At 47.4% G+C, this 72,089-nt stretch overlaps 1 protein-coding gene and 1 non-coding gene across 3 annotated transcripts; both read left to right on the top strand.

Annotated features, from left to right (window-relative positions):
• Positions 1–49,275: 49,275 nt before the first annotated feature.
• Positions 49,276–49,349, top strand: TRNAN-GUU (transfer RNA asparagine (anticodon GUU)). The gene has a single exon. It is a non-coding gene; the product is annotated as a tRNA-Asn (tRNA).
• Positions 49,350–49,861: 512 nt separating this feature from the next.
• On the top strand, positions 49,862–64,892 carry POLR2E (RNA polymerase II, I and III subunit E). Of its 2 annotated transcripts, none has more exons than XM_068128881.2 (7): positions 49,862–50,107; positions 50,351–50,525; positions 53,213–53,328; positions 54,514–54,594; positions 57,024–57,082; positions 64,425–64,503; positions 64,624–64,892. In XM_068128881.2, exons 1-7 carry the CDS (start codon positions 50,051–50,053, stop codon positions 64,687–64,689), a joined length of 633 nt encoding a protein of 210 aa, XP_067984982.1. In that variant the 5' UTR covers positions 49,862–50,050; the 3' UTR covers positions 64,690–64,892. The 2 variants fall into 2 exon arrangements, with proteins under 2 accessions (XP_067984982.1, XP_078640620.1); XM_078784494.1 differs by having other exon boundaries at positions 49,976–50,107; positions 50,351–50,830; positions 53,056–53,328.
• The last annotated feature ends 7,197 nt before the right edge of the window (positions 64,893–72,089 follow it).

The raw sequence follows: 72,089 nt of genomic DNA, 5'->3' as shown, positions 1-72,089 counted from the left end.
TAAATGTCGTGCCCAGGTCCACCGCATCTCACGTAGACAACTTTCGGACATCTTGCTAGTTATTCTTAGTCTATGTCAGTTAAGGACTCGTTTCCATTAATTCTGACTCTTCGTTGCACCAGAATGTGATTATATGGCACCAGTAGTGAGTTTAGGACCTTCCCATACCTCCTCCCATCTTCTTCCCCAAACAACAACAACAACAACAACTACAGCTACAACAACAACTACAACAACGGCGCGCGGGGGGAGTGTACGTCCTCACACCGGCTCGGTTAGCCGCCATGACCATGCGCTCCACGGGGTTACCACGAAGGGGCTCCCTGTCAGCCCCTCGTCAAGGGCGCAGCCGGTAACCCCCCTGCACGCACCCAATGAGAAGCAACGAGCCGATTCCATCTGGGGCGGAGCTAACGAGCCGAGGGCGTGTCACTCCCCGCCGGATATACGCGGCGACTTACCGGATGTGAGATGAGATGCGCCTGAACTACGGAGAGCAGAGGAAGCCACCGCCACCCCCAGCGCGACGATACCTCCCCGCATCTTTGGACCGGACCGAACCGGGTCGATTCTGCCCTGAGCCCAGGTGCACCTGGAGCCATCGACTGCCTGCCTTTCCTTGCCATCAATCCCCGTGTGAGTCAGCCTTTTGTCCCGTTTATCTGTCGTCTGTTGGGGTTAATATAAGAGTGTGTCTAAGTGCTTGTCTTTCTATGCTGTCCCTCTCATTTCTGTAGTCTAACCTTCCGCCATAATATAACCTCCTCCGGAGGTCTTGAGAACTGAACCCTTGGTGTCGTGTCATTTGAATCCAGCAGTTGTGTCCTTTTCCTTCATTGATCTAGCGTAGCGCGACTAGTCAACGTTCGAGCATAATCGGGTAAACTGTGCAGACGTGGTCATACCAAACCGCTCGGTAAACTAACATCCACCACCGCGTCTGTAACAATTGGTGTCGAGGAGTGGAATTCGGACCCGGGACTAAATTTATTAGGCCCAAATTTGTAGTAGAATCGATTCGGAGCGCGTTTCCCGCGCGAAATTATAACGGCGAAATTTGATTTTGTTATACGAAAATAAAAACCCGAATTTTGAAAGTCGCGCTATGGCAGACCAAGACAGCTGGGGTCCGGTAGTGGAGAGTGAGGCAGGGTCGGTCCAGGACCAAATTGAGGGACGCGAGGAGAGCGAAGCAGTGAGGGTAGCAGGTTCGCAAAGTAGCGCCGTCACGCACGAAGTAGCGGGCGCGCAAAATGGCGCCTCGCAGATGGCCACGGCGTCCACGCCCGCGACCGTGGCAGCGCCCCTGGTGGATTTGAACCTTTTTTTTATACAAATAAAGGCCCTTATGGCCCAGAATAGTGAGCGATTGGAGGGCCAAATGGGGGTAATGGGGAACCGGATGGATGCTCAGGGTGAGCGATTAGAGGGCCAAATGGGGGTAATGAGGGACGAAGCGAGGGGTACTGGTGAGGGATTAGACAATAATTTTAAGGGATTAGACGAGAAATTTGGGAAATTAGACAATAGATTAGGGGAAATACAGGAGGGGTTAATGGGGGTAGAAAACAGAATGGCCGCTCAAGAGAATCAAATGGAAGGGATGCAAAAAGGGTTAGAGGGGTTAGAAAACACCATGGAAGGCAAATTGAGGGACATGAGGGACCAAGCGGAAAGGGAAGTTAAACAAATGGGGCAGCAGATAGAGGGGGTCAGAATGGGGGTAGAAACCAAACTGGATGCTCACAGGGAGGAAATGGAGCAGATGAGGGTGGCATCTGGGCAGGAGATGCAAGTGATGGGAGAGGAGATCAGAAGAGGAGTGAGTGAGGAGGTCGGAGGAGTGCGCGAGGAGGTGAGGCACTGTAAGGAGCGCATGGAGAAGGAGGTGAGAAAGGGGACTGTAAAATTGCAAGGTGGTATAGAGGAGTTGACGCTGGGAGTAGAACAACTGACAGTGGGACAAAAGGTGTTGGGGGACCAGGTAAAGAAGAACACAGCGGTAATAGAGGGTTTAAAATTGACACAGAAGGAGATGAAAAAGGACGTAGGGGTAATTAAAAAGGAATGTCAGATGGTACGTGAGGGACTGACAACGAGGTTGGACGAGGTGATAGAGGTAATGGAGACGAAGGACCGGCAGGTGAGGACGCACATGGAAACGGTCAAGGTAGCCTTAGAGGATGAGCTTGAGGAGACGTACCGGGAAATAAAGGAGGTGAAGCAGAAATTAGAAGAAGTGGAAGAAGGGGTGAGCGAAATTAAGAAGCGACGGAGAGGGGATAAGAAAGAGATAAAAGAGGAGATAAAAGAATTGGTCCAAAGTCTGTGTTTGGATCGTGATGATGTGCTCATTAACCGGATGAGGGATTCGCAGGTGATGGAGGAGAAGCGAAGAGGAAGAGGACCCGGTGTAAGTGGTGACCAATATGGTCGTGCGTATGATGCGCCAGGGGATTTAAGAAGCTTGGGGGTCGGGATGGACCCGGGTGTTCGTGAGAGGCCGTTGGTGAAGTGTGCGACAGGTCTGGTGTGCGAAAAAGGAGGTGTGCAAGAAAGTCCGACTCTGGGGTGTGTGAGGAAAAAGTGCGTGCCAAGGAGTGAGTGTGCTGGCGAGAGTGAGTCGGTCGTAGCGCGTGTGCGAGGGAGCACGTGGAAGCGCGGTGTGGTAAGTGTTACAGAGGGTGTGACGGGAGAGTGTGCGCAAGAGTGTGCGCGAGAAAGGTGTGTGACGGACAGGTGCATGGGGCAAGAGTGCGCTGTCAAAGGCAAGGAAGAATGCACACCTGTGGTGAGTGTTACAGAGGGTGTAACGGGAGAGTGAGCGCGAGAAAGGTGTGTGACGGACAGGTGCATGAGGAAAGAGTGCGCTGTCAAGAGTAAGGGTGAGTGCGCTGTCAAGAATGGAGGTGAGAGTAGTGAGAGTGACAAGGAGCGTGAGTTGGTGGTGACAGGTGAGAAAGGAAGCACACCTGGAATGGTAGAGCGTGAGTGGGAATGCACGCTGGAGTTGGTGGTGAGGCACGTGGTTGGGTGTGCGAATGAGAGCACACCTGTGGTTGTCACAGAGGAGGGGGTGCAAAGAGGTGTGTTGGTGAGGTGTGCTACCAACGAATGTGTGCCAAAGTGTTCGGTGGTCAGGTGTGTGACCAAGGCTGTGAGTGGAATGAGAGTACCTGGGTGTGTAAGGAAAGGTACGAGGGGCATGGAGACGGCTGGATGTAGGAGCACGAAAGGGGTAGCGTATGCGTGTAAGAACCCAGGTGAAGCATCGACGGTAACCAGGTTAGAGGTTAGGTCGACTTTTAGCCGAAGCGGGCCCTCGGTGCGTGCTGGGCCTCGCTTTGAACGGCCGCGTCCGTGCTCCACTAGGCGGAGCGGGCGGCTGGATAGGAAGGGTCGCCATGGCGACCACTTTTTGTTGAGGCATTCCGGCAGGTCGAGATCGAGCCATGGGATGGCTCAACGCCGAGGGGGTGCGTGGGATCTCGGCCCGGGTAAGCCCCCGTCCCTGCACCGAGTGCCGGACGCATCCAGCCGCTGGCACAGAACAACCCGTATTCATGGCTTGGCTTTACAAAGCCGGGCTTTGGACGGGAATTGGCGCACCGAGAGGCATTAGTGAGTAGACTGGGTGATGAGGATAGTGTTTTGGCCCCAAAATTAGAGAAAAACAAAATTTGATGATTGGCAAAGGAGTGGCAGTAATGATTGGCAGATGATGGGCAGTGAGTGGCAAATTTTTGATTTGTTGAAATTTGACGAGCGAAATTGGTAGTGAGCGATGGGCCCGGTGGGTAAGGGTGGCATCCCTGCCACTCTTCCCATGGGGGGGCAAAGGAGCAATAGCTTATGGGGTGTATGGCAGTGAAAACTAGCCCGGGTGGGTTAGGTTATATTGATAGGGATCTAGAGAAGATGACATTAGGTGACGTTAAGTTTAGTTAGTGACTGATACCTGTAGTGGGGACGCAGGTAGATTAGTATGGATGATAATGACGAGGGAGCGCAATAGTTTAAAGGGACGACTGGGAAGCGCAAGTTTCAGAGGGGAGTAGTTAGATGAGATGATGCCGTGTGTGTGAGAATTGAACAGGTGTGATTGCACAGGTGTGCAACTGGACAGGTGTGTGGAGCAGTGTGTGAGTAATGAGTGTTGTGGATCAGCGCGAATGCGCTTGGGGAGAGAAGGGTGCAGGTGGCACCAGGTGTGAGAGCACAGGTGTGCAAGTACAGGTGTGTGGAGAGAGTTGGAGTAAGTGGTACGGAGTGGTGTGCATGGTGCGAAGGTGTGGATGGGGGAAGAGTGGACCCCTTTCACGAGTACCCGGGGCGGGTAGTGTAAGTGTTAGGTAGAGGGTATAGGTAAATTGTGGTTGGATATTGGCATTTGTGGTGCGGTTGCAGAATGGTGTTGTGGATGGGTGCATTAGTGTTGTGGAAATGGCTGGGCGTGTAGCCTGTTAGTGTGTGTAGTTGGTTGGGCACTCCACCACTGTGAGGATGTCGGCCAGGTGAGGCCGCAGGTGGGCTCTGGGAGCCGGTAGTTGTGAGTGGGTGCCTGAGGATCCCGGGTGTGGATCGGGCAGCCCAGTGCCAGAGAGGGCACCGAGTGGGGAGAGCGCCAGAGGGCCTTCCCCAGGTAGTTAGGTTAGGGTAAGGAGCAGGTAAGCTCGGAGGCAACTGCAGTGGTGGAGGTGTGCAGGTGGGTAGACCCACTGGGAGAGGTACACGCCACAGCCCAGAAATTGTGCGAGGGCACCGGGAGATGAATCGGGGGAGTGAGACCCCAAATTGAGAAGCACCACAGTTGGCCAATGGGAATTGGTTTTTAGAACCCATAGTGTAAGAGGGCCAATGGTTTGGCCGGAGAAAGACCCCGGGTAATGTAAAGTTGTTAAAGTCATTTAGGAAATAGTTAGGATTGATGAACCTGTCGCACCATACGCAGCCACTTACCTGAGGTGATGATGATGACTCCACACCTGTGTTTTCTTTGTTCTGTGTGCAGGAAATGAGAATTGCTGTGTGGATTGGTGAGACGCATCACGACGTGGATGAGACATTGGGGTGATTCCATCTCTCCCTCCCTAGGAGGGACTGATGATGAATTGGTAATGGCAAATTTTGATGTTGAGTTGGAGATGGCAAATTTTGATGGGAGTTGAAGATGGCAAATTTGATTGGTTAGGAGGGAGAGAAGACGAATTTGGTTTATGGGAGGAACGGGGAAGACAGTAGGGACGTTTGTTGATTTGTAACATAGATGTTTATGGGTAGTGTTGTGTTTTGTGGATACAGTAAGGGGTAAGGGAGGGGCCATGTAGGTTACCTGGTGGGGGGGGGGGGGGGGGGGAGCGTACGGTAGGAACGTACCTGTCTCACCTGGTTCCCATGTGCCCCTAGTGTGCATTACCTTGTGTTGCGTGCACTTTTGCGCCCTTACCACCTTACTCACTTGTCTGCTTCTTTTGTCTCCCACCTCCGAGGATCTGGCTTTGGGGCAGAGAGAGAGAGGAGAGAGAGGTGCTGGCTTCGCAGTTGTGGGCCTGCACTTTCGCTGCTTGCTGCCTGGATCGATACACCATATGGACCGCAATGTTTGTGGCCACCCACCATGGACCGCAGTTCTTATGCGGCCAAGCACCACCCATGGATGGACCTATGGGTCAACGTGGCACCTATGCCATACAAGGTGAACCACTTTTAGTTGACACCACTGAAGGCCACAATACAGAAATGGACGCGGTTGGCGCCTTTCTTTATTTTTCGAAAGAAGCCAGAAGGCCACGTGCACCACACGAAGAGCAAGAGACACCTGCAGGGTTAGGGGTTGTTGAATTTATTTTTATTCATTGAACAATGGTGACTGCACCGGATGGTGCTGACTGTGTGATGGGGTGGTGCTTTTGGTGTTTGGAAGGGGTGCTCTGCACATTATTAAAGGCCGTAGGCCACAGAGCACTCGTGGGTTGGTGTATCGATGCTGGCATGCGTGCTCTCTCTATGCATAACATCTGCATGTGTTCCTCCAGAAACAGGTCCTGGATCGTAGTGTAAATAGCAGCGTAGTTGTGTAAATAATGCTCCCTACCGGCTGTATGTTTAGTTTGCGAATTCTTTCCGCAATTCGGTTATCCTGTGGGTGTGTTTCTGAGAGGAGAAGGGTGCAACGTCGCAGGGGGACATATTTACTCATTTGTGAATATCTGTAAAACTGTCGCACTCAGTGTAGAGTTAATAGTAGAGGGAACTACATCTGCGTGCCACACTAAAATAGGTAAAAATTTATCGGGTCGGGACGCCCCGAGGGTAGAGAAGGGTGCAATGTTGCGAATATGGAATTTGGCCTCCATATCCGCTTGTAAATATTCCCCTATTTCCCCAATACTCCCCAACTATCCCCAATCCCCCATTCCCTAGTCCCATTGTCTGTAAACAACACTCTGTAGAACCGACCTTCCCCTTTTCCCCCCATTAAATGTCGTGCCCAGGTCCACCGCATCTCACGTAGACAACTTTCGGACATCTTGCTAGTTATTCTTAGTCTATGTCAGTTAAGGACTCGTTTCCATTAATTCTGACTCTTCGTTGCACCAGAATGTGATTATATGGCACCAGTAGTGAGTTTAGGACCTTCCCATACCTCCTCCCATCTTCTTCCCCAAACAACAACAACAACAACAACTACAGCTACAACAACAACTACAACAACGGCGCGCGGGGGGAGTGTGCGTCCTCACACCGGCTCGGTTAGCCGCCATGACCATGCGCTCCACGGGGTTACCACGAAGGGGCTCCCTGTCAGCCCCTCGTCAAGGGCGGAGCCGGTAACCCCCCTGCACGCACCCAATGAGAAGCAACGAGCCGATTCCATCTGGGGCGGAGCTAACGAGCCGAGGGCGTGTCACTCCCCGCCGGATATACGCGGCGACTTACCGGATGTGAGATGAGATGCGCCTGAACTACGGAGAGCAGAGGAAGCCACCGCCACCCCCAGCGCGACGATACCTCCCCGCATCTTTGGACCGGACCGAACCGGGTCGATTCTGCCCTGAGCCCAGGTGCACCTGGAGCCATCGACTGCCTGCCTTTCCTTGCCATCAATCCCCGTGTGAGTCAGCCTTTTGTCCCGTTTATCTGTCGTCTGTTGGGGTTAATATAAGAGTGTGTCTAAGTGCTTGTCTTTCTATGCTGTCCCTCTCATTTCTGTAGTCTAAACTTCCGCCATAATATAACCTCCTCCGGAGGTCTTGAGAACTGAACCCTTGGTGTCGTGTCATTTGAATCCAGCAGTTGTGTCCTTTTCCTTCATTGATCTAGCGTAGCGCGACTAGTCAACGTTCGAGCATAATCGGGTAAACTGTGCAGACGTGGTCATACCAAACCGCTCGGTAAACTAACATCCACCACCGCGTCTGTAACAATATATATACAGACTTGGCATTTAATATGGAATTTTTTTTTTTTCTTGACTTGGGTTTACTTTCTTAACTTAGCATATCAATCTGGTGAGTTTCTTTTACACTTTGGTGATTTGTTTGTTAAAAGAACCATGTCACTGATTGTCTGTCGCAGCAAGAAGTCAACAACAGGATTATATCACAGGTGGCGTGGCAAAATGTACAGACAGGTGCATTTGACGATTGGCTTCACAGTCCGGTATACAAGGGTTGTTGCGTTCTGTATTAGTGGAAAACAACTGCTGCACGTCTCCAAAAGTTATTGCCGCTTCCTCTGGAGATGGTCCGTCAACTCGACAATGCTGTTTGTCATGGAGTGGTGGCTTTACGAAATTACAGCATGAAAGAGCGTGCTATTGCTCGGGAGTATGGCATCACTCAATGTTTGGTGTCAAAGATCCTGAAACGAAATGCTCAGAGGGGTGTCCCTAATCCAATACCGAGGCCAGGACGTCCCCGCAGAACCACAAGGAGGGATGATTGCCAGCTGCACCGGTTAGTCCGCAATGGCCGTACCAAGTCAGCTAATCGGCTTAGGGGTGAGTGGCAGCAACTGACAAATGTGCCTGTATCCAGAAGGCTAGTCAACCAATGACTGGTTCAAGCAGGCTATCGGAGGCCGTGCCTTTGGCATCAACGACGGCGGCGGACGTCACGCAGGCATTCATCGCTACCTGGGTCGCCCGGTTCGGCGCCCCCTCGGACATCTCGTCCGACCGCGGCCCCCAGTTCACCTCGGAGCACTGGGGGGCAGTCGCGCGGGGGCTCGGGGTCCAGCTGCACCGCACCACGGCCTACCACCCCCAGGCTAACGGCCTGTGCGAGCGGTTCCACCGCTCGTTGAAGGCCGCGCTACGGGCCACCCTCCGCGACGGCGGCTGGGTCGACAGGCTCCCCTGGGTCCTGCTGGGCCTCCGGACGGCGCCCAAGGAGGACCTGCGCGCATCTGCGGTGAGAGTTGGTCTTTGGACAACCGCTGTGGGTGCCGGGCGAGTTCCTCCCCGACCCCACGGCATCTTGGTCCGCGGCGCAGGAGCGCTCCGCGCTGCAGGAGACCGCCCGGAGGTTCACCCCGGTGCTGATGGCGCACCACGGGCACCCACCCACGCACGTCGGCCCGGAGCTTCGCACCGCGGAGTATGTCTTCATCCGGCACGACGCCCACCGGACACCACTGCGGCCCCCGTACGACGGGCCTTTCCGCCTGCTGGAGACCGGGGTGAAATACTTCACCTTGGACATCGGCGGTACTCCCGACCGCGTCTCGGTGGATCGACTCAAGCCTCGTCCGACCGCACTGTAGCACTGTAGGTCACTCAGTTTGACCATGTTCACGTCAAATTCACGTTCACGTCAAATCTGATTTTGGAGATCTCGCGAGATCTTGGAGACGGCGGCAGGGATTTTCGAAGCTCCACACGGTCTCCACGTTTTTCGAAGTTAAGTCTGTTCACAATTGTATTTTGTCGAAACTGTATTTATCTTTCGGTGTGTGAAGTTATTGTGTGCAACTTTGGTTGTTTCTCGGTGTTTATCTTTCATAAATTGATCGTCTGTTTGCCGTGTCGCGAGCAAGGCCTTTGCCGCGTCGCGAACGATTTGAAATCGAAGTTAAGTGATTGTTCCCATTTGTATTTTCGTTAAAACTGTATTTATTTATGGTGTTGTACGTATATTGTGTCCCGACGAATATTTTTCGGTGCAAATCTTTCATACCTGTATTGAAAATCGTGTTAATTCGTGTCGTGTCTTGAGGCCTTGTACAGTGTGCACTGTACAACCTTGAGGCTTTGTTTTTCTCTCAGCGGTCTGTCGTTTTGTGATCCAATAACTTTCGTTCTCTGTATTCCCAGTCTTTTCACCCATAGCCTACTTCCTTGTGTAAATCTCAACTCAAAAAAAAAAAAACAAAAAAAAAAACAAACATTTCCTTCTCTGTTCTCATTCGTTTATTCATTCTTATTCGTTCGTTCGTTCTTCGACCACGTGTTTCTCCCCCATTTCCCCAGATAGTTTTCACTCATTAACCTTCAATGTTTACACTTTCCCCTCAAGTTATGTATTCCGTCATATTTTATAACACCTTTTTCTTCTTCTTCTTTAAAAGGCTGCTTTCGACTTGCTCACCAAATCAATTCATCCCAAAAAAAATATCCATCTCCTATAGTGCCTTTTTTCTACATTCCCTAAACTCTCCTGCACTCCATCCTCCATCCAGCGTCCTTAAACGTATTTTTAACTCGAAGGTCACAAGAAACTCATTTTGCAATAAATGTTCGTTTCCCATAAATCGTACACTTTCAAAAATCCAATCTCACCCCTCCCCTCCAAATCTTCCCCATAACCCCTCCCCTCCAAATCTTCCCCATCACCCCTCCCCTCCAAATCTTCCCCATCACCCATCCCTTTCAAATCTCCCCCCTTGCCCCCTCCCTCCTAAACTACCCCCTCACCCCTCCCCGCCAAGACGCCCCCTCGCCCCTCCCCTCCTAGACTCCTGCCTCACCCCTCCCCTCCAAATCTCCCCCATATCCCATCCCTTTCAAATCCCTCCCCTTGTCCCTTCCCTCCCAAACTCCCCCCTCACCCCTCCCCTTCAAATCTCCCCACCCTCATTGCTTCTCAATTTCCCCCCTCTCACTCCCCCTCCTCAAAGCGTCCTCCCCGCTTCTTCCCCCTTCAAACTCTCACCTCCATCTCCCCCAACCTTCTGCCTCGCTCTTCCCCCTCCTCAAATAACACCTCATTGTGGCTCACCCAATCACCATCAAACCTTTTGTCCGCTCCATCCTTCCCTTTCTCCGAGCTATTCTGAAATCTCTGACACACCTTCAACAGCTCTCCCTACCTCTTCCACCTCTTCCACATCTTACCCTACCCCTCCTCCCCCCTGTTCTGTATCTGATGCTCCCCCTTCCTCTTCATTAACGGTATGGACCTCAAACATCCGGGGCCTTCGTTCAAACTTAACTGATCTCTCCATACAGGTTGCTTCTGTCAAACCAGACGTGATCTGCTTAACAGAAACTTTCCTCCTTTATGATGTCTCTGATTCCATTGTATCTCTCCCGGGCTACTCCCTCCTCCGGTATGATAGACCTGAGCCTCGTCCTGGAGGCGGGGTTGCTATCTTTATCAAAAACTCTCTTCCTCACTCGCCCTGCACTGCACTCTCTCCACCTCACCCCCAGGAATACCTCTGGCTACGGCTTCCCCTTCGCTCCCACCTCTTGTTCATATGTGTGTTGTACCGTCCACCAAACAGTGATGACTCCATCTACATCTCGCTGTCTGATGATATGGACCAACTTCTATCTACTCATCCCAACTCTCTCTTCCTCATATGTGGTGATTTCAACTGTCATCATGCCAGTTGGCTGGGTGTGGGTACCTCTCTCACCAGCCATGGCTCCTCAGCAAAGGACTTCTGCGACTCACTGGGACTGACACAATCTGTCAATTTCCCGACCCGGATCTCAGTCAACGGAACATCTTCTCTTCTGGACTTGGTTATGACTAACTTCCCTGAAAATGTCTGCTGCTCTTCTTCTGCTCCGATCGGATCATCTGATCATGTCCTTGTTAAAGTGGACATCTCTCTGACTATCCTCAGGGAGCCTGCTCAGCGTCGACGAGTCTGGCATTTCACTCAGGCCAACTGGCACGGTCTTCAAGCAGCCATCAATCGTCTGGACTGGTCTCCCATCTCTACCACCTCTGACATCAACTCATCCTGGGAATTCTTCCAAAGTAAATTGCTCTCTCTCATGCACAGATTTATCCCATCTCGTCTTCAATTGTCATACCCTTCCTCCCGTCCATGGTACACGGAATCTTGTGGTGAGGCTGTTGCCCAGAAACAACTTGCCTTCGTCTCCTGGAAAGCAAATCCAACGGAAGGAAATCTCATTTCCTTTCACAAAGCCCGAAACAAGTGTGTGTCCACCCTCAGGAGAGCCAGGAAACAATATCTCTCCGTTCTCAAGACCGAACTCTCTTATCTGTCTCCCTCTTCCAAATCCTGGTGGTGTCTGGTCAAATCCGTTTCTGGTGTTTGTTCCCCCTCCATCCCCTCCCTTACCTCAAACGGCTACACAGCTGACTCCGCACGTGAAAAAGCTGAATGCCTCAACTCTGTGTTTGCCTCTAAATCTTGTGTCCCAAACCCATCCCTCTCTGTACCCACCATACCCAGTCGTACCCTGCTGCTCCTGGATTCCGTGTCCTTTCCTCCTGACAAGGTGGAAAAGTTTCTGTCAACCCTCGACTCTGATTCTGCAACTGGACCCGACGGCATCAGCCCACGGGTCCTAAAATCCTGCTCTGCTGCTCTATCTCACCCTCTCTCTGTTCTCTTCACCCTGTCTTTTGCTCAAGGTCAACTGCCATCTGCTTGGAAATCAGCCGACATCACCGCTTTGCACAAAAAAGGTGCAAAAACAGATCCTAGCAACTACAGACCAATCAGCCTTCTCCCAATTATCAGCAAAGTCATGGAATCCATCATTGCTTCGGATATGAAATCTTTCCTCTTCTCCAATGGCTTGATCTCTGATCATCAATTTGGTTTCAGACCAGGTCACTCTACTCTGGACATGCTGCTTCTGCTGTCTCAACAATGGATGGAGGTCCTCAATGCCAAACAGGAAATTAGAGCTGTCTCCCTCGACATATCACGTGCCTTCGACACGGTCTGGCACCCCGCTCTGCTCACCAAACTCTCCTCCTTTGGTATCCATGGAAATCTCCACGCATGGCTGGCGGACTTCCTCTCTAGTCGTCGTCAACGTGTGGCCCTGAATGGGTTTCTCTCATCTCCTCTTCCTGTTCAGGCTGGAGTTCCCCAAGGCAGTGTTCTGGGCCCCGTGCTTTTTCTGGTCTTCATCAATGATCTCTCTGACTCTCTCGAAAATCCTCTCTATCTCTTTGCTGATGACTCCACTCTCTGCCGCTCCATTCCTCTTCCCTCAGATCGGCAGTCTGCTGCTTCCTCACTCTCTGAAGACCTGGACAAAATCACAGACTGGTCAAACAAGTGGAACATGTCTTTCAATCCTGACAAATCTCACACTCTTACTATGTCTCTCCGAAAAGATCGACTGGACAACCCTCCCATCTACTTTCTCAACAATCCTCTCCAAGAAGTTCTGTCGCTCAAGATTTTGGGTCTCACTATCTGCCATGATCTTTCTTGGGAAAACCACATTTCCAAGCTGGCATCCAAAGCCAGTCGCCGACTGGGCATCCTCCGTCGTGCGAAGTCCTTCCTCGGCACACCTGAGCTCCTCACCACATACAAGGCTTTCATCCGCAGCTCAATGGAATACTGTTCTCCCCTATGGGCCGGTGCTCCTGCCTCACATCTAGCTCGGCTTCACGCTGTTGAAACCAAAGCTTTCAGAATTATTGGAATCTCCCGTGATGAAGCTATCTCTGAGGGCCTTTCACTCACTCACCGCAGGCAGATAGGTGGTCTTTCTGTCTTCTACCGACTCCTCTCTGGCCTTGCACCCCCAGCTCTCTCTGTGCTCTGTCCCCCAAATATTCCTACAGGTCGCACAAGATCTGCCAGCAACCCTCTGATGGTTAAACTGCCGAAATCTCGGCTCTCTGCTCACCTTCACTCTTTCATTCCTCTTTTCTCCCGCCTCTGGAACAAACTCCCTCACTCCCTTCAATCCCACTCCTCCCTCCAGGTCTTTAAAACAGCTGTTCACCACCATCTCTTATCTTCCCCCATCCAAAACCTTGAACTTTTCTACCCCCGCTAATTCACCCCAGATCCACCTTGTTTGAAATTCCAACTTCTTTCCTGGAAGTCTTGGCAGTGTCCATATGTTTTATACCTCTCCCACCGCCCCCTTCCCACCCCCCCCCCCCCCAAAGCCCTCGCCCTCTCTCAGATCTCTCGATTTCTCCATGTCTCTCGGTCCCTGCTCTCAAATGTTGTGTTTGTGTCCTTCCCCCTCTCTCCCCATCTTGTCTACCGCTCCCTATGTTATATGTTTTATGTGTCGGTTTGTCTTTCTGTGTGATTAATGTTCGCTCTTTCACGAGCCTCGATCTTGTATACAAAACAAAACAAAAAAAAAAAAAAAAAAAAAAAAAAAAAGGCGTCCCCTGAGAAAGCCACGCCTGACCAGACAACACTGCCAGCGCCGATTGCAGTGGGCTAGAGAGCACCGTCAATGGCAGCCAGGACACTGGAATCATGTGATCTTCAGTGACGTGTCTAGATTTCTGGTCTATCGTCAAGATGGCTGCATCCGAGTGCGCAGACAAGTGCATGAAGCCTACAACAAAGATGGTATAGTGCCAAGAGTCCAAGCTGGAGGTGGTGGGGTGACCGTTTGGGCTGCTTTTCATGCAGGGGGCAAAACTGACCTGGTTGTTCTGAATGGAAACCTGAACCAGTTCAAGTACAGGGCCATTCTGGAAGAAACAATGCTTCCATTTGCTCGTGCAGCCTTTCGAGGAAACTTTGTCTTCCAAGATGACAATGGCCTCATCGTGCTCGCATGATCCAACACTTTCTTGCTGCCCGTGGTGTGGAGCATATGGAGTGGCCTGCCATGTCCCCGGATATGAATCCGATAGATAACTTGTGGGCAGAATTAACGCGTCAAATCGACCACTTGGACCAGCAGCCGACCTCTGTGCGTGAATTGCAGCAGGCTATTGTCACTGCATGGCAAGAGATTCCTGTCCAAACCTTGGCAAATCTCGTGAACAGCATGCCTCAACGTGTCCGTGCTCTCCTGAATCCTCGTGGGGGTTACACGAAGTACTGAACTGTAATTTTACTGTCCGTAATCCCAGTCGTAATTTAACTTTTGTTTTTGTTAAAAAAAAATTTGGCTAATGTGCAAAATAAAGAGATACTTCTGGAAAACCATCTCTGTTCACCACCATCTCTTATCTTCCCCCATCCAAAACCTTGATCTTTTCTACCCCCACTAATTCACCCCAGATCCACCTTGTTTGAAATTCCAACTTCTTTCCTGGAAGTCTTGGCAGTGTCCATACGTTTTATACCTCTCCCCCCCCCCCCCCCCTTCCCAGGCCTTCCCCCCAAAGCCCTCTCCCTCCCACAGTTCTCTCGATGTCTCCATGTCTCTCTGCTCTCAAATGTTGTGTTTGTGTCCTTCCCCCTCTCTCCCCATCTTGTCTACCGCTCCCGATGTTATTTGTTTTGTGTGTCTGTTTGTCTTTCTGTGTGATTAATGTTCGCTCTTTCACGAGCCTCGATCTTGTATACAAAAAAAAAAAAAAAAAAAAAAAAAAAAACGTACAGAAGTTTAACACAGTACTGTCCATGAATTGTGTTCGATATCAGTTTACATCACTTTCAAGGATCAATTTATTTGTTTCAAAATGTCAAATGTGGTTTTTGTTTCCTTTAAAGGTCACATTAACAAAATCTAGAATAATTTCAACATAATTCCAATGAACTTTTGGTTCTAAGACATCTTGAAAAGTAAGTTCACCCCACAAAAAAAATATTCCATATTAAATGCCAAGTCTGTATATATATATTGTGGCGGACACAATGTCAGTGGGCAATAATTCCGCGCACCAGTGGGTGGCATGAGTGTCCGGGCGTGGAAGCGCAGCTCGGGCCACGCCCGGAGCAAAGGCGTCACGAGGCGCAGGGTGGAACTGAGATGCATGCCCCGCCTTTCGGCCGACCGGCCACGCCCGGGGGCAAGGCGTGGCCTTGGGACATATATGCGGGCTCGAAAGTCGAGCCCGCCCAGTGCTTACGTGCGAGCTGTGATTAAAGTGTTTCAGTTTGTACAAAGCGTTGTGACCTACCTTCTTGGCAAACGAATCGTGTGTGCACAGCACCACACTGGTGACCCTGACTGGTTCAGCCGTAGCTGACCCCTGAACGCGCCATGGCTACGAACGCTGTCGCCGTCAAACTCCCGGAGTTCTGGGAAGCGCAAGCCTACGTTTGGTTTGTGCAGGCCGAAGCTCAATTCCAGCTCCAGGGCATCACGGCGGACGACACCATGTACTACCACGTGGTCACCGCCCTTGGGCCCGGCACTGCCGCCCGCGTCATGTCCATCCTTTGGCGCCCGCCGGGCACCCACAAGTACGCGGCGCTCAAACGTCTTCTCCTCGCCACGTTCGGGCTCACGGAGGTGGAATGCGCCGACCGCCTCCTCGACCTTCCCGCCCTCGGTGACACATGACCGTCCGTTCGGATGGATTTTATGTTGTCCTTCTTGGAGACCAGCGCCCGGATGTCCTGTTCCAAGCGCTTTTCCTCCGCCAGCTACCTGTGCAGGTGCGGCTCGCGCTGGCCGGTTTGAACTTAACGGAACCCCGCACCCTGGCCGGAGAGGCGGACAAATTTTTCGCGGCCTGCGACATGTGGTCGGTGTACGGTGCTGCCGTAGTGGATCCCGGTGCGGAGGCTACAGTGCCCCCTGCTTCCCTCGTGTCCGCTGCTACGCCCCGCCCACTACCGCCGCCACCAAGAATTTTGAGGAACAGAAATGAAAAAATAAGATGTGTGTGTGTGTACCACCATGTATATACACACACACACTATACTATATATTCCACCTTAACACACTATACTATACTATATGTATACCACCATGACACACTGTAACATTAACACTATAACACTATAACACACTATAACATGTACTTAACACGATAACATTAACACTATAACACTATAACACTATAACACACTATAACATGTACTTAAAACACTATACTATACTATATGTGTACCACCATGTACCACCATGTATATACACACACACACTATACTATATATGCCACCTTAACACACTATACTATGCTATATATGTGTCGTGAAGTAAGATGGTTCCATCCGAGGGATGCCCTCCATCTCCGAAACGTTACTCATGATGCTATTCTGACGCCGACCGCGTGGGGAGGATTTATATACCAGCTATGAGTAAGGATGGGTCATTCCGCTCTCTTGTGTCTTCAAGTTGGTAAGATTGTTGCAAGATCTGTGTTATATTTGCTAACATCTCTGCAATGGTGTAATGGTAATGAAAGTGGCCAGAGATGCTTGCTTAATAGCTTTTGTGTTTTCTTCGTAGATCAGTCGCATTCAAGTGAATAAAAGCTCGCAGCTTGGAGTTTTGGTGAACCGTCTCGTTTCCTTTCACCACATTTTTATTCACTTGAATTCTACGGTTGGAGCCATGGAGAAGCTGCTCCGCCTGGAGGTATTCTCGGGCGACACTCAGGCTATGAACGCCGCGGACCAATGGGAATATTGGCACAACTCTCTTCTGTACTACACCGCAGCGGTTCCGGATCTCACCGAGGCACAGCGGCTATCGGTTCTGACCTGTCATGTCAGCCTCCCGGTCTACGGGTACATATCCCACTGTACCACCTATGATGCGGCAGTGGCGACGCTGCGTGACATATATGTCCGGCAACGAAGTGCATTGTAGGGACGACACATGTTGGCTACCCGACGCCAGGAAGCTTCGGAGAGCCAGGAACACTACATCCAGGAGCTGATATGCCTGGGGAAAGGTTGTCGGATGGAGGCTCGAACCGCCATGGAGGCGACCGACGACTTGATGTGGGATGCGTTTGTTGCTGGCATTTCGTCGCCGGCCATGAGACTCCGTTTGCTGGAGGAAACCACGTTGACCTTCCAACAAGCGTGCGACAAAGCATGCATTCTACAGCTGGCAGCGTCCCGCGCGGAGGCATACGGTGGACCCGATCTCACAGCGGGGGCCGCTGCCGCGGCACGGCCGGAGTCGACCGCATCGCCAGAACGGGCTCTCGCGGAATCTCCAGACGACACTCCGGCACCGATCGCTGGAGACGATGGGAATCCGAACGCCGCAGCTGCGAACTCTGCGGAGAATGCCAAATGTTATTTTTGTGGCAATAAGAGACACCCTCGCTCCGCGTGTCCCGCCAAAAATTGTGAATGTCATAATTGTGGTAAAAGAGGACACTTTGCTAAAATATGTCGGGCGGCTAAATCTAAGTCTTCCCGGGGCTCGAGTCTCACAGGTACGCGCACCTCACGGATGGCGCGAGGCGTGCGCCGCACCGTGCTACCGGTACTGGTGGAAGGGATCCGCGTGGAAGGACTTATCGATACTGGTAGTTCCCTCCAGTTTTGTCAGCCATGCTTTGGTACGATGTCACGGCTGGACGATGAGCTCGGATACCCGACGAATTTACCTGTCTTCGTCCGGACATAGCGTACGCACCAAAGGCGTTTGCTCTCTTAGCGAAGCTCGGATACCCATGGTACGAGGTCCATGTGGGGGCAGCGATCAGCTCCCCATTCCCCTTCCCCCCCCCTCCCCCCGAAGAACCCCAGGAGGCATTTGGAACTGTGGTACAAGAGGTTTATTATAGAAATTATTAATTAACGTGCACGGAATATTTTCAGGTCCATGCGCCAATACGGCAGTTCCCAGCGCACGGCAGCACGACCCACATTACCAAGAAGCAGGTCGCGATGCGTACAATGCACAAGGAAGCACCTCGAGGCCATCCACCGAAAATCTTAGAGTTCTCACTGTCAAGCCGGTTATTATACATGATTCCCCCCACGTCCCCCTACCCTCATCCCATACTGGGAGATCAAAGAGGTGGCCCAGACAGTGAGGAGACTGAGTGGGGGGGGGGGGGGGGTTAAAGGCCACAGGGAGTACATAATATTTCATTGTTAGGGTGCAAGGAATTCAATGTGCCGACCTTGGCAGCGATAGATCTCCCAGGGAGGTTTTCTGGTGAAAAATGGAGTTATCATGTATGGTCTTCGACTGCCCTCCAGAGGGTTGGGAGGGTAGAGCGGGGGGCCAATACTCAGTATTCTAATGTGGAAGGTGGGGCATATTTGGGTGCCCTTAATCATTGTCATGGCACGCGCACCTCACGGACGGTGCAAGGCGTGCGCCGCGCCGTGCTACCGGTACTCGTTGAAGGGATCCGCGCGGAAGGACTTCTCGATACTGGTAGTTCCTCCAGCTTCCTCCAGTTTTGTCAGCCATGCTTTGGTACGATGTCACGGCTGGACGATGGGCTCGGATACCCGACGAATTCACCTGGCTTCATCCGGACATAGCGTACGCACCAAAGGCGTTTGCTCTCTTAAACTCATCGTCAATGATAAACTGTATGAGGATGTGAAACTCGCGGTGATGCCGGAACTGTGCGCCGACGTATTGCTCGCTCATGACTTCCTGAGCCGGTATAGCCAGTTGGAGATGCACGTGGGAGACGGAGAGAATACTCTTTTGGTCTGCGGCTTAACTGAGATGGCCATAGATCCTCCAGCGCTATTTCCCAGCCTGACGGCCGATTGCCGACCGGTAACCGTGAAATCTCGACGATATACTCGTGCCGACACTGCATACATTGCCGAGGAGACCGAGCGTATGCTCCGAGAGGGCATTATAGAGCCGAGTAGATCGCCGTGGAGAGCGCAGGTTCTAGTCATACGCTCTGACAATCACAGGAAACGCCTGGTCATTGATTACAGCCGAACGATAAATAAATTTCCACAACTGGAAGCTTTTCCTTTGCCGAAAATTGATGACCTCGTTCAGGAGGTTGCCAAATTCAGGGTCTTCAGCACTTTGGATCTAAAATCAGCGTATCATCAGATACCCATCAGAGAATCGGACAGGCCATATACTGGTTTTCAATCTGGTCGACGGCTGTATCAATATCGGCGGATTCCTTTCGGAATCACTAATTGGGTGGCGTGTTTTCAACGTGCAATGGACGACATCTTGGTTAAAGAGAATTTACAGGACGTATTCGTTTACGTAGATAATGTGACCTTCTGCGGACATACCCAGGAGGGGCACGACGCAAACTTGAAACGATTCTTGGAGGTTGCGCAACATTATAATTTAACCTTCAACCACGAGAAATGCCACTACGGTGCAAAAACAATCGATTTACTTGGGTACACAGTGACCGGCGGGGAGATAAAACCGGACACCGAGCGTCTCCGACCTTTGTTAGAAATGGCGGCACCCTGTGATCGAGCGTCCCTGAGGCAGTGCCTCGGGCTTCTCACACATCACTCGAGATGGATTGAAGGCTACTCAGAGAAAATAAAGCCTCTGGTGGACAGCAAGGTCTTCCCTCTGATGCAGGACGCGCTAGATGCTTTTCAACTTCTGAAGGAGAACATAGCTCGGGCCTGTGTGACCTCCATTGATGATAACCTCCCTTTCCTCGTCGAGACAGACGCTTCGGATTGTGTGATTGCTGCTATCTTAACGCAAAACAAACGACCTGTGGCATTCTTCTCTAGGACATTGACCTCGACTGAACGCAAACATTCGGCAGTGGAAAGAGAGGCGGCAGCGGTGGTCGAGTCGGTCAGAAGGTGGCGCCATCTGCTGCTGGGCAGGAAATTTGATCTCCTGACAGACCCACAATCGGTGGCTTTTATGTTCGGCCACGACCACCCTCAGCGTATTAAAAACGACAAAATCGCATGATGGCGGGTCGAACTAGTTGATTACTGCTATGACATAATCTTTCGCCCAGGGAGCGAGAACGTGGTAGCCGACGCGCTCTCTCGCCCATCGGTTTGTGCTGCTATGACATCAGATGATCTAAAGAGCATCCATGACTCATTATGTCACCACGGGGTAACTCGATTCGCTCATTTTGTGCGCTCTCGCAATTTGCCTTTCTCAATCGAGGAGATCCGACGTCTATGCCACACCTGCTCCGTGTGTGCAGAGTTGAAGCCGCGATTCTATAAGCCGCCGTTACGGGCGCTCATTCAAGCAATGAAACCATGGCAACGACTAAGCGTCGATTTTAAAGGGCCGATATCAACACTCACAGCAGGGGGGCCTCGTCATCTATTGACTGTAATTGATGAATTCAGTCGTTATCAGTTTGCCTTTCCGTGCTCAGACATGATGTCATCCACTGTCATACGATGTCTACATCAGCTGTTTGTCCTGTTCGGGTATCCGGGGTTTGTGCATTCAGACCGTGGGGCTGCGTTCATGTCCCAAGAGGTTTGAATCTTCCTAGTAAGCCTCGGAATCGCCACTAGCCACACTACTCGGTAGCGCCCCGAGGGGAATGGCCAGGTGGAAAGGTATAATCAGGTCATCTGGAAGGCAGTGGCGCTGCACTTACATACGCACTCAATGGCGCTGCACCAATGGCCACGGGCCATGCCTGAAGCATTACATGCGATTCGGACTTTATTATGCACGGCCACAAATCAAACTCCCCACGAAAGAATGTTTCCTTTTGAACGTCGTGGCGCTACCGGCCAAGCGATGCCCGGTTGGCTTGTCAAACTCGGGCCTGCGTATCTGAACTGAAGCGAACGGTGCGACAGAGCAAGTATGAACCGGCGGTGGATTTGGTGCAGATCGTGCAGGTTAATCCGCAGTATGCGACCGTCCGGCTGTGGGATGGTCGTCTTTCGACCATGTCGGTCCAGCATTTAGCCCCGTGCAGAGACGAGGACACCCGGCGTAACTTATCCTCGGAGGATTCGCCGGTCGAACTGGGGGATTCCGTTCCGGGCACCCCTCGTCCGTGTGACGTAACACCGTTGGGAACGGCTGCAGGAGATTTCCCGTGCTCGCCGTGTCCGTCACCATCGCCGCCGGTTCCTCCGGCCCCGTGCAGTGCGCCTGGTTCGCCCACAGATCAGACTCGTGCTGGCCGGGATGGGAATGCGAACGGATCGCCTACCTACCGGACGCGTGCGGGCCGAGCGTGCCATCGACCCCAACGCTGGGATTTGTGACGGGGTGCTGGGTTGCTAATTAATCTACTATCTTCAACTTATACTTTATATCGATAGTCCGCGTGCTAGCTGAAACTTTAACGGGGGAGAATGTCGTGAAGTAAGATGGTTCCATCCAAGGGATGCCCTCCATCTCCGAAACGTTAATCATGATGCCATTCCGACGCCGATCGCGTGGGGAGGATTTATATACCAGCTATGAGTAAGGATGGGTCTCGGTCATTCCACTCTCTTGTGTCTTCGAGTTGGTAAGATTGTTGCAAGATCTGTGTTATATTTGCAAATATCTCTGCAATGGCCTAATGGTAATGAAAGTGGCCAGAGATGCTTGCTTAATAGCTTTTGTGTTTTCTTTGTCGATCAGTCGCATTCAAGTGAATAAAAGCTCACAGCTTGGAGTTTTGGTGAACCGTCTCGTTTCGTTTCACCACAATGTGTACCACCATGTATATACATACCACCACCATGTATATACACACACACACTATACTATATATAGTATAGTGTGTGTGTGTGTATATACAGACTTGGCATTTAATATGGAATATTTTTTTTGTGGGGGTGAACCTACTTTTCAAGATGACGTAGAACCAAAAGTTCATTGGAATTATGTTGAAATTATTCTAGATTTTGTTAATGTGACCTTTAAAAGAAACAAAAACCACATTTGACATTTCGAAGCAAATAAATTGATCCTTGAAAGTGATGTAAACTGATATCGAACTCGATTCACGGACAGTACTGTGTTAAACTTCTGTACGTTTTCCAGAAGTATCTCTTTATTTTGCACATTAGCCAAAAATCTTTTCAACAAAAACAAAAGCTAAATTATGACTGGGATTATGGACAGTAAAATTACAGTTCAGTACTTCGTGTAACCCCCACGAGCATTCAGAAAAGCACGTACACGTCGAGGCATGCTGTTCACGAGATTTGCCAAGGTTTGGACAGGAATCGCTTGCCATGCAGTGACAATAGTCTGCTGCAATTCACGCACAGAGGTAGGCTGCTGGTCCAAGTTGTCGATTTGACGCGTTAATTCTGCCCACAAGTTCTCTATCGGATTCATATCCGGGGACATGGCAGGCCACACCATATGCTCTACACCACGGTCAGCAAGAAAGTGTTGGATCATGCGAGCACGATGAGGCCGTGCATTGTCATCTTGGAAGACAAAGTTTCCTCGAAAGGCTGCACGAGCAAATGGAAGCAATGTTTCTTCCAGAATGACCCTGTACTTGAACTGGTTCAGGTTTCCATTCAGAACAACCAGGTGAGTTTTGCCCCCTGCATGAAAAGCAGCCCAAACGGTCACCCCACCACCTCCGGCTTGGACTCTTGGCACTAGACAATCTTCGTTGTGGGCTTCATGCACTTGTCTGCGCACTCGGACGCGGCCATCTTGATGATAGACAAGAAATCTAGACTCGTCACTGAAGGTCACATGATTCCAGTGTCCTGGCTGCCATTGACGGTGCTCTCTGGCCCACTGCAATCGGCGCTGGCTGTGTTGTCTGGTCAGGCGTGGCTTTCTCAGGGGACGCCTGGCACGATAGCCTGCTTGAACCAGTCGTTGGTTGACTAGCCTTCTGGATACAGGCACATTTGTCAGTTGCTGCCACTCAGCCCTAAGCTGATTAGCTGACTTGGTATGGCCATTGCAGACTAACCGGTGCAGCTGGCGATCATCTCTCCTTGTGGTTCTGTGTGGACGTCCTGGCCTCGGTATTGGAGTAGGGACACCCCTCTGAGCATTTCGTTTCAGGATCTTTGACACCTGACCTTGAGTGATGCCATACTGCCGAGCAATAGCACGCTGTTTCATGCCAGAATTTCGTAAAGCCACCACTCCATGACAAACAGCATTGTAAAGTTGACGGACCATCTCCAGAGGAAGCGGCAATAACTTTTGTAGATGTGCAGCAGTTGTTTTCCATTAATACAGAACGCAACAACCCTTATATACCCGATTGTGAAGCCAATCGTAAAATGTACCTGTCCTTACATTTTGTCACTCCACCTGTGATATAATCCTGTTATTGACTTCTTGCTGCGAAAAACAATCAGTGACATGGTTCTTTCAACAAAGACATCACCGAAGGGTAAAAGAAACTCACCAGATTGATATACTGAGTTCAGAAAGTAAACCCAAGTCAAGAAAAAATAAATATTCCATATTAAATGCCAAGTCTGTATATATATATATATGAATATATATATATATATATATATATTGTATGTGTGTGTGTGTGTGTGTGTGTGTGTGTGTGTGTGTGTGTGTGTGTGTGTGTGTGTGTGTGTGTGTGTGTGTGTGTACATATGTACGAGGGGCAGTCAATAAGTAACATTAAAATATTTTTCACAACTTCTTTATTGCATGTACGTTTGTAACAACTGTGTTATTTTTCCAACATAATCTCCATTGCGTTCAATGCATTTTTTCTAGCGCTTTACTAAGGCCTGGATTCCTCCAGAAAAAAACGTTTTTGGCTGCTTGTGCAGCCATTCGTGCACTGCCTCTTGGACCTCTTCGTCGGAGCAGAAAGTGGTTCCACCAAGCGCCTCTTTAAGTGGCCCAAAGATGTGGTAATCCTGAGGGGCGAAGTCTGGCTAGTAGGGTGGATGAGGAAGACACTCAAAATGCAGGTCCTCGATTGTTGCAGCTGTAGCATGGGAAGTATGGGGCCGAGCATTGTCATGCTGGAGCAAAACCCCGGTAGTGAGTAGTCCACGACGTTGTGATCTGATTGCTGGTTTCAGATGATTTTTAAGGTGGTCACAGTATGATGCACTGGTGACTGGTCCCTCTGGGCATGTAATGCTCTACAAGTGGGCCTCGGCTATCCCAGAAGAGCGTCAGCATCACTTTTCCAGCGGACGACTGTGTGCGGAATTTTTTGGGCTTCGGTGAAGTTGAATGGCGCCACTCTTTGCATGCCCTCTTCGTTTCTGGCTGAAGGTAGTGGACCCAGCTTTCATCCCCAGTCACTATGTGCTGTAAGAAAGCGTCGCCTTCTGTTTGTAACGTCGCAGAAGTTCTTCACATGCGTCCACTCACCGTTCTTTCAGTTCGGGTGTGAGTTGTCTGGGCATCCACCTTGCAGACACTTTGCGGAACCCCAGCACGTTGTGAATGATATAGTGTGCTGAACCATGTTTAATGTTCAATTCGGAGACCACTTCATCCAGCCTAATGCGACGGTTTTCCCTTAGCATGCGCTCAACTCCTGCAACCATTTCTGGTATGTCGGCTGTGAGAGGCCGGCCCGAGCGGGCAACGTCTGCCACACTGGACACTCCACTTTTAAACTTCCTGTCCCGGTCGTACACCTGCTGCAGCGATAAACATGCATCACCATATTGCATCTTCATTCTGCGATGGATTTCACTGTGATTCACACCCTCACTTCCCAAGAAACGGATGACAGAACGTTGCTCCTCTCTGGTGCATGCTTCTAAGGGAGCCGCCATCTTGGAACCTCTTTACTGACATCATAAGCTCAATATTGCCAGATCTAAAACAGGCAAAACATGACTCTTACCCATAGATATAACATATGTGTCTGCAACTACACACAATACATGTCTGTGTGTGTGTATGTATGTATGTATGTACATATATATGTATTGTTGCGGTTTTGAGTTTTGTACAATAAAGGTTAAATTTCCCCCTCATAGTTAGTCACACAACAACACGTAGCCTCGCGATAGTTCAGTTATTTCATAGTATGTGTGAGAATAGTCCTTTTCCTGTGTTAGTTTTGTGTTGAGTAGAATAATGAGAGTAGGTTTATTTCATACTTCCATTGCCTTCGCCTCTTTGTGCTGCCTTTGGCTTTTTGACGCGAATTAACACGAGGCAGGCCCAGCAGGTCGGGTCGGGACCGAATGAGGACGGCGAAGAAACTGACGGTAAGCGCGAGCCGCCAATCAGGGCTCAGAGGGTGTGGCTGCAGCACTGTGTCACGGGGTGTGGTTGGAACGTTTGAGAAGGCTCAGGGCGTGGTAAATATAACCCTTTGCGCAAAGCCCCCAGGAGTGGAGTTGGCATTGAAGAGCGCAGCAGAGCAGCAGTTCGGAGCAGGAGTTGAGAGCGTAGAGGTTCGAGTATTGATGAGAGTTACGAGATCGGAGAAAGACGAGCATGAACCAGGTAAAAGCGCTCATATTAAAGTGGATGCTCTGTTGAGCTTAAGGCCGATCCTCTAGTGGGTTACGTGAGCGATAGCGCATTGGTGACTCAACGAACGCGCTGAGAGACGCGTACATTCCTTCCCGCCTTCCTGCATCATCATCTGCCTTTTGTTCGAGAGACGCGCTGTGAGGATCCCTTTCCACCACCTGCTGGCCATCTTCACGGGACGTGCTGGGACCGTGGAGAGCACGCCGGGCCGCCGTTCCTGGACGACCAAGGCAGCGCGTGAACACCATTCTGCCTGCAATTCCCCTTTGTGAGTGTGATCGGGCCCGTGTCTGGGTTATTGTAAGACTGATTAAGTTCTGCTCTGTGTCTGCTTTCTACCAAATGGTACATACTTGTGTAAATAATAATGAAATCTTGTTATTCCTTTTATTCGACCGTCTTGTGTTTTCCATCATTGACTAAGCGTGGTACGAATAGAACCGCTCTAATCGGGTTCCAATATTAACGGAAACTGCACGGACCATGTGGTACGCAATCCGCTCAGTGTACTCAAATTACACGTGGCTCGTGTGAGGCTTGCTTCCCCGCTTCCGTGGCGGCACAGGTATTTAGGTACGAGCGAGACTTGGTCCCGAAACCCTACCTTGTGTTTGCCCAGAAGGGGCGTTTCAAGTCGCGGTTACGCCAGCCCAGAAAGAACAAGGGGCTTATTCCCCCCATGGTAACGGTAGGAAGGGCGGCGGAAAACCGTAACAATATATTGTTACAGACGCGGTTTTAGATGTTATTTTACCGAGCGGTTGGTATTACCGCGTCCGAACAGTTACTCCCCGATTAGAACCCGATTCCACCCGACGTTGACCAGATCGCACCACAGATATTCAATCGGGAAACCTCTAAAACGACCGAAAGAGAATGAAAAAGAAGAAGAAGACAGAGTACGGAGGAAGAACAGATTTATTATACACACACAAGCAAAAAGAAAGAGCGACCAATATTATTTACAGCAATGGATGGAAGAAGCAGTCACACAGTGCATTGTTAGCTTAAACTATTCATTTTACTTAACCCCAAGACAACGAGTAGGACAGACGACGTTCACACTTACACGGGGGATATTGCAGGCAGGTAGGGCTTGAGGTGGATTGCTGGAGAGGGAGGCAAGGTCGGAGGTAGCAGCTCTCAATTCCTCGCGGTTTTGGCGGGAAAACCCTTCGTCGCGTATCCGCTGCTGTAGACGTCACGCGCTGGCTCGGCACACCTGCTCCTCTCCTTCTGGTGGAGCCGTCTCCCTCCTTTCAGCGCGTCTCTCCAAAGCTGGTTTCCTTTCCGAGTACCTCTCCTCTTTGGCTTGGAGCGTTTCGCATCTCACCGCTCCTCTTGGTGTCGCCTCTTCGCTCACCTCCCAGGTCATCTCCCAAGTCATCTGGTGAAGCAGTCCCTTACAGTCACTTTTATCACCTCGGGCGGAATCAAGCCGCCGGCTGCGAGGGCACGCCTACCGGGTCGCTCACCGCGGTGCTGATTGGCTGTTAGGGCTGGCTCACTCCTCCCCTCTATGACGAGGTGGAGACACGCCTTTCTTCTCCGAGATTAGCACATGGGCAATGGCGGCTTGCGGGATTGAACACAACTCGCACCCTTTTGAAAGGAACTTTGGAGAGCGGAGATGTTTGGGGAAATTGCAAGGGCCTATGCTTATTTTGTTTGATACAATGCAAAGTCAATCTAGTGGGAAACACATATTTAGCCTACATGGAATAAGGAAATACACTATTTAAAAAGATATATCGTGACCTGCGTGTAAGTTTCATGGAATTAACTAGGAGGACGGCTGCGACCATTATTTACATTACCAGGGTGTTACCATACTTTTGTAACGTTCACATTGTAACGTTTTCACATTCGTTACACTTCCTCCAAAATTGTTACACTTCTCAAAAAACCGTTACACTTCTCAAAACCGTTACACTGCACCCTCCTTTCTTCAGGCCCGTACTCGGGCCTACTAAACTTTAACTTAGTGTGACACGTAGGTGTAATTCCCTCTACAATTAACCTGACCCTGAGTGTGACAATCTTAAAACACCAATAAGTATGTCCCCCTATTGCATTGCACCCTGTCTAACAGACTCAAGCCCACAGCTAACCGAATTACGGAATTATTCTCAAACTATACATTTACGGTGGGGAGCATTATTTACAATGACGTGATTTCTTATTTACAACGCAACCCAGGACCTGTGTTTTTTTTTGTTTTTTTTTCTTAGGGAACAAGAAAAAGAAATTCCTGTTGGGAGGGAGGAGACAGCACGCATTGCATCGATGCACCAGTACCAATACCACCAAAGCACCCAAAAGCACCAAAAGCACCACAAAGCACCAAAAGCACCACTCGGTGCGCAGTCACCATGGTTCTTAATAAACACAACAAAACAACTGGTGGTGGTCTTCACTTTCTCTGCTGGGCCGATGTTCTTCCCGACGTCTTCTGGCTTCATGCGGCCTATTTGGACATAATAAAAAGCACAAACCGTGTCCATTTTTATTTAGGGCAACAGGGGCCAACTAAGGGTGGTCCACCTGTTTGGCATAGGTGCCACCTTACCGAGGTCCGCAAGCAAGATTCCCTGGCCACTATGGCCGGTCTCCAACAGAGGTGCCCTGCCCCAGAACCTGGCGTCCATCAAGTGGTACTTGGCCGCAGAACAGCGGTCCATAAAGTGGTACATCAACGCAATGCATGCTGGTTCTGGGAATCTCGGGCGCACAATGGCCTCCTCACGCACGCTCCCCTCGGCCCCCAATGGCGCACAGGTCATGTGGGAGACAAAAGAGACAATTGAGCGAGGGGTAAGGTCACAAGGGTACACATCAATAAGGCAATGCAAGGCGAAATGCGTACGGAGGGCGAAGTGAGAAAGCTCGTCCCTACCGTACGTCACCCCCCTGTCACCTACACTACCCTTGCCCTTACCCCATATGTACAAAAATCTACCCATTTACAAATTCGTCACTACTGTCACGTCTCCCCATATTTCCTCTATACCAAATTCGTCACCACAATCCCTCTAACCAAAATTTGCCATCACCCAATTCATCATCAATCCTCATAAGGAGGAAGAGATGGAACAACAAAGCACAATGTCACACCCACGTCATGATGTGTCTCACAATCCAAACATTTGCATCATAAAAAATAATCAAACCATGGCATGGTGTGGAGTACCTGTCACCCCAGGTGAGTGGATGCAGATGGTGCGAGGAGACTCCAATCCTACCTATCCTCTAAATGATTTTAACACACTTTACACTACCCGGGGTCTTTCCCTGCCAATCCATTGGCCACTTACACTATGGGTTCTAACAACCAATTCCCATTGACCAAACTGTGGTGCTTCTCAATTTGGGGTCTCACTCCCCCGATTCATCTCCCGGTGCCCTCGCACAATTTCTGGGCTGCGACGTGTAGCTCTCCCAGCAGGTCTACCCACCTGCACACCTCCACCACTGTAGTTGCCACCCGAGCTTACCTAGCTCCTCACCCTAACCTATCTAACTGGGGCAGGCCCCTCCTGGCTCTGTCACCCCTCTCGGTGCCCTCTGGCACTGGGCTACCCGGGTCCGTCCTCCGGATCCTCGGGCCCCATCCACAACAACTACTACCGGCTCCCAGAGCCCACCTGCGGCCTCACCTGGCCGACATCCTCACAGTGGTGGAGCGCCCAACCAACTACACACACTAACAGGCTACACGCTCAGCCATTTCCACGACACTAATGCACCCATCCAAAGACCATTCTTTCACCCGCACCACAGATGCCAATATCCCACCACAATTTACCTATACCCTCTACCTAACACTTACACTACCCGCTCCGGGTATCCGTGATGGGGGTCCACTCTTCCCCCACTCACACCTTCGCACCATCCACTCCACTCCACAATTTCCACCATACTCACTCCACGACCATCCATTCCAATACTCCAGATATTCCACACTACCATTTATTCCACACAGCCACATACACCTGTTGTTGCACACCTGTGCCCTCACACCTGGTGCCACCTGCACCCTCCTTTCTTCCTGGACCATTTGGTCAACACAACACGCAATCACCACTACTCCCTCATACACTGCTCCACACACCTGTTCAGTTGCACACCTGTGCAATCACACCTGTTCAATCCTCAAACACACGGCATCATCTCAGCTAACTACTCCCCTCTGAAACTTGCGCTTCCCAGTCGTCCCTTTAAACTATTGCGCTCCCTCGTCATTATCATCCACACTAAACTACCTGCGTCCCCACTACAGGTATCAGTCACTAACTAACCTTAACGTTACCTAATGTCATCTCTTCTAGATCCCTATCATTATCCAAGCCCTCCCTGGCTCGGTTGTCATAGCCACCCCATAAACTATTGCGCATTTGCCCCCCCATTGTGAGGGATGGTGGATTTGCCATCCCACCACATCGGGGAGGTCCTACTATCAATTTGGCACACCAAATCCAACAAATCAAAAATTTTCTATTTACTGCCAATTCTATTCACTTTTCTAAATTTTGGATCAAAACCACTATCACTATTATCATCATCCGTCTACTTATTACATCCTCTCGGTGCGCCAATTCACTTCCACAGCCCGGCTTCGTAAAGCCGAGCAATGAACGCGGGTTCTTTTGTGCCAGCGGCTGGATACGTCCCGCATTCGGGGCAGGGACGGAGGCTTACCCGGGCCGAGATCCCACGCACCACCTCGGCGTGGAGCCATCCAATGTCCCGATCTCGACCTGCCGGCACGTCTCAATAGCAAGTGGTCGCCATGACGACCCTTCCTATCGGGCTGCCCGCTCCGCCTAGTGGAGCCCGGACGCGGCCGTTCCAAGCGAGGCCCAGCGTGGATCGTGCAAGGCGGTCCTTTCGAACCCGCCGTGGTTCGGATCCCCACTGGTCCTCGCGGCACGCGAAGCTGCCCGACGCGCACCGAGGGCCCGATTCGGCTATAAGTCGTTCTAACCTCTAACCTGGTTACCGTCGATGCCTCACCTGGATGCTTACATGCATACGCTACCCCTTTCTTGCTCATACCTCCAGCTGTTTCCATGCTCCTCGTCGTACCTTCTCTTACACACCCAGGTACACTCATTCCACTCACCGACTTGGTCACACACCTGACCACCGAACACCTTGGCACACATTCGTCGCTCGCACACCTCACCAACACACCTCTTCGCGCCCCTTTCTCGGTCACCTCCTTTGTGACAATCACAGGTGTGCTCTCACCCGCACACCCAACCACGTGCCTCACTACCAATTCCAGCGTGCATTCCCACTCACGCTCTACCATTCCAGGTGTGCATCCTTCCCTTCCAGGTGTACATCCTCGCTCACCTGCCACAACCAACTCACGCTCCGTGCCACTCTCACTACTCTCACCACCACTCTTGACAACGCACTCACCCTTACTCTCGACAGCACACTCTTTCCTCATGCACCCGTCCGTTACACACCTTTCTCGTGCACACTCTTGCGCACACTCTTTCGTTACTTCCTCCGTAACACTCACCACAGGCGTACACTTTCTCGTTACATCCTCTGTAACACTCACCACAGGTGTACACTCTCTCGTTACTTCCTCTGTAACACTCACCACACCGCGCTTCCATGTACTCCCTCGCACACGCGCTTCGACCAACTCACTCTTGACGGCACACTCACTCCTTGGCGTGCACTTTTCCTCACACACCCCATGGTCGGACATTCTCGCACACCTCTTTTTTCGCACACCTGACCTGTCACACACTTCACCAATGGCCTTTCACGAACACCCGGATCCAAACCAATCCCCAAGCCGACTGAAGCTTTCCTCACATCATATACATTGCCACTCACCTCCGTACCTCGTCGTCGCACCTCCTCTGCCACCTGCAAACTTTTTATTTGGTTAGTGAGCACCTCATCATGATTTGAACACAGACCTTGTACATATTCCATTACTTCCTCCTTTATCTCCCTCTTAGTTTCTGTCCGTCTCTTCTTAATTTCACTCACCTCTTCTTCCACTTCCTCTAATTTTTGTTTAACCTCTTGTATTTCTCGGTGCGTCTCCTCAAGTTCGTCCTCTAAGGCTACCGTGACCGTCTCTATGTGCATCCTCACCTGCCGGTCCTTTGTCTCCATTATCTCTGTCACCTCGTCCACCCTCATTGTCAGTCCCTCACGTACCATCTGACATTCCTTTTGTGTTGCTATTAATTCGTTTTTAATGTCCTTTTGTGTCGCTTTTAAACCCCCGATGATTGCAGTGTTCTTTTCCACTTGGTCCGCTAGTTCCCTTTGTCCGACTGTCAGCTGTTCTACTCCCTTCGTCAGGTCCTCTATGCCCCCTTGTAACCTAGCCGTATTATTTCTCACCTCTTTCTCCATACGCTTCTCACCTCGCTTTACCTCCTCGCGTAGCCCCGAAACCTCCTCACTTACACCTCGTCGTATCTCCTCCATCTCTTTTGTAGATGCCACCCTCATCTGTCCCAATTCATCCCTCTGAGCATCCAATTTGGTTTCTACCCCGATTTTTACCTCCTCTATCTGCTCTCCCATTCGTTTGATTTCCCTGGCAGATTGTTCCCCTATTTCCCGCAATTTGTCCTCCATCCTATTTTCTAACCCCATTAACCCATTTTTCACCCCCTCTAACTGATTCTCCTGGGCAGCCATTCTGTTTTCCACCCCCGTTAACCCATTCTTTACCTCTTTTATCCCGTTGTCTAACCCCTCAAAATTATTGTCTAACTTCTCACCGGTACCCCTCGCTTCGTCCCTCATTACTCCCAATTGCTCACTCTGAGCATCCATCCGGTTCCCCATTTGTCCCATTTTTGCTTCTAGCCTGTCCATACCGTCATTCTTTTTCTGTACTTCCGCCATAAAATGGGCCATGAAGGCTCGCATGTACCCTGGCATCTCTGGCTCGGCTGCCGCGACCACGGGCGCGGCCAAATTTGGTGCCGCAATAACCATGTGCGCGAGGGCGCCATTTTGTGCGTCTGATACCTCGTGCGCGAGGACCCCACTTTGTGCGTCTGATACACCCTCAACCACCTCATTGCTCGCCTCCTCCCTTTCCTCCACATACATTTCCCCGAGGTCCTGGGTCGATTCCACCCTGTCTATCTCTCCCACCGACATCCGATCGCCTTGATTGTCCATGGCGCGATCTCAAAATTCGGGTTTTGCTTTAAAACAAAACAAATTTCGTCAGCTCGTAATTTTGACCAAAAATTTTTTCTACACGTTTTAAAAATTTGGTTCGGGCCTCGAATCTCACTCCCAGACACCAATTGTTACGGATATAACACAATTGGTGTTCCAAAATTTGGGCCTAACAAATTTAGTCCCAGGTCCGAATCCAACTCCTGACAACCAATTGTTACAGACGCGGTTTTAGATGTTATTTTACCGAGCGGTTGGTATTACCGCGTCCGAACAGTTACTCCCCGATTAGAACCCGATTCCACCCGACGTTGACCAGATCGCACCACAGATATTCAATCGGGAAACCTCTAAAACGACCGAAAGAGAATGAAAAAGAAGAAGAAGACAGAGTACGGAGGAAGAACAGATTTATTATACACACACAAGCAAAAAGAAAGAGCGACCAATATTATTTACAGCAATGGATGGAAGAAGCAGTCACACAGTGCATTGTTAGCTTAAACTATTCATTTTACTTAACCCCAAGACAACGAGTAGGACAGACGACGTTCACACTTACACGGGGGATATTGCAGGCAGGTAGGGCTTGAGGTGGATTGCTGGAGAGGGAGGCAAGGTCGGAGGTAGCAGCTCTCAATTCCTCGCGGTTTTGGTGGGAAAACCCTTCGTCGCGTATCCGCTGCTGTAGACGTCACGCGCTGGCTCGGCACACCTGCTCCTCTCCTTCTGGTGGAGCCGTCTCCCTCCTTTCAGCGCGTCTCTCCAAAGCTGGTTTCCTTTCCGAGTACCTCTCCTCTTTGGCTTGGAGCATTTCGCATCTCACCGCTCCTCTTGGTGTCGCCTCTTCGCTCACCTCCCAGGTCATCTCCCAAGTCATCTGGTGAAGCAGTCCCTTACAGTCGCTTTTATCACCTCGGGCGGAATCAAGCCGCCGGCTGCGAGGGCACGCCTACCGGGTCGCTCACCGCGGTGCTGATTGGCTGTTAGGGCTGGCTCACTCCTCCCCTCTATGACGAGGTGGAGACACGCCTTTCTTCTCCGAGATTAGCACATGGGCAATGGCGGCTTGCGGGATTGAACACAACTCGCACCCTTTTGAAAGGAACTTTGGAGAGCGGAGATGTTTGGGGAAATTGCAAGGGCCTACGCTTATTTTGTTTGATACAATGCAAAGTCAATCTAGTGGGAAACACATATTTAGCCTACATGGAATAAGGAAATACACTATTTAAAAAGATATATCGTGACCTGCGTGTAAGTTTCATGGAATTAACTAGGAGGACGGCTGCGACCATTATTTACATTACCAGGGTGTTACCATACTTTTGTAACGTTCACATTGTAACGTTTTCACATTCGTTACACTTCCTCCAAAATTGTTACACTTCTCAAAAAACCGTTACACTTCTCAAAACCGTTACACTGCACCCTCCTTTCTTCAGGCCCGTCCTCGGGCCTACTAAACTTTAACTTAGTGTGACACGTAGGTGTAATTCCCTCTACAATTAACCTGACCCTGAGTGTGACAATCTTAAAACACCAATAAGTATGTCCACCTATTGCATTGCACCCTGTCTAACAGACTCAAGCCCACAGCTAACCGAATTACGGAATTATTCTCAAACTATACATTTACGGTGGGGAGCATTATTTACAATGACGTGATTTCTTATTTACAACGCAACCCAGGACCTGTGTTTTTTTTTCTTTTTTTTTCTTAGGGAACAAGAAAAAGAAATTCCTGTTGGGAGGGAGGAGACAGCACGCATTGCATCGATGCACCAGTACCAATACCACCAAAGCACCCAAAAGCACCAAAAGCACCACAAAGCACCAAAAGCACCACTCGGTGCGCAGTCACCATGGTTCTTAATAAACACAACAAAACAACTGGTGGTGGTCTTCACTTTCTCTGCTGGGCCGATGTTCTTCCCGACGTCTTCTGGCTTCATGCGGCCTATTTGGACATAATAAAAAGCACAAACCGTGTCCATTTTTATTTAGGGCAACAGGGGCCAACTAAGGGTGGTCCACCTGTTTGGCATAGGTGCCACCTTACCGAGGTCCGCAAGCAAGATTCCCTGGCCACTATGGCCGGTCTCCAACAGAGGTGCCCTGCCCCAGAACCTGGGGTCCATCAAGTGGTACTTGGCCGCAGAACAGCGGTCCATAAAGTGGTACATCAACGCAATGCATGCTGGTTCTGGGAATCTCGGGCGCACAATGGCCTCCTCACGCACGCTCCCCTCGGCCCCCAATGGCGCACAGGTCATGTGGGAGACAAAAGAGACAATTGAGCGAGGGGTAAGGTCACAAGGGTACACATCAATAAGGCAATGCAAGGCGAAATGCGTACGGAGGGCGAAGTGAGAAAGCTCGTCCCTACCGTACGTCACCCCCCTGTCACCTACACTACCCTTGCCCTTACCCCATATGTACAAAAATCTACCCATTTACAAATTCGTCACTACTGTCACGTCTCCCCATATTTCCTCTATACCAAATTCGTCACCACAATCCCTCTAACCAAAATTTGCCATCACCCAATTCATCATCAATCCTCATAAGGAGGAAGAGATGGAACAACAAAGCACAATGTCACACCCACGTCATGATGCGTCTCACAATCCAAACATTTGCATCATAAAAAATAATCAAACCATGGCATGGTGTGGAGTACCTGTCACCTCAGGTGAGTGGATGCAGATGGTGCGAGGAGACTCCAATCCTACCTATCCTCTAAATGATTTTAACACACTTTACACTACCCGGGGTCTTTCCCTGCCAATCCATTGGCCACTTACACTATGGGTTCTAACAACCAATTCCCATTGACCAAACTGTGGTGCTTCTCAATTTGGGGTCTCACTCCCCCGATTCATCTCCCGGTGCCCTCGCACAATTTCTGGGCTGCGACGTGTAGCTCTCCCAGCAGGTCTACCCACCTGCACACCTCCACCATTGTAGTTGCCACCCGAGCTTACCTAGCTCCTCACCCTAACCTATCTAACTGGGGCAGGCCCCTCCTGGCTCTGTCACCCCTCTCGGTGCCCTCTGGCACTGGGCTACCCGGGTCCGTCCTCCGGATCCTCGGGCCCCATCCACAACAACTACTACCGGCTCCCAGAGCCCACCTGCGGCCTCACCTGGCCGACATCCTCACAGTGGTGGAGCGCCCAACCAACTACACACACTAACAGGCTACACGCCCAGCCATTTCCACGACACTAATGCACCCATCCAAAGACCATTCTTTCACCCGCACCACAGATGCCAATATCCCACCACAATTTACCTATACCCTCTACCTAACACTTACACTACCCGCCCCGGGTATCCGTGATGGGGGTCCACTCTTCCCCCACTCACACCTTTGCACCATCCACTCCACTCCACAATTTCCACCATACTCACACCTTCGCACCATCCACTCCACTCCACAATTTCCACCATACTCACTCCACGACCATCCATTCCAATACTCCAGATATTCCACACTACCATTTATTCCACACAGCCACATACACCTGTTGTTGCACACCTGTGCCCTCACACCTGGTGCCACCTGCACCCTCCTTTCTTCCTGGACCATTTGGTCAACACAACACGCAATCACCACTACTCCCTCATACACTGCTCCACACACCTGTTCAGTTGCACACCTGTGCAATCACACCTGTTCAATCCTCAAACACACGGCATCATCTCAGCTAACTACTCCCCTCTGAAACTTGCGCTTCCCAGTCGTCCCTTTAAACTATTGCGCTCCCTCGTCATTATCATCCACACTAAACTACCTGCGTCCCCACTACAGGTATCAGTCACTAACTAACCTTAACGTTACCTAATGTCATCTCTTCTAGATCCCTATCATTATCCAAGCCCTCCCTGGCTCGGTTGTCATAGCCACCCCATAAACTATTGCGCATTTGCCCCCCCATTGTGAGGGATGGTGGATTTGCCATCCCACCACATCGGGGAGGTCCTACTATCAATTTGGCACACCAAATCCAACAAATCAAAAATTTTCTATTTACTGCCAATTCTATTCACTTTTCTAAATTTTGGATCAAAACCACTATCACTATTATCATCATCCGTCTACTTATTACATCCTCTCGGTGCGCCAATTCACTTCCACAGCCCGGCTTCGTAAAGCCGAGCAATGAACGCGGGTTCTTTTGTGCCAGCGGCTGGATACGTCCCGCATTCGGGGCAGGGACGGAGGCTTACCCGGGCCGAGATCCCACGCACCACCTCGGCGTGGAGCCATCCAATGTCCCGATCTCGACCTGCCGGCACGTCTCAATAGCAAGTGGTCGCCATGACGACCCTTCCTATCGGGCTGCCCGCTCCGCCTAGTGGAGCCCGGACGCGGCCGTTCCAAGCGAGGCCCAGCGTGGATCGCGCACGGCGGTCCTTTCGAACCCGCCGTGGTTCGGATCCCCGCTGGTCCTCGCGGCACGCGAAGCTGCCCGACGCGCACCGAGGGCCCGATTCGGCTATAAGTCGTTCTAACCTCTAACCTGGTTACCGTCGATGCCTCACCTGGATGCTTACATGCATACGCTACCCCTTTCTTGCTCATACCTCCAGCTGTTTCCATGCTCCTCGTCGTACCTTCTCTTACACACCCAGGTACACTCATTCCACTCACCGACTTGGTCACACACCTGACCACCGAACACCTTGGCACACATTCGTCGCTCGCACACCTCACCAACACACCTCTTCGCGCCCCTTTCTCGGTCACCTCCTTTGTGACAATCACAGGTGTGCTCTCACCCGCACACCCAACCACGTGCCTCACTACCAATTCCAGCGTGCATTCCCACTCACGCTCTACCATTCCAGGTGTGCATCCTTCCCTTCCAGGTGTATATCCTCGCTCACCTGCCACAACCAACTCACGCTCCGTGCCACTCTCACTACTCTCACCACCACTCTTGACAACGCACTCACCCTTACTCTCGACAGCACACTCTTTCCTCATGCACCCGTCCGTTACACACCTTTCTCGTGCACACTCTTGCGCACACTCTTTCGTTACTTCCTCCGTAACACTCACCACAGGCGTACACTTTCTCGTTACATCCTCTGTAACACTCACCACAGGTGTACACTCTCTCGTTACTTCCTCTGTAACACTCACCACACCGCGCTTCCATGTACTCCCTCGCACACGCGCTTCGACCAACTCACTCTTGACGGCACACTCACTCCTTGGCGTGCACTTTTTCCTCACACACCCCATGGTCGGACATTCTCGCACACCTCTTTTTTCGCACACCTGACCTCTCACACACTTCACCAACGGCCTTTCACGAACACCCGGATCCAAACCAATCCCCAAGCCGACTGAAGCTTTCCTCACATCATATACATTGCCACTCACCTCCGTACCTCGTCGTCGCACCTCCTCTGCCACCTGCAAACTTTTTATTTGGTTAGTGAGCACCTCATCATGATTTGAACACAGACCTTGTACATATTCCATTACTTCCTCCTTTATCTCCCTCTTAGTTTCTGTCCGTCTCTTCTTAATTTCACTCACCTCTTCTTCCACTTCCTCTAATTTTTGTTTAACCTCTTGTATTTCTCGGTGCGTCTCCTCAAGTTCGTCCTCTAAGGCTACCGTGACCGTCTCTATGTGCATCCTCACCTGCCGGTCCTTTGTCTCCATTATCTCTGTCACCTCGTCCACCCTCATTGTCAGTCCCTCACGTACCATCTGACATTCCTTTTGTGTTGCTATTAATTCGTTTTTAATGTCCTTTTGTGTCGCTTTTAAACCCCCGATGATTGCAGTGTTCTTTTCCACTTGGTCCGCTAGTTCCCTTTGTCCGACTGTCAGCTGTTCTACTCCCTTCGTCAGGTCCTCTTTGCCCCCTTGTAACCTAGCCGTATTATTTCTCACCTCTTTCTCCATACGCTTCTCACCTCGCTTTACCTCCTCGCGTAGCCCCGAAACCTCCTCACTTACACCTCGTCGTATCTCCTCCATCTCTTTTGTAGATGCCACCCTCATCTGTCCCAATTCATCCCTCTGAGCATCCAATTTGGTTTCTACCCCGATTTTTACCTCCTCTATCTGCTCTCCCATTCGTTTGATTTCCCTGGCAGATTGTTCCCCTATTTCCCGCAATTTGTCCTCCATCCTATTTTCTAACCCCATTAACCCATTTTTCACCCCCTCTAACTGATTCTCCTGGGCAGCCATTCTGTTTTCCACCCCCGTTAACCCATTCTTTACCTCTTTTATCCCGTTGTCTAACCCCTCAAAATTATTGTCTAACTTCTCACCGGTACCCCTCGCTTCGTCCCTCATTACTCCCAATTGCTCACTCTGAGCATCCATCCGGTTCCCCATTTGTCCCATTTTTGCTTCTAGCCTGTCCATACCGTCGTTCTTTTTCTGTACTTCCGCCATAAAATGGGCCATGAAGGCTCGCATGTACCCTGGCATCTCTGGCTCGGCCGCCGCGACCACGGGCGCGGCCAAATTTGGTGCCGCAATAACCATGTGCGCGAGGGCGCCATTTTGTGCGTCTGATACCTCGTGCGCGAGGACGCCACTTTGTGCGTCTGATACACCCTCAACCACCTCATTGCTCGCCTCCTCCCTTTCCTCCACATACATTTCCCCGAGGTCCTGGGTCGATTCCACCCTGTCTATCTCTCCCACCGACATCCGATCGCCTTGATTGTCCATGGCGCGATCTCAAAATTCGGGTTTTGCTTTAAAACAAAACAAATTTCGTCAGCTCGTAATTTTGACCAAAAATTTTTTCTACACGTTTTAAAAATTTGGTTCGGGCCTCGAATCTCACTCCCAGACACCAATTGTTATGGATATAACACAATTGGTGTTCCAAAATTTGGGCCTAACAAATTTAGTCCCAGGTCCGAATCCAACTCCTGACAACCAATTGTTACAGACGCGGTTTTAGATGTTATTTTACCGAGCGGTTGGTATTACCGCGTCCGAACAGTTACTCCCCGATTAGAACCCGATTCCACCCGACGTTGACCAGATCGCACCACAGATATTCAATCGGGAAACCTCTAAAACGACCGAAAGAGAATGAAAAAGAAGAAGAAGACAGAGTACGGAGGAAGAACAGATTTATTATACACACACAAGCAAAAAGAAAGAGCGACCAATATTATTTACAGCAATGGATGGAAGAAGCAGTCACACAGTGCATTGTTAGCTTAAACTATTCATTTTACTTAACCCCAAGACAACGAGTAGGACAGACGACGTTCACACTTACACGGGGGATATTGCAGGCAGGTAGGGCTTGAGGTGGATTGCTGGAGAGGGAGGCAAGGTCGGAGGTAGCAGCTCTCAATTCCTCGCGGTTTTGGCGGGAAAACCCTTCGTCGTGTATCCGCTGCTGTAGACGTCACGCGCTGGCTCGGCACACCTGCTCCTCTCCTTCTGGTGGAGCCGTCTCCCTCCTTTCAGCGCGTCTCTCCAAAGCTGGTTTCCTTTCCGAGTACCTCTCCTCTTTGGCTTGGAGCGTTTCGCATCTCACCGCTCCTCTTGGTGTCGCCTCTTCGCTCACCTCCCAGGTCATCTCCCAAGTCATCTGGTGAAGCAGTCCCTTACAGTCGCTTTTATCACCTCGGGCGGAATCAAGCCGCCGGCTGCGAGGGCACGCCTACCGGGTCGCTCACCGCGGTGCTGATTGGCTGTTAGGGCTGGCTCACTCCTCCCCTCTATGACGAGGTGGAGACACGCCTTTCTTCTCCGAGATTAGCACATGGGCAATGGCGGCTTGCGGGATTGAACACAACTCGCACCCTTTTGAAAGGAACTTTGGAGAGCGGAGATGTTTGGGGAAATTGCAAGGGCCTATGCTTATTTTGTTTGATACAATTGTTACGTAGTCCCCTCGGTGAATACCTGGTCTCGGTGACCCCCGGACCGTGAGAGGAACTTCGCCAGAAAGTTGTATTATATATGCGCGTTCGCCACGCAATCCATATGAATTCCACCCAAGAGAAAACTGATGTTCAATGATATATTTCAATGGTAATGATACCATACAATTTCAATGATACAACCACGGAGATTTTCCCCGAGCAATCCACCATCAACAATTCACAATCCCCAATCAATCCCCTAGACGAGTAAGATGGCCATCTTATATATGTGTGTCCCCTTTTTGTACTCACGACCCCCTTTGGTCCCTGTCCCTCACAATGTCTCTGGGCCCCTCCTGACCAAGATGATGGTCGGCTTCGCCGCACTCGGGCGGTTGAACGAACCCCGGGTGGACGTGTTTCCACCGGGCATGTATCGTACCGGGAACCCCGGCTGCAGCCCCCTCGTGGCCACGCGAAGCGGGTACTGTAAAGCAAGCCAAAAGCCACACGCCGCTTGCAACGCGTGTTAGGCCTCAACGTGCGACCCGTACGCGTCATTGTAGACGGTGCCGCGAACGGTGCCAGACGCTGGGTCGGTGCACGGCCCCACGGCAGCTTGACGTCCACCGGGTATGTACACGTCCCGGTAACTCCTCTCGCCAGACGGGCTCGGGAACGCCGCTGTGTCACGCGGCTCAAGATCGATGCCACCTTTCGTCGGAGCGGAGCGAGGAAGAGGATTTTCCGTCGCTTCCCTTGACCTCGTGTGTTTCTTCTTCCGTTTCCGGTCTCTTTTCCAGAAGGGCTCCTGACCCTCCAACCACAACAACCCTTAAGCGACTACACATTGATAAGCAAAGATCTGAATAGTAATTCACCTAAATATGTAACACTCCCCCCCTTCAAGAAAGAAAGTTTGACCCCAGCGAAAACTTTCGTTGCCGGCCAACTTGGATAAACAAACCAGATAACTCAACCCCCAAATCATCAGTTCCCCTGGGCAACAATTACCACAACTCAAAAATAAAGCAACAATATTTCACAAAACCCCCAGAGATTTTCCAAGGTAATTCACTCTGGACAAAGCACCAGCAGCGACATTGTCCCTGCCCTTTACATGTTCAATTTCCCGTTGGACTCATGCCAAGCCAAACTCCATCTCCTGACCCTCTGACTTTGACTGTCAGTTTCTTGTGAATGAAGGTTAAGGGGTTGATCAAAGATCCAAAGTTAAGCAACTCGATAGCACTTTTTCCGGGAGGCCAAGCCGAGTATTCACTACATGGATGCCTTTAGGAACGTGGAGTTCACGGTTAGTCCGTGCAGGAAAGTTCTCTACATGGACGCCTTGAGGAACGTGGAATTCACGGTTAGTCCGTGCATGAAAGTTCACTACCTGGACGCCTTTAGGAACGTGGCGTTCACGGTTAATCCGTGTAGGAATCTTGGCTCGGCGGCTCCGCCGCATTCAGTGCTTCAACTTTTCAGAACTTCCCTAATAATTATGGTGGGACCGCTTGTCACTGTAGTCCCATGAATAGCGGTCTCCTTCTCGGCCACTACTTTGACAATCCTTCCTTCGGGAGCTGCCGTAACTCAGGGAGCCTCCATAATAATATTGATTGCGGCCACCACCAAAACTACCGCCCAGTTGTCCTCTCCTGTAGACCTCTCGACGCCTACGAAATGCCTTCCCTACTGTTATGGTCCGACCCTCCAAATCCTTGCCATTTCAATTCTTCTCTGCCTCTCTGGCGTCTTTTGTGCTTGCAAACGTGACAAAGCCGAACCCTCTTGACTATTGCGTTTCCCTGTCTCTTACCAACCGCACTTCCACCAGCGGCCCATATCTGTTGAAGACAGAGGTCAGAACTTCTTCCTCTGTTTTGAAGTTCAGTCCCCCTACAAATAACTTGGTATTTTGGTCGCCATCCCGAGCGGGTGTGGTGTTATTTTCCCTGCTGGGCTCTTTACCAACCCTCGGGTTACCATAAACTTGACCCCCGGCCAAATCATTCCCGATAACCACAGATACCCCCTCTACAGGAAGCGTGGCTTGTAAACCGACGGTGACCGGTCCGGACACCAAATCGGACTCCAAATGGATGACATGAAGTGGAGCACTAACACCGCCCCCGATCCCCTGTAAACGAACACTATTCCCCGTTGCCGTCTCCTCGGACCATGGCAACATGTCTTCAAGCATTAAAGATTGATGTGCTCCTGTGTCCCTCAATATCCTAACCGGTCTCCGGTTAGTCGAGGCTCCATCCAGTGACACAAACCCCTCTGAAATAAATGGTTGGTAACCCTTTTGATGGCGATTTCTCACAATGGCCATTGCATTTGGAGTCGTACTAGTCGGACTCCGCTCTGGGTCTTCCCTTTTCATGAGGTAACAACTGGACATCAAGTGTCCAGGTTTCTTGCAAAAAGCGCAAGTAGGCCCGGAGGAAAAACTCGTGGTCTGCCTCGGGCCCCCTGAAAAATAAGTTTGTCTTGGGCCCGCAGCCCTCTGACTTCGAACAGGTGGGGTATCCGCGTTGTCCCCATAATCCTCTCGAGGCCGCCGCCATGTATTGTCGTTCTCCGCACCTGCTGTTCCCCACCTCCCCTGCGGAGATCTAGGCGAGGAGTTAGGTTCGTGGACCCCTATCCGGTGGGTTAAGGCATAATCATCTGCCAGGGTGGCTGCTTCCCACAACTTCGGTACTTTCTTTTCCTGCAGGTACACTTTGATGTCCTCGTGGACACACTGCTGAAATTCCTCCACCAGGATCAAGTCCCGCAATGTTTCGAAGTCTTTCCCGACTCCTTTTGACTCACACCACCGATCAAACATGTTTTCTTTCACTCTGGCAAATTCCACATGGGTCTCACTCTCCCTCTTCCTGGCATTCCTGAATTTTTGCCTGTAAGCTTCCGGAACCAACTCATAGGCTTTGAGGATGTGTTTCTTCAGTACCTCATAATCTGCACATTGGTCCATTGGTAGCGCCGAATAAATCTCTTGAGCTTTTCCCACCAGCACACTTTGCACTAGTACTAGGGCATTGCCCGTACTATATCTATATCTAAAATTATATCCCCCCCCTCTATTTACATGAAATGGTTTGGTCCAAAGCGAACGGCTTGCGAGTACGGTGACAATCCCCCCCCTCTATTTACATGCAATGGTTTGGTCCAAAGCGAACGGCTTCCGGAGTTTGGTAAAGAAATCGCCATCGCGTGCACAAACGCGCAGGAAAGCGAATGAATCGCAAATTCGGTTTTATTAGTTTTAAAACATAGTTTAACGCCAACATAGTTTGCAAACGTGAAATAAATGAATACGCTGTCAAATGTGCCATCCGAGGCAGAGTGTGTCCTCCACGTTCGGCACACGCGATCGTTCGCTGCTCTCTGATTGGTTGAATCGTTTTTTGGACATAGCTCGGTAAGTAATTGTCCGATTAATATGAAACCTTGAAAAGGCACATCCTCGGGTCCCCAGCAATATACCTGGCAAGTTAAAAGTATATCGGACCCGTGGTTGTCGAGAAACAGCGGTCACAGACAAACAAACGTACAGACGTACAGACAGACGTACAGAGATTACTGGAATTATAGATAGATGGTCCAGGCCTCCTCCGGCCAGTTTAATTGTCGAGCCACTTTCTCAAAGTGTGGAAAAAATTTCGCGACCTCCTTTTCACTGAACGGTGGAACCAGCCTCACATGTCTGCCCACCTCCCAGGTTTTCTGGTTAGGTGTCGACCCCGTCAGCAAGGGTGGTACCTCTCCCCGTTCTCTCATTAACTCCAGCTCCTTGAATTTAATTTCTTGCTGAAGCTCCATGTCGCGTTCCTTTAATTCCCTTTCCGCTTTTCTCTCCTCTGCTTCGAGGTCCCTTGCAGCTCTCCTCTCCTCTGCTTTTTTGTCTTCTAACCTTTCCTGGAGTTCTCGTTCCACTCTCCTTTCCTCTGCTTGTTTCTCTTCTCTCCTCTCTTCTGCTTTCCTTTCTTCTTCTGCTCTTTCCTTTTCTGCTTTCCTTTCTTCTTCTGCTAACCTTTCCTGGAGTTCTCGTTCCACTCTCCTTTCCTCTGCTTGTTTCTCTTCTCTCCTCTCTTCTGCTTTCCTTTCTTCTTCTGCTCTTTCCTTTTCTGCTTTCCTTTCTTCTTCTGCTCTTTCCTTTTCTGCTTTCCTTTCTTCTTCTACTCTTTCCTTTTCTGCTTTCCTTTCTTCTTCTGCTCTTTCCTTTTCTGCTTTCCTTTCTTCTTCTTTAATCCGTTCCTGGCTCCGTAATTGCAACTCCAGTTTCCGGAGCTCAACGTCTTCTGGTTCTTCGGGTAGCCACTCCCAGGCTAACTCGTCCCATGTTCCTAATCCCACCATAGACTGTATCACCGTGGTCTGCAACTCTGCCTTCCTCAAATTAGTTCGGACCTCCAAGTTAAAAGGTTTGGCCAATTTCAAGAGGTCCGACTTTAGTAACGCTCGGAACTGTGCCTCACTCGGGGTTACCACAAAGTTCTGTGCCACAAACGCCATGGTGCCTATCGTTAACACCTGTTAACCTTCACCCAAAACTTTACCACAATTTCTCAAACAATTTACCAATTAATAATTAATTAATAAATTTTAATTAATAAAAACTATTATTTTATTATGTTATACAATTTTAGATCCCGGACGTAGACCCAATTGCGAATCCGCAAATCGTAATTTGGACGAGCCCCCAATTCTGTTACGTAGTCCCCTCGGTGAATACCTGGTCTCGGTGACCCCCGGACCGTGAGAGGAACTTCGCCAGAAAGTTGTATTATATATGCGCGTTCGCCACGCAATCCATATGAATTCCACCCAAGAGAAAACTGATGTTCAATGATATATTTCAATGGTAATGATACCATACAATTTCAATGATACAACCACGGAGATTTTCCCCGAGCAATCCACCATCAACAATTCACAATCCCCAATCAATCCCCTAGACGAGTAAGATGGCCATCTTATATATGTGTGTCCCCTTTTTGTACTCACGACCCCCTTTGGTCCCTGTCCCTCACAATGTCTCTGGGCCCCTCCTGACCAAGATGATGGTCGGCTTCGCCGCACTCGGGCGGTTGAACGAACCCCGGGTGGACGTGTTTCCACCGGGCATGTATCGTACCGGGAACCCCGGCTGCAGCCCCCTCGTGGCCACGCGAAGCGGGTACTGTAAAGCAAGCCAAAAGCCACACGCCGCTTGCAACGCGTGTTAGGCCTCAACGTGCGACCCGTACGCGTCGTTGTAGACGGTGCCGCGAACGGTGCCAGACGCTGGGTCAGTGCACGGCCCCACGGCAGCTTGACGTCCACCGGGTATGTACACGTCCCGGTAACTCCTCTCGCCAGACGGGCTCGGGAACGCCGCTGTGTCACGCGGCTCAAGATCGATGCCACCTTTCGTCGGAGCGGGGCGAGGAAGAAGATTTTCCGTCGCTTCCCTTGACCTCGTGTGTTTCTTCTTCCGTTTCCGGTCTCTTTTCCAGAAGGGCTCCTGACCCTCCAACCACAACAACCCTTAAGCGACTACACATTGATAAGCAAAGATCTGAATAGTAATTCACCTAAATATGTAACACAATGCAAAGTCAATCTAGTGGGAAACACATATTTAGCCTACATGGAATAAGGAAATACACTATTTAAAAAGATATATCGTGACCTGCGTGTAAGTTTCATGGAATTAACTAGGAGGACGGCTGCGACCATTATTTACATTACCAGGGTGTTACCATACTTTTGTAACGTTCACATTGTAACGTTTTCACATTCGTTACACTTCCTCCAAAATTGTTACACTTCTCAAAAAACCGTTACACTTCTCAAAACCGTTACAATATATATATATCTCAAACGTGCCACCAGATGTCATTTCAGACTCAGAGGCCTGTATAAAATGTGAATCAGGTACGTATTTCTGTATTATTTTTAAATATATGCCGAACATGATTCTTTTGGCGAAAGACATATTTCAAAGCAACAATATAATAAAAAAAAACCCTTCAACATATTATTTTAAAGCTATATTTTACAAGTTGCGTATAAATGATAGAAGAGCAGTGGTGTGTTCACTTACGAAGTTTCTTGAAAAGAGCTCGACAAATGGCTTAAGGACTCACCACTTCATTCAAAACCATTAATAAGGAACGGCTGGCTTGGCAAGCGCTAGCTAGCGACTTGATAACTGAACATACCCGTTAACTACTTTACATGAGCAAACATTCAGCCACCACAGCAATGACGTGACTTGATGTATTGACTCGACGTGACCCCTATTCTTCCTACCTGGGTTAACATGACACCTGACCAATTTGTTCATTCATTCACACTTAAAAATACATATGACCAGGATTGCAATTTACAAAGCAACAGTCACTCTTTTAAGTGGTATATTTCAAGTTTGAATCTAAAGCAAGGTGCTTTGCATATAAATTTGTCCAAACACCTTTAACACGTGGGTACGATCAACTGAGCTATGCATTCGTTTATTAATTGCTAGGAAAGGTTGCTGGGCAATGCCGGATTCCTCCTTCCACACCTTCCCCTCACTCCTCCAATCCTTTCTCCTGCCTCCTATACCTCCTCACCCCTCCCTCTGGACTCTAACCCACCCCTGTCCCACCCTCCTTCCACCTCCACCCTCTCTCTCCCTCCTTTCACAAGGGTACCCAGCGTTGCCTAGGATCCAACATACATCTATTGGATTACCACAATTAAGTGCATATTTAGAGACAAGCATTTTATTTATCAAGCTGTAAAATATTGAACAGAATTATCAACAACATTGAACAATGCTTGTAATGCCTTTGGATACACAACATTGAATATTTTTCCATCAAGGGCCAGAACATGTACACGGATCAAAATTGCTTGTTCCAAAATGTTCGCAGGGTGTATATATGGCGAAGTTAGCTAAGGTGGTAACCTTTTTTCTACAAACTATTCTTTCATCCTTGAGTTATGTTGTTAGATGAGCACTAACATTACCTTTAGATTGATGTATAAGTTATTGGTTCACGAGTTATCAAGTGACCACTATATTCGTCATGTGTGTGCGTCTGTCTGTGTGTGTGTCTGTGTGTGTGTCTGTCTGTCCACAGCATAACTACCCGATGATATCATCCGATCTTAATGAAACTTGGGTGGGAGGTTGATATCATGATCTAGTTGGGTCCTGCGTAGAGTGGGCGTATTGCACCCATTGTGGGCGGAGCCAAGCCCGAAAAAGATGTCTTTTAGGGGGTAATCGAGTTCAAGCTGCATCTTCTCCGAGGGGTTTGGTGGAATCTGACAGGGGTTTCGGTATTTGGTTAGGCCAATGTCATGTGTCTAGCCCCATGGAGCTCGATTTTTCATTTTCGCCCCAAGGTCAAGGTCACAAGGTCACGAAATTTAGAAATGTCGATTTTTGATGGTTTTATTACATTGTTCTCTTCCTGATCGGGTGAAATGTCGTACATGATCTTATATTATCACATACATCATGAAATACAAGTTTTCCAACAAATTTCAGAATCCTCTACCTTTGAAGGTCACAAAGGTCAAAGTTTCAAAGTTGTCGGAATCGAACCAAATTTTCGGTATTGTGTAGCTAACTAGTCTCATAACAGATAACACATTCCTATTTATTTATTTTCAATGTCGGTTTTGACCTTTGTCATTGAATACCGCTCGCTCGTGAACCATCCTCGTCTCCTGACTTGTGTTTGAACTAATTTCGGTTTTTGAATAATAGTGATTAATGCATTTTATAGGTCACCTTCGCCAGCCAATCTTACCAATCATTGTGACGTCCTACTTAACAGTTATTTTTCACATCTGATGCCATATTTGACGTTTGGAGCTCACCATCTCACCACTTACATAGGTTAAACTGCCAAAATCAAGACTTTCTGCTCACCTTCACTCCTTCATTCCTCTTTTCTCCCACCTCTGGAACAAACTCCCTCACTCTCTTCAATCCCACTCCACCCTCCAGGTCTTTAAAACAGCTGTTCACCACCATCTCTTATCCTCCCCCATCCAAAACCTTGATCTTTTCTACCCCCGCTAATTTCGGTCCCCTTGTGTTTTATACCTCCCCCCCCCCCCCCCACCTCCCCTCCCCCCCCCCACCTCCCCTTCCCACGCCTCCTGCCCCCAAGCCCTCTCCCTCCCACACTTCTCCCTGCTCTCAAATGTTGTGGTTGTGTGCTTCCCCTTCTCGTCTTCCGCTCCCTCTTTTTGTATATTTTGTTCGTCTGGTTGATTTGTTTGTGAAATAAATGTTAGGTCTTTCACGAGCCTCGATTCAGTATACAAAAAAAAAAAAAAAAAAAAAAAAAAAAATTAATTGATAGAATTATGTGGAAAAACTACATGTCCAGACAAGGAATCAAACCCAGATTCTCTGGTCAACCGGACCAATGCCCATCTGAGCTGTCTGGATGACTCTGACTGAGCAATTTTCCCACCCACATGTTTGCCACACTCTTTCCGTCAATGCTTCCGGGGCACTCGCTGCCAACCATAGGAGCACCAACGGTCTGCTCACGAGAGGGTCTTCCTCCAATGGGGGCACAAATCCATGTCCGCTATTATAATAAGCACCACTGGGGACATTAAAACACAATTATATAAATTAACAGGATTTTAACTAATTAATTGCCATATGTGGGAAAATTACACGCTCAGACAAGGAAATGAATCCAGATCCTCTGGTGAACAACCATACATAAAATACATACTGAATTAATACACTGTACTGCAGACGAGATTCTGTAGCTGTCTCTGTGGCGCAATTGGTTAGCGCGTTCGGCTGTTAACCGAAAGGTTGGTGGTTCGAGCCCACCCAGGGACGACGCATTTATTTTTAACCACACTCGGTGATGCAATGGTCAGAACGACCTCTGTCTCAAGTCAGTCAGTGATTCCAATTCCTGTGGAGTCATTCCAAATATTATATATATATATATATTTTTAAATCGTACATGCTGCTTCTTTGCTTGAGTTGACGCTCAGTGTTTGATAAGGTTGGAGCCCAGACGTTTGCGGAGGCATTATGGACCCTCCTGCGTTCGTCCCTTGAATGGGTATTCATGTTATTGTTATTAAAAACACGAGAGTAAAATGGGTAAATTGATCCTTTCTGAATCTTCATCGGAGCAAAATAAAAAGGCTTACTATTTTCATGCTGTTATTCTTTTGTGCTAATGTGGAATGCTGATGTTTTCTGGAATTAGCAAGTACGTTCGTATTATTAGTAATCGTGTCTTTGTACACTATTATTAGCCATGATGAAGGAGTTCGCGCGATAACCCCGATAATTATTTTCGCTTCAGGAACGGAATTTGGGACACCTTCCCACTTCTCCCCCTTCACTTGGACTAAAGAATGTGCACTTTAATTTTCAGTGTTAGTATTGAGGAGGAGCCTGAATGGGAACTGTGAGAAAACGGACATCCATTGCTTCCGGCAAGCCGGCGGGGCTCACGTGGCGGGCTGTTGGCGGTGCGGGAGTTTTAGGGAAGACGATATTACTGGGGGTGGCGGTGTGAAGAAATGGATGACGAAGAGGAAACATATCGATTGTGGAAGATTCGGAAAACCATCATGCAGGTTTGTTGTAGCGGGATATTAATATTATATTCACTCGCTTTGAGGCGAAATAGTCGCATGGTAAACACCCTCACCCTATACCTATAGTATAAAAAGGTGGTTACCATGGCATCAGCAATGCCAATGGTGGGATTCTATAAACTATGAAGGATTAAAAGAGGTGTAATTGCAATACGAATTGATCGAAAGCGTCACGGTTTGAATTTTTGCTCCTGGGATCATTGCTCGTCTCTGTCATCTCAGCTGTGCCACGACCGTGGTTACCTGGTAACCCAGGATGAGTTGGACCAGTCCCTGACCGACTTTCGTCAGCAGTTCGGTGATCGACCGAGCGAGGGTCATCCACGACGTGCTGATCTCATGGTGCTCGTTGCACACAATGACGATCCCACGGACCAGATGTTCGTTTTTTTCCCTGGTAATTGAAATGCTCTTTCAGACTAGTTTCTTACGGAACAGGAGTTTCATTGAAGAGTGTGAAGGTGTAAATGGGAGTTTGTTTAAGTCGAGTATCTCATCCCTCTCCGCCCACCCCACCAAAGGTGAATAGAGGTTATGTTTTCACTCCTGTCTGTCTGTGAGCAGGATATCTCTGAAAAGTTATGGATGGATTCGGACCAAACTTGGTGGACAGGTTGGGTGTGTGACATGAAATAATGGAATCGATTTTGGTGAAGATCCAAATGCGATAAATTTTAGGTGATTCTTCACCATTGAGAAGATGTGGCCAAAAACGATATTAAAAAAATTAAAAAAAACACAAAAAAAAAACAAAACAAAAAAACACCTTTAGAGGCCATTTTCCCCGCAAAGCGGGGGTTGGCCTTTTTCGGGGACCGTGGTTGTTGTTTTTTGGTCCCCTTTTTGAAGCAATGTTTTACGGCCGGATGCCCTTCCTGCCGCCAACCCTTTTTGTCGCCTTTTTACGACAAGCAGGGAATTACCAGTGAACTGGTACTCAATTAACCGACCTCGGAAGGATGACAGACTGAGTCAACCCCCCTGGCGTTAATTCAGCGATCGACCGGGATTCGAACCCAGGATCCTAGGATCCTAAGCTGGCACCCTAGCCGCTAGCCCAACACCATTGAGAAGATGTGGCCAAAAACGATACGTAGCATGGTATTTCAAAGAGATGTGTACGGATTATTACAAAACTTGGTGGTTCAGTTGGGTAGGTGACAAGAACAAGCCGATTCGATTTTGGTTCAGGTCCGAATCCAGATCCGACCTGTTAGTGGGATACAAAATATAAACTGTTCAAAATGTGCTCTCTACTGAGTGCCGTTGTAGTTTTTCAATGGTACGTGCTGCTTCCTTTCTGGGCACTCAGCAGTTATGAAGATAGAGCACGGAAAAACAATCTTAAGTTGGTAAACATTGCGCACACTTGATGGGCTTATTGCCTTGTAAGGGAACTCGTGTTTATATTACTAGTTAGGTAGCACGGGTGGGAGGCCAGAAGCAAACAGACAATGCAGAAACGGCGAATGCTAAAGCATGAAACCAATAAATTCCACATTCCTGTAGCACCTTCAGTCGCACGTCAGATATGGACAGCAGGTTCGTGAAGGACTTCCATGAAAAACGTACCCGTACCAAACAAACGGGTACGTTCACGTATAGAAACATCGATCGTGGGACCGTGGCGAATCTGCATACGGCGATCCGCGAATTTCACGTTTAGAAAGTAGAAACCATCATCACGGCATTTCGTCACTCACTTGAACTCGATATGTCTTTTTTTCATTCCAAACAGCATAACTCCAATCACAAATTAAATACCATTAATATAAAAAAAATAAACTTTTAACAACATTGTTAACGTTTCCTTCATGAGTTAATGTGAGTTGGAGAGACGACCGTGATGGCGGGAGGGGGTTGGCATTCTATCAAGCAGGGATTCAACCCATGTCCTTATAAAAGGTCTTTGTCCGAGGTCATTATTTTTAACTGTTTTCATTCGTCAGGTTGCGATTGGTGCAGCCGTTTGTGCGGTACCTGGGAAAATAACGTCATGCGGGAGTCCAAACCTTAAAATGCTGTGAGACCAAAGCTGAAATTGGAAAAACAATATAGCCTATTTTACTCCAGGGGTCCCAGGATTACCCACCCAAAATATCGTTGCAATCGGTTCAGCCGTTTTTGCGGTATCTGCGAACGGACGGACGGACAGACGGACATTTGGTGAATTATAGTAAGATTACAAATGGAGCTAATTTGAATTTGATAACAAAGGGTCGACATGGTGGTTCAAGGGTAATACATTTACCATTGAGCTGTCTTGTCTGGGTGCACATGTCATATCCCTTGAGACCAGGATACACCACTTGCAATCTCTATATAGTGTGGTTGTTGTCCAGGCAGCAGCTTATACATTCAACAAGTTTGTGCCCTCAGCTGTTCGTAAATCACATTCTCAGCTGTTCGTTCAGCTACGAAGGACAAACCAAGAACAGCCTGCCAAGGAGTCTCAAAGGCTGTTTTTTCATTGGGACAAAATATACCAATGTTAAGTAAGCAAAACTCCATATCCGTAATGTTAACGTTATTCCAAAGAAGCTGCAACTTTTATTAACCATCTTTGATATTAACTCTGGTGTTGGTCTGGTAACTCTGGTAACTCTGGTAACTCTGGATCTGGTGGATCCCTGGTGTTGGGCTAGCGGCTAGGGTGCCGGCTTAGGATCCTAGGATCCTGGGTTCGAATCCCGGTCAATCGCTGAATTAACGCCAGGGGGGTTGACTCAGCCTGTCATCCTTCCGAGGTCGGCAAATTGAGTACCAGTTCACTGGTAATTCCCTGCTTGTCGTTAAAAAAGGCGGCAAAAAGGGTTGGCGTCAGGAAGGGCATCCGGCCATAAAACATTGCTTCAAAAAGGGGACCGAAAAACAACAACAACCACGGTTCCCGAAAAAGGCCAACCCCCGCTTGTGGGGAAAAATAGCCTCTAAAGGTGGTTTTTTTTAATTTTTTTTGATATTAACTCCCTTACAAATTATTTGTAAAACTCAATGGTGTCCCATTGCACATGAGCTGTTGCTGACATGAAATAACTTTTTTGGTGTTCTAAATAGTGGGTCTGTTTTACCATGTGGTGTTAGAGGAGCCAAAGGTCGGCATCAAGACCATCAAGACCTACTGTCAGCGTATGCAAGAGGAGAACATCACTCGTGCAATTATTGTTGTACAGCAAGGGATGACACCTTCTGCAAAGCAGGTCTCATTTTTAACCTCGGTTCTGGTTACTTCCTATCAAATGCTTCATGTGTCAAAAATTAATGTTGATTAATGTACCGACAGTATTTTCACACAAATAACCCGCGGGATATACGTTAAAGTTCCAGAAATTCCAACTGTGGGCTGTACTTGTGTGCGGTTTATGTGGTGCAGTATGCGGGTTATACCAATATCTGTGACAGCATGTGACATGACCACAGTGGGCCAAGTTGCCATATATTATCAAGGAGATGCAAAAAGAGGCAGTTTTTTTTTTGCAAGTTTAATTGTAATATCTATATTTAGAGTTCTTTCATATATTTTACATACAGATGTATATCAAATTCCAAAGCTACTGTATTTAAGGTACCAGTATTTAAGGTCTTCCATGAAGCCCACAAAGTGCACAAATGCATGAGGATTGTGAGGAGGGGGTGGGTTGTGTATGTCCAAGCATTATGGAGTGCTACAGGGAGGAGGTGCGTTTCTAGTGCCGTTACATAACACTAAATCGATCAATGATAACTTTTTTCCAGGCACCCTTTATTTAAAGATGCAAGTATTCAATGATACACTTATTCAATACATTAACGATAAAATTTAATCGCTTTATTTAAATGTTGTCTTCCCATGGAACTGGTAACTGAAGAAAAAGTGACGTCACTTCCCTGAGCAGACGTTATATTTTATATATTAATATCCTTAAACTTGTATGATTTTATTAAAACCTGTTTTTATATCTCCAATATCTGTGCAATATAAAATGTTATATAGTAATAATGAAATGTAAATTGAAAAAGTACAAAATTAATATTTTTTTTGCAGTTTTGTTGACTATTCCATCATTGCTATTTCCATAGACTTAAATCTCATTTACAAACGAAAGCAATTGAACATATTCACAAACGATGACATCACTCCGACTGATTCGTCTGATGATGTCATTACAGGGATTCTGTCTGCCGCTTGGTATTATTGATGGTACACTGTGCCACCTTTACTTTTTCAAATACAGTTCGTAGTAACTGAAAAAAAACAATGGGATAAATAGCATCCCAGGATTGAGGTATGAAATTGAGGATCCCAGCATTGCGTGAAAATATGGTAGTTATCTTTTGCAAACTTTCTTACCACCCTCGTTTTTGTTTTCCTTTCACTTCTCACACATTTCCCCTTATCGGTCCAGTCGTTGATAGACATGGCACCAAAGTACATCTTGGAGCAATTTCTACAGCAGGAGTTGTTGGTGAACATCACTGAGCACGAGGTGAGCTTGCTGGTCTGATTGCTCAGTTGAATGCTAATTACATTAACCTTAAAAACATTAAGATTACACCTGAGCTAATTTACAATTGCTATTATAAGGGGGTGGGCACTTATCCAACCAAGATATTCTAGTTTTGTATTTTTAATTCATTTTCTAAAAATTTGTAGAATTTGTTTTTCACTTGGAAGTTGTGGGTTACGATATGTAAATAAAGGTGGAAGCCTGATTTCATTAATTTTAATTCTAGACTATAAGCATAAGGCAACAAAAGGTGAAAATTTTGAAAGGAGGTGTAGACTTTCTCGAGGCTCTGTAGATATAATTTTATATATATATATATATATATATATATATATATATATATATATATATATATATATATATTAGATATTTCTGTATTTCATTTTTAATTATTTTGTAAAAATTTCTAAAAACAAATTTCACTTTGACATTATGGGATATGATGTGTAGACCAGTGACAAAAAAATCTCAATTTTATCCATTTTCATTTCTGGCTGTAACACAACAAAATGTGAAGGGCAAAGGGTGTGAATACTTTCTGAAAGCACTGAATAATAATAATAATAATAATATTATGAGTTGCCTTATAAAAACTTCAACACAGGAGGAGGTCACTGGGCCCATCAAAGCCTGCGCTATTATTACCAACCTATTGTTGTTTGTCCATGCTTTATCCTTTTTAAATGCTGACAAGTCAAGCAAGGAAGCAGCACAAATCATTTTTAAAGTCTTTGATAAGACTCGGCCCGGGTTCTAATCCCCCAGACTCAGAGCGGACGCTCTAACCATTACACCACTGATGCGGGTTGCTTTGTGATTTGCTGGTAATTTAAACATTAGATATATGCAGATAACTAATGTAACTAATTATTCTGACTGAAAAGCATGGCACTCCGAGTCAACTTTCTGCTTCTTAACACTCACCTTTCTATCAATGGCCATTTAATAACTCGCCAATGTTAAATCAAAATATTCACTTATTTCACCACTTTCTATCTCAAACTGTTCAGACTTTTTCAAAGGCAATGGAAATACAAAATTGTTTTTTAAACCCTTAAAAAGGAGCTGCTAATCAAAAATTAAGATTATTAACAATAAACTAATCAATCGTATGTATGAAGTTTCGCATCGATAAAGTGGTTCTGAAGAAGATTTTGCCACCAGACCACATGACTGATGACATCATAAATGTAATTATTGTTCACTCACGTCGGGTTATAGATAAGTTATATGAAGTTTCAAATTTTTTAGAAAAGGATTTAGATTTAACCAATTATGACTGGGATATCACTTCAACGATGTCATCATTATCACCTGATACTGTATACCGCATTATCACCTGAAAACGATATTGATGAAATATGCCAAGTTTAAATTTGTTTTGTTGAGCTGTTTTGGAGATGATGTCCAATTTTTTTTCCCTTTAATCCAATATGGCTGCCATACCATGTGGCCTAAGATGTCAGAGTTATCAATAAAATCTTCTCCATTGGGAGTCCCTCCTATGTTTAATGTTTTGCATTGATCGGACAAGCGGTTGAAGAGAAAACAAAATTTAAAGTGAAAATATATAGACATGGACACACATAGACAGACAGACAGCAACCCCTTCGGAGCGAGACTAATAAGTACATGTTACTTGGTCCTTGTTATCTGCAAGATAGATGGGCAGATTCTAGCAATGCTTCAGTTTTATGTTCATTGAAATGGGCAATTGCTGTTTTAATTTTTTATGCAATAACTCGTGACATTTGCTCTAAAATAACCCCTTTTTAAAATTTGCGAAGATTCCTTGAGTAAATTGGCATATTCAAGCAGAACTACATTGATGATCAAGAAATATGAAATAAGCTTTTATGTATCATTATTTATTACTTATTTTACATTGGGTAATGAACGTAGAGCAGCAACGAAAGCTGGAAAGGGTGGAAATGTGAATGGTTCGCTGGTTCGGTGGATGTGCGGAGTATCGTTGAGAGAGAGGAAGACAAATGATGAATTGCGAAAGATTATGGGAATAGAGCCTGCGATGGATGCTGTGAAGAGGAACAGGTTGAGATGGTTTGATCATGTGTCGAGGAAGGTTGAAAGTGACTGGTTGAGAAGAGTGATGGAAATGAATGTAGAAGGAAGTAGAGGATGGGGAAGACCGAGAAAGATTTGGCTAAAGGTGGTGGAAGAAGAAATGCGGGCAAGGGGGTTAACAAGGAGAGATGCAGAAAATATGGCAAAATGGAGAAGATTGTCATGGGGCCCGCAAGGCTAACCCCCGCTCTAGCAGGGAAAATGGCCTTAAAATGCCTGTTGTTGTTGTTGTATTAATTATTTTACAGAGATTAAAACTCATGGAAGAGCTGAATGGAGATTCATGAAAACTCGGTTCTCATTTTGTAATTTCCTTCCTTCAGCTTGTTCCTGAACACATTGTTATGACCAAGGAGGAGGTGACAGAACTACTGTCACGATAGTATCCTTTAATCCATGATTTCCTCCATTTATTTTTGACCTTGTCGATACAATTAAAAGTTAAACATAAGTACTTTATAAATCCTGAGTTACTCTATGTTATCATTGACATAAATCACTTTACATCATTGTGTGAAAAAAAAATAGAAGAGCAATGGTCCTGCAGCCCACAGTGGCAGAGAGTGGCTGGTTGCCAAAAATTGGAGTGTAAGATGGATCAGGGTAAAAATAAGAGTTAGATTTATAATACACATTTTAGGTTGGGTAATATTGACATGATGTTCACAGTAATGCAATTCCTTGTTGTCGATGAGCTTTGATTGTTTTTTGTATACAATCGTCGAGGCATGTGGAAGAGAGAATACTAGTCCACTGAACGGAACAGGACACAACAGGACAAAAGGAGCTGCAGAGAGGGGACAGCAACAGCAGAGCTGAAGGCCAAGACTGAGGGAGGTGGACAAACAATGGGTGTGGGGAGGTATGGGGATAGGAGTATGGTGTGGACAAGATGGATACAGAAGGAAACCCTCAGGAGGGAAAACTGGAAATTGGGAAGGTGGGAGGCTTAAGGGGGTTAATGAGGGTAAAAAAGATCAAGATTTTGGATTGGGGACGATCTAAGATGGGAGTGAACGGCTGTCTTCAAGACCTGGAGAGGGAATGATGAAATTGAAGAGGCCGTGAAATTGTTTCCATGGGTGGGGAAGAGAGGAAACAAATGAGTGTGGGATATGTGCCCTGCAGAAAACTGGGGGATTGGGGGGGGTTGGTGTGGGGAACAAAGCACAGGGGGAGCATAGGGTGCAAGACTAGAAGAGAGGCGGCGCTAGAAGACAGAGACCACCGACCTGTCTGCGATGGCAAAGTGATAGGCCTATAGACTAATTTTCGTCACAGGAGATTCCAATAATCTTAAATGCCTTGGTTTTCATGGCGTTAAGCTGAACAAGATGTGAGGCAGGGGCACCAGCCTAAAGGGAGAGCAGTACTCCATCAAGCAGTGGATGAAAGCTTTATAGGTGTGGTCAGGTGTGCCAAGTTAAGACTTTGTACGACCGAGGATGCCCAGTCGACAGCTGGATTTGGAGGCCAACCTTGAAAATTGAGATATTGCCCACTTTCGGTATGATGACATCACTTCCTGTTGACAAAATTATCCCTATTTGATAAGGTGTAACTCGAAAGGTGTCTATAATTCATATTTTTCGAAATATTTCTGACTTTCTGTATTATGACATGACTGGCTGGTTTTGATACAATTTGATATTGTATCAAAACTCATCACCTTCTTTTCAATCTGAAGTTCGAATCCTTTTTCAATCCAAATTCAAAACTTATCACTGATCCGAAGATCACCTTCTTTTAATCAAACATTCCCACAGATAGGTAGACGATCATATACAGACTTGGCATTTAATATGGAATATTTTTTTTGTGGGGGTGAACTTACTTTTCAAGATGACTTAGAACCAAAAGTTCATTGGAATTATGTTGAAATTATTCTAGATTTTGTTAATGTGACCTTTAAAAGAAACAAAAACCACATTTGACATTTCGAAGCAAATAAATTGATCCTTGAAAGTGATGTAAACTGATATCGAACTCAATTCACGGACAGTACTGTGTTAAACTTCTGTACGTTTTCCAGAAGTATCTCTTTATTTTGCACATTAGCCAAAAAAAATTTCAACAAAAACAAAAGCTAAATTATGACTGGGATTACGGACAGTAAAATTACAGTTCAGTACTTCGTGTAACCCCCACGAGCATTCAGGAGAGCACGTACACGTCGAGGCATGCTGTTCACGAGATTTGCCAAGGTTTGGACAGGAATCGCTTGCCATGCAGTGACAATAATCTGCTGCAATTCACGCACAGAGGTAGGCTGCTGGTCCAAGTTGTCGATTTGACGCGTTAATTCTGCCCACAAGTTCTCTATCGGATTCATATCCGGGGACATGGTAGGCCACTCCATATGCTATTCACCACGGTCAGCAAGAAAGTGTTGGATCATGCGAGCACGATGAGGCCGTGCATTGTCATCTTGGAAGACAAAGTTTCCTCGAAAGGCTGCACGAGCAAATGGAAGCAATGTTTCTTCCAGAATGACCCTGTACTTGAACTAGTTCAGGTTTTCATTCAGAACAACCAGGTCAGTTTTGCCCCCTGCATGAAAAACAGCCCAAACAGTTACCCCACCACCTCCCGCTTGGACTCTTGGCACTATACAATCTTCGTTTGGGCTTCATGCACTTGTCTGCACACTCGGTCGTGGCCATCTTGACGATAGACCAGAAATCTAGACTCGTCACTGAAGGTCACGTGATTCCAGTGTCCTGGCTGCCATTGACGGTGCTCTCTGGCCCACTGCAATCGGCGCTGGCTGTGTTGTCTGGTCAGGCGTGGCTTTCTCAGGGGATGCCTGGCACGATAGCCTGCTTCAACCAGTCGTTGGTTGACTAGCCTTCTGGATACAGGCACATTTGTCAGTTGCTGCCACTCAGCCCTAAGCCGATTAGCTGACTTGGTATGGCCATTGCAGACTAACCGGTGCAGCTGGCGATCATCTCTCCTTGTGGTTCTGCGTGGACGTCCTGGCCTTGGTATTGGAGTAGGGACACCCCTCTGAGCATTTCGTTTCAGGATCTTTGACACCTGACCTTGAGTGATGCCATACTGCCGAGCAATAGCACGCTGTTTCATGCCAGAATTTCGAAAAGCCACCACTCCATGACAAACAGCATTGTCAAGTTGACGGACCATCTCAGAGGAAGCGGCAATAACTTTTGTAGACGTGCAGCAGTTGTTTTGCACTAATACAGAACGCAACAACCCTTATATACCCGATTGTGAAGCCAATCGTCAAATGTACCTGTCCTTACATTTTGTCACGCCACTTGTGATATAATCCTGTTATTGACTTCTTGCTGCGAAAGACAATCAGTGACATGGTTCTTTCAACAAAGACATTACCGAAGGGTAAAATAAACTCACCAGATTGATATACTGAGTTCAGAAAGTAAACCCAAGTCAAGAAAAAAAAAAAATGCCATATTAAATGCCAAGTCTGTATTTTAAGTTTGGCATTGTTCAGTGAAATGCTTTCAGAAATGATTTTATGGTTTTCTTATGATCCATTATGGCTGCCATACTTTGTGACTGATGATGTCATTGTTAACAAACTATATTTCTCTCAGGTAGTTGATCACAAATTTAAAGTTTTGAATTTATCTGTTAAGCAGTTTGAGAGAAGATTGTTATAGGTTTTTCTTTAATCCAAAATGGTGGCCAAACAAGATCGAAATTCAAGTACTTTTGGGATCTTTAAACCTTACGATGATCTAATAGGTGGATGGTGGCGGATATAGGTGAATGGTGAGGATGTCATGATCAGGTTTGAGTTCCACCACACCAAAGATAATTTCAGCCAAGTTTTGTCACAATCGTATCAGTAGTTTCGGAGAAGAAGTTGCAAGTGTTGACGGACGATGTGTCATTCCATAAGCTCACCTGAACTATGTTCCAAGTGAGAAAAAAAATTACCAACCAGCAGCAAGTTCAACTTATTGGGACCTCCCCAGTGGTTTCTATGGAGGCAGCTATGTCGTGTGCACAATTGGCTGCGAAACACGTGATGCACTTTTGTTTTGGGTCCATGATTGGTTGTATGATGCATGTAGTTCAACTTTAACCAACTTTTCTTTCATCGGCACTAGAAAAGAGACGTGTGTGTTTGTGTGTTTGTGTGTTTGTTTATTTTATTTTATTTTTACCACTTTTCTCAGCTCGTCAAACTTTCAGAGGTTCATCGGTGAGTGCTGGGAAGTGTTGGTGCCTAAGCCTTTGTAGCTACGTGAACTGTCATATTACAGACTTGGCATTTAATATGGAATATTTTTTTTGTGGGGGTGAACTTACTTTTCAAGATGACTTAGAAGCAAAAGTTCATTGGAATTGTGCTTAAATTATTCTAGATTTTGTTAATGTGACCTTTAAAAAAAACAAAAACCACATTTGACATTTCGAAGCAAATAAATTGATCCTTGAAAGTGATGTAAACTGATATCGAACTCAATTCACGGACAGTACTGTGTTAAACTTCTGTGCGTTTTCCAGAAGTATCTCTTTATTTTGCACATTAGCCAAAATTATTTTTTAACAAAAACAAAAGTTAAATTATGACTGGGATTACAGACAGTAAAATTACAGTTCAGTACTTCGTGTAACCCCCACGAGCATTCAGGAGAGCACGTACACGTTGAGGCATGCTGTTCACGAGATTTGCCAAGGTTTGGACAGGAATCGCTTGCCATGCAGTTACAATAGCCTGCTGCAATTCACGCACAGAGGCAGGCTGCTGGTCCAAGTTGTCGATTTGACGCGTTAATTCTGCCCACAAGTTCTCTATCGGATTCATATCCGGGGACATGGCAGGCCACTCCATATGCTCTACACCACAGTCAGCAAGAAAGTGTTGGATCATGCGAGCACGATGAGGCCGTGCATTGTCATCTTGGAAGACAAAGTTTCCTCGAAAGGCTGCACGAACAAATGGAAGCAATGTTTCTTCCAGAATGGCCCTGTGCTTGAACTGGTTCAGGTTTCCATTCAGAACAACCAGGTCAGTTTTGCCCCTGCATGAAAAGCAGCCCAGACGGTCACCCCACCACCTCCAGCTTGGACTCTTGGCACTATACAATCTTCGTTGTAGGCTTCATGCACTTGTCTGTGCACTCGGACGCGGCCATATTGACGATAGACCAGAAATTTAGACTTGTCACTGAAGATCACATGATTCCAGTGTCCTGGCTGCCATTGACGGTGCTCTCTGGCCCACTGCAATCGGCGCTGGCGGTGTTGTCTGGTCAGACGTGGCTTTCTCAGGGGACGCCTGGCACGATAGCCTGCTTGAACCAGTCGTGGGTTGACTAGCCTTCTGGATACAGGCACATTTGTCAATTGCTGCCACTCAGCCCTAAGCCGATTAGCTGACTTGGTACGGCCATTGCGGACTAACCGGTGCAGCTGGTGATCATCCCTCCTTGTGGTTCTGCGGGGATGTCCTGACTTCGGTATTGGAGTAGGGACACCCCTCTGAGCATTTCGTTTCAGGATCTTTGACACATGACCTTGAGTGATGCTATACTGCCGAGCAATAGCACGCTGTTTCATGCCGGAATTTCGTAAAGCCACCACTAAATGACAAAGAGCATTGTCGAGTTGACGGACCATCTCCAGGGGAAGCGGCAATAACTTTTGTAGACGTGCAGCAGTTGTTTTCCACTAATACAGAACGCAACAACCCTTATATACCCGATTGTGAAGCCAATCGTCAAATGTACCTGTCCGTACATTTTGTCACGCCACCTGTGATATAATCCTGTTTTTGACTTCTTGCTGCGACAGACAATCAGTGACATGGTTCTTTTAACAAAGAAATCACCGAAGCATAAAAGAAACTCACCAGATTGATAGACCGAGTTCAGAAAGTAAACCCAAATCAAGAAAAAAAAAAAAAATTCCATATTAAATGCCAAGTCTGTAAATGATCCTTGACGTAATTCCTTTGTAGGTGTAGAGAAGTGTTTTATTTATGTTTTTATGAGGAGGGTAATGAGATTTTGGTTTCTAGAAGAGCACGCATGGGCTGGGTAAGGAAAGAGGGCAGGAGCAAACAAGTGTGAAGTGAGGTAATATAAAAACCAGAAGTGAGGTAATATAAAACAGTGTCCACAAAGTTAATTTTTAGGCTATTTCTCTAAAATAACAGAGTGGGTCATGATGTCCGTATGTACATACGTCCATAAACATTTGAGTAAAATGTCTTCTTCTCACAAACAACCCACCGATGTGGACCAAATTTGGTATGATGCTTCAAGACAGCAAGGTCTCATGGGGTTGTGCTCCTCATTCGAATGTGCCCCTGTAAACGGGGTTTTTTCCCCCAATCCACCACCCTCTGCCATATGACTCCATCCTCTGCCATACCATCTCTCATCCCTCAGATCGGCAGGCAGCAGCATCTTCACTCTCTGCAGAACTGGATAAAATCTCAAGATGGTCAAACACATGTCTTTCAATCCTGACAAATCTCACACTCTCACTATGTCTCTCCGAAAGGACCGTCTGGATAATCCCTCAATCTACTTTCTCAACAATCCTCTTGAAGAAGGTGTCACTGAAGGTTTTGGGTCTCACTATCTGCCATGATTTTTCATCTGGAACAAACTCCCACACTCTCTTCAATCCCAATATTCCATCCAGGTCTTTAAAACAGCTGTTCACCACCATCTCATATCTTTCCCCATCCAAAACCTTGATCTTTTCTACCCCTGTTAATCCACCCCAAATCCACCTCCTTCAAATTCCCTGTTTTCTATCCTGAAAGTCCCTGTAGTGTCCATCTTCTTTATTCCGTGTACCCTGCCGCAGCACTCTCTCTTTCACAGATCTGACATCCCTGTTCTCTGCTGGTGTTGTACTTCCCTCTCCCACCCCCTCTTATCTCCTGCTCCCTTTGTTATATGTTCTGTGAGTTAGCTCTTATGCAAGCCTTGACAACATATACAAACAAAAAAAAATTTTAATTGCTATTTCATTCAAAAATCTTCTTCTCAGAAACCGCCAGACAGATCCAGACCAAACTCACGATGAGGCATCGGGACCATGCCCTATTGCCCTAACCTTAAGTTCTGCTCCTCATGGTCGTATCTTCCCCGGAAAGGGGGTCACAGGCCCCTCCATGAATCCCTCATTTTCACAAAAACATCTTCTCCACAACTACCTGAGCAATACGGACCAAATTTGGTACAATGCATCAGGACAGTAAGAGGCCTCATGGGGTTGTGCTCCCCATCCGGGATCTTCCCATTTAATGGGCGTTAAAGGGGGGTTTGCCCCAAATATTGGTATTTCAATCAAAAATCTTCTCAGAAACTGACATGCATCCAGCCCAAACTGGCCATGCGGCATCGTGACCATGCCCTAACCTTAAGTTGTGCTACCCATGGCCGTATCTTCCCTGGAAAGGGGGCCACAGCCCTTCCCTGAATCCCTCATTTTCACTAAAACATAATTTCTTCACAGAATACATGAACGATTATGGACCAAATTTGGTACGATTAGAACATTAACGTCTCATGAGCTTGTGCTCCCCATTCGGATCCGCTATATATGAGGTTGAAAAGGGTGTTTGGTCTCAAATTCAGATGATTTGTTTTAAGATCTTCTCAGAAACCATGGGGGAATAACCACTAGTCCCCCACGAGGCTATTTTTAGATATGCTATTACAGATATAGGAGCCTTCTTTGCACATAACTGCCTTGACAGATCCCTCCAGCAAGCTGAAAGAAAACCAACTTCCTCGCATCCAGCAGGGGGACCCCGTTGCCCGATACTTTGGATTAAAACGCGGCCAGGTGTTTTACTCACTCGCACACAGCTTTACCCGATGCACATTCAATGCAAGCCAATGTAGTTTCTTTTTTATGTTGGTTGTATGACTGAACTACTACTTACATTTTGTGGGCTTTCATCAGGTTGTGAAGATCATCCGGCCAAGCGAGACAGCTGGGCGATATATTACATACCGCCTGGTTCAATGATCGAGGCTTGATCTTGCCTGCCTAACAGATGTGAAGTTGCGTGAACGCGCTACGGCTCTTGGAACATTTATTAGAACCGAGAGCTTTTTGGGTCCCTTGTTCCAGCTTGGATTTGAAGTCCCTCGACACCTTTCCATGGACCTTTCTTTTGATGTTGCTCTGCTGATTTTTATTTTGGAAAATAAAGACGAGAAAGAAATCTGCATCTTGAAATAATGCAAACTTGAGTGTAGAATTAAGTTTGTACTAATTTGTTAGAAAGGTCTTGTTCTACACACAAATTCAAGATATGGCTTTTGGAACGATATAAAATTTGTTCATATTCAAATTTCCAGAGTGAAGATTGTGGGCTGATGATTCCGCCGCTGGAGTTCAGGGAGTTTGAGGACTTATTGGCACTTCCAAAACCTCCAGCTTAGCAGTATTTGGTCAAAATATTAGCCATTTTATGTCATCTCGACCAATCAAATTTGCTGCTTATTTTTATTTTATTTGCTGCTTACCAATCAAATCAAATTTGATTCCCATCTCTGCGTTAGGGAATCTCCAGCAGTTGTCAGTAAATTGGAGATTCAGACAAAATGGTGGCTCATAGGAAATATAGATTGTGCTCGGAAACGCAAAGCAAAATTCGAAAAGACCTTCCCCATGTCCTTTCTCAAGACTGCATGGAGTAAGGTGTTCTATTAAATTTCTATTTTTTATGATACCTGGGTTGAAAACTTTTCATTTCAGTTATATGTTGAATCTGATATCTAGGAAAGCTATCACGTTTCTTTGAAGAGCGTGTGTATATTTTATCTTCACCATCACAAGGTCAACTAAGAGCGCATCCCTCCGCCAGGCTGAACAGTTTGTTTTATATCCCACTGATAGGCCGGATCTGGATTCGGACCTGAACCAAAATCTAAGCAGCTTTTTCTTGTCACAACCAATTCATCCAACTAGTTTAGTCATAAGTCATTCATAACTTTTTAAAATATCATGTTATATATTGCTTTTCGCCCAACCCCTCAATGGTGAAGATTCACTTTAAAATTAAATAATTCTCATATCCGAATCTATATTCAGATCTTCACCAAAATCGAATTGATTCGTCCTTGTCAGACACCCAACCGGTCCACGAAGTTTCGTCCAAATCCGTCAACAACTTTTTGAGATATCCTGCTATGTATCGTTTTTGGCCCGATCTCCCAATGGTGACGAATCACTTAAAAATTTCTACTAGCCGGATCCGAATCCGGATCTTCATCAAAATTTAACCATATCGTCCTTGTCACATACACTACCTCTCTGCCAAATTTCGTCCGAATCCGTCCACAACGTTTTGAGATATCTTGTTCACAGACAGACAAACAGGGGTGAAAACATAACCTCCATCCAACTTTGGTGGCGGAAGTAATTATGTTTCCTGCTGTGTGGTTTAAGGTATTTGTCCTTCATGCTTGTGCCTTGTTCATACCTCAGCAATTCAATCAGATCAGTTCATTTTCTTTGTCTTCGCTAATAACCAAAACGTACCGATATCTGTACAAAACGTTGACATGGAAAAGCAAGCGTCTCATATAAGTAGGAAATAGTTTAGCCGTCTAAACATATGTCCAAAAAGAGGCCAAGTTACTCTTTATTTAACATTACAAAAGAGAATCTACAATCACGAATAATTAATTTGGTGCCAATGTTTGGTGTAGGATTGAAAAAGAAAGGCAAGTGACGCATTCATATTGAACAATTACCAATTAGGGTAAATGAAGAATTTCCTGGTGAAGGCTCGTGTTGATGTACATCGGTGGACAGGTGGAAAATGGATTCAATCTAACCACTTTTGGAAGCAAGAAGCTAACGTTTCGAATGTTAACTCTTAATCAGCAAAAGAGGGAGCTTTTTCCTGAAAGGGTTAATGCCTGGAACGTCAGCTTCTCCGTGTTTCCAATGCCAATTAGCAAACGTCAATCAATGTCGTGTTGATTTCCATCAATCATGATAAACGTGGCCCTCTTCTTTCTGTTTCTTCTTCAAAACACCTTAAATTTTTCGTCTTCCAAAACATGTTTCAAACAGACTACGGCCAAGTTCATCATAATTGGTGCTTGAATAATTGCAGCGTTTGGAAGGATTTGAAAATCCCTTTTGCGCTTCAGAGCAGGTTGGGCATCATTTGGAAAAGGCATGCTGTCATGAATATAAAATTAAAAGTCTTGCAAAGCAAAGTGCGTTTGTGTCGGGGAAGGAAAGTTTACAATCGATGTGTAATACCCAGCAATGACGTATCGCATCGCAGCGAAATGTCATCTCTCCCAAAAAGCACGGAGAAGAAACATCACCATACAAGGAGCCATGCAAAGAAGCTGTCTTGGCATAAGATAAAGAGATGAGAACCCAATGGATTAGACTCAAAATCAATGACACATTGGTCAGTCAAAAAAACTAAAATGGAACCGATGGACAACAGAAATTACAAACTTGGGATCTAGAGGAAGATCAAATATTATATGGAGAGATGTAATTGAAATATTTACAGGCGTACCCTGTGGTGGACTTAAATTGGCCACTCAGTTCAGGTCATGCTTTCTTTCATATGCAGCACATGGCTGCTGGTTGCATCAGTTGCTGGAGGGGTGGCTGTGCTGCTGATGCAGTGCCCCCCTGTGCAGACTTGATCAATAGAGCAAACTAATAGGTTACAGCAGGAATTAGACTTAAGGTTAGAGCAGAAATTGGCATTTGGCCAGGGTGCCGGCGATAACTTTTACCTACTCTTTGCAAAGGACAAGGTGCGTTATTTAATGTCCACCGACTAATACTGGCAGACAGAACACTCAGTTTAACGTCCGTCCGAGAGGGCGACGTACACATTCATTCCTCGCCCTGCCTGCAAAAGACCAGGATGAAGGTTTACAGCTAGATTCAAACCCAGGCTTGACAGCTCAGGTTGAGTCCGCATACCTCAAGGCTACCTCTGCGAGCCCTTGCCATTATACCATTGATTAATAACGTCAGCTACAGTGTGTTTTTACAGTGGTTGAAAAGTTGCATTCCGAATCTGTTACTGAAGATCTGGACGTTGCTCTCCCACTGGATTCGCTGATGGTGGAGAGAGTGGGAGGAGGGTTGAGGGAGAAGGAGGCAAGCCCTGACGTCCTAATAATGCTCCACATCCAACACCTGGAAAACAAGGACAGAGGAAATGATAGAACTTAGCACCAAAATTCCAGGCCCAAGGGAAGATATGAGATAACATAAGCTAGAATGATGGTGGATTGATATTGGAATAATGTCGACATGCATTAGTGCCATCTACACTCATGAGCATAATCGCTTTGCATCGACTATATGGAGAGAATTTTCGAACCTGATTTTCAGATCCACAGTGTCTCCATAAGTATTGGAACAGTGAGGTCAAATTTGTTATTGTTGCTATTCACTCAATAAATTTGGATTTGAGATCGAAAGATGAATATGAGGCAGTACAGAAGGTCATCTTTTATTTCTTGGTATTTCTATGCATATGTTTTACCATTGTAGAACAATATCACTTTTTATGTTCACTCCCCTCATTTTAGGTAAGCATAAGTATCATCATATTAAAATACGCCATTTGGTGACTGTCTGTCTGATGATATTTGACCGCGATACATTCCATCGTTACTTATCCAATCTCAACCAATCTTGACAGGATGACTAAGGGTTACACAATGAAGGTTGAAGCGCATTCATTTGCCCCCACCCCTCCGCAAGGGGTTTTCCCTGCCATTGTTGTCAATGGGGTTGCATGTTGAGGTGTATATCCATGTTAAGTTAGCTTTATCGGGGCGTTTTTCCAAAGAAGTAGATTTGTCGTGGTGTTTTTCCAAAGACGCTTTTAATAACAAAATTAATGCTAATCACATTTTATTAATGTTATTACAAAACAATACTAATAATGTCCCACTTCCCCAAAGCACTTTTCCTGCAGTAATAACGTGTATAAATAGCTGATAGTTATTATGGCGTTTCCGTGGCAGCAACGGCTTCTACAGGAAGTAAAAATATTATAAACCACAAATACGTATGGTTAGCTTTTTAAACAGTCGCTAATGCTCTTTATAACATTTATAACACTAAATGAAGAAATTTGGAGGAATCCCGAAATCCATGAGGTAAGGTTTACTTGCAGAACTGAGCGAAGATCTATGGTACTCTATATACTCCACAAAGGTTGGGTTAATAACTTGGCCCTTTCTGCCGCTACCGTGGCATTTTTCATAGCGAACTTTTGAAACTCTTGAAACTCGCTCCTGCTGTTTAATACAAAAATGAAAGGAAGGAAGACTGGGTTGTGCTCATTTACCAAGCAGTTAGCTAGCACTTGCCAAGCCAGCCGTTCCTTAACGGTTTTGAATGGAGTGCTTGCTCAAATGCTTAAACCACTTGGTGATCTCTCCACAAGAAACTTGGTAAATGAACACACACCCAATGTTCTTGAGACCCGACCCTAGTTCGACTGTAATCTATATACCCCAAAGAGGAATGACCCTTCCTGCTGCTCCCGTAGTAAACGGGTGTACTAGTCATCATCATACTAAAATACGCAATTTGGCATCTGTCTGTCTGTCTGTCTGATGATTTTTGGACCCCAATACATTATGTCATTACTTATCCAATCTCAACCAAACCTGACAGGATGACTAAGGGTTACATATAATGAATGTTGTAGCACATTCATTTGCCCCCATCCCCAAGGGGGTTTTCTCCCCTAAGCGGGTTTTCCCCGCCATTTCTGTCAATGGGGTTGCGTGTTGAGGTGTATATCCATGTTAAGTTAGCTTTATCGTGGAGTTTTTCCAAGGCCGCTTCGAATAACACTAACAATAATGGCATAATATTAATGTTATTACAAAACAATATTAATACCAATAATATCCCACCTCCCCAAGGGGTTTTTCCTCCTTGAACAAACGTCAAGTCAACGTTTATTAATAGCTTATCATTGCGTTTTCGTGGGAGCAACGGCCTCCACCAGCGGTAAAATATTATAAACCACAACTACATATGATTAGCTTTTTAAACAGTCGCTAATGCTGTTTATAACACGAAATGAAGAAATTTGGAGGATTCCCGACATCCGTGAGGTAAGTTTTACTTGCAGAACTGAGCAAAGTTCTACGGTACTCTATATACCCCACAAGGGTTGGGTTAATAACATGACCCTTCCTGCCCTACTACAGTGGCGTTTTTCGTGGCGGCCTTTTGAAACTCGCTCCTGCTGTTTAACACAAAACTGGAAGGGAGGAAGACCACGGTGTGTTCATTTCCCAAGCAGCTAGCTTGCGCTTGCCAAGCCAGCCATTCCTTAAGGGTTTTGAATGGAGTACTTGCTCGAATGCTTAAACCACTTGGTGATCTCTCCACAAGAAACTTGGTAAATGAACACACACCCAATCTTCTTGAGACCCGACCATAAATCGACTGTAATCTATATACCCCAAAGAGGAATGACACTTCCTGCCCCTCCCATTGTGTGCCGGTGTACTAGTTGGAACAAATGACTGACAGGTGTTTCTTGTTACATTGATTGTTCACACATAAAAGAGCTGTGAATGTCTAGTGTTGGTTTTATCTTTTGCTTTTTCCTTTGGAGTCAGCAGGCATAAACCAACATGACGACCAGAAAACTGTCTATGAAAGAAAAGCAAGTAATTTGGAAGCTGAAAGAACAGAATAATTCAATTAAACCATAACACAATAAGTGTGTAGAGCAAATACAACAATTTGGAATATCTTGCAAAAGAAAGAAACCACTAGTGGACTTCACTATAGACAATGGCCAGGTCGGCCAAGGAAAACAACTGCAGTTGATGACAGAAAAATCATCAGAGCTGTGAAGAAAAAACCCAAACAACTGTCAGTGGCATCACCAACAACCTCCAGAGTGCAGGAATGAAAGTATCACAATCTACCATTCGCAGAAGACTTCGACAGCAGAATTACAAAGGCTACATCGTAATGTGCAAACCTCTCATTAGCACCAAAAATAGAAAGGCCAGATTAGAATTTACCAAGAAGTACAGAGGTGAGGCAGTAGAGTTCAGGAACAACGTTTTATGGACAGACTAGCAGAAGTACCCGGCATTGCCGGGCGGGGGAGGGGTGAGGGGAGGGGAGGGGAACGGGGGGGAGGGGGGAGGGGCACAGGGGGAGGGGAGAAGAGGGGGGAGGGGAGAAGAGGGGGAGGGGGAGAGGGGAGAAGAGGGGGGAATGGGGAGGGGTAGGGCAGAAAGGAAGGGGTAGGGGGAAAGGGAGGAGCATGGGGGAAAGGGAGGGGGAGGGGATGGGGAAGGGGTAGGGCAGAAAGGAAGGGGTAGGGGGGAAAGGGAGGGGCATGGGGGAAAGGGAGGGGGAGGGGAGGGAGGGGGAGGAGGGGAGGGAAGGGGAGGGGAGGGATATAGATGGTTACTGGCAATTGATCACATCCACAAATGATGTAATCCACACAATTTATGTACTTTACATAACGTTAATAGGAATACATGGCCGTGTAGATGGGAAATACAGTTTGTTTGAAATAAATCGCAAATATCAGATGAAAGTGAAAAAAAACCTATGTGGTGTGAATGGCAATGTTCCTCGCTGAAATGTGAAAAAACTGAATTACGTGCGAACGCATAACTGTAAGATTATAGCGGCAAAGTTGGAACATCATGTGATCGCTCTGAGCGAATCAGTGCGCTGCTCTGCCATTCCGGTCATAATATTCCTCGCTGAAATGCGCTGAGGTAAAAATATGGTTTAAAAATATTATGAAATAAATTTTTAGGTCGACCATGTTCGTACCAGGCTCAATGGCCATGTTTGTGCCAAATATCAAGTTCGTGAGCCTCTCCGTTTAGGAGTCTATCGGTAACATTACACACACACACACACACACAAACTGTGTTTTATCTATCTATAATTCCAGTAATCTCTGTGTGTGTGTCTGTGTGTTTGTTTGTTTGTCTGTGACCGCTGTTTCTCGACAACCACGGGTCCGATATACTTGAAACTTGCCAGGTATATTGCTGGGGACCTGAGGATGTGCCTTTTCAAGGTTTCATATTAATCGGAGAAGTAGTTACCGAGCTATGGCGATTTAGCCGTTCGCTTTGGCTTTGCGAATGGACCAAACCATTTCATGTAAATAGAGTGGGGGGGGGGGGGGGGGGGTTCTACCGTACTCGCAAGCCGTTCGCTTTGGCTTTGCGAATGGACCAAACCATTTCATGTAAATAGAGGGGGGGGGGGGGTTCTGTGGTCGTTACTGCCACGTGGTTTCAAAGTTTTTTTTTGTTGTTGTTGTTTGCACGCATGTTTTTTTGCACCCACGTACGGGCACGCCCTAGTCTATCTATAATTCCAGTAATCTCTGTGTGTGTGTGTGTGTC

The sequence above is a fragment of the Myxine glutinosa genome, chromosome 9 (assembly GCF_964187855.1).
Source record: "Myxine glutinosa chromosome 9, kmMyxGlut1.1, whole genome shotgun sequence".
NCBI lineage: Eukaryota > Metazoa > Chordata > Myxini > Myxiniformes > Myxinidae > Myxine > Myxine glutinosa.
This window is presented reverse-complemented; position numbering and strand designations above follow the sequence as displayed.

What these genes read in the sequence shown, in the direction of transcription:
- POLR2E (XM_068128881.2), top strand. Translation starts at nt 50,051, where the DNA reads ATGGATGACGAAGAGGAAACATATCGATTGTGGAAGATTCGGAAAACC. An exon ending in TTCGGAAAACCATCATGCAG is followed by an intron (nt 50,108 to 50,350) that starts GTTTGTTGTAGC and finishes CTGTCATCTCAG; the next exon opens with CTGTGCCACGACCGTGGTTA. An exon ending in GATGTTCGTTTTTTTCCCTG is followed by an intron (nt 50,526 to 53,212) that starts GTAATTGAAATG and finishes ATGTGGTGTTAG; the next exon opens with AGGAGCCAAAGGTCGGCATC.